The 55,329-nt window shown below is 34.2% G+C and overlaps 1 pseudogene; it reads left to right on the forward strand.

Annotated features, from left to right (window-relative positions):
* The first annotated feature begins 6,462 nt into the window (after positions 1-6,462).
* On the forward strand, positions 6,463-51,676 carry LOC134255083 (ficolin-2-like; annotated as a pseudogene).
* The last annotated feature ends 3,653 nt before the right edge of the window (positions 51,677-55,329 follow it).

Below are 55,329 nucleotides of genomic sequence, written 5' to 3' on the forward strand. Positions count from 1 at the left end.
GATTGTTTGAGTTTCTGATTGACAATATCTATGTGGTTTTTTTGAGACCAGATATTCCAACAATCTATTTGAATTCCCATGGGTACAAATTGCGCTCCGTTATTAGCAGATTTATTAGCTCACTTGAGCCGAAGGCTAAAGTGAGCTTTTTTTTATCACATTTTGTCCGTCGTCCGTCCGTCCGTCTGTCTATCCGTCTGTCCGTCTGTAAACTTTTCACATTTTCAACTTCTTCTCAAGAACCACTGGGCCAATTTTGACCAAACTTAGTACAAAGCATCCTTGGGTGAAGGAGAATTTAAATTGTTAAAATAAAGGGCAAAGTCCCATCACAAGGGGAGATAATCAAGAAAAGACAAAAATATGGTGGGGTCATTAAAAAATCTTCTACTCAAGAACCACTTTGTCAGAAAAGCTGAAACTTATGTGGAAGCATTCTGGGGTAGCGTAGATTCTAAATTGTTCAAATCATTACCCTCGGGGGAAGGGCGGGGCCAAAATGGGGAATCAAAGTTTTACATAGAAATATATAGGAAAAATCTTTGAAAATCTTCTTCTCAAGACCCACTGGGCCAGAAAAGTTGAAACTTATGTGGAAGCATCCTGGGGTAGTGTAGATTCTAAATCGTTCAAGTCATGACCCCCGGGGGAAGGGCGGGGCCACAATGGGGAATCAAAGTTTTACATAGAAATATATAGGAAAAATCTTTGAAAATCTTCTTCTCAAGAACCACTGGGCCAGAAAAGCTGAAACTTATGTGGAAGCATCCTGGGGTAGTGTAGATTCTTAATTCTTCAAATCATGACCCCCAGGGAAGGGTGGGGCCAAAATAGGGAATCAAAGTTTTACAAAGAAATATATCGTAAAAATCTTTGAAAATCTTCTTCTCAAGAACCACTGGGCCAGAAAAGCTAAAACTTATGTGGAAGCATTTTGGGGTAGTGTAGATTCTAAATTCTTCACATCATGACCCCCGGGGAAAAAGCAGAGCCACAATTGGGAATCAAAGTTTTACATAGAAATATATAGGAAAAATCTTCTTCTCAAGAACCACTGGGCCAGAAAAGCTAAAACTTATATGGAAGCATCCTCGTTTAGTGTAAACTCTTAATTGTTCAAATCATGACCCCCGGGGAAGGGCGGGCCACAATGGGGAATCAAAGATTTACATAAAAATACATTGGAAAAATCTTTGAAGATCTTCTTCTCAAGAACCACTGGGCCAGAAAAGCTGAAACTTATGTGCACATGGGAGGATCCTGGGTACGTGTAGATTTCAAAATGTCTAAATTATGATCAGTGGGGTAGGGTGGGGGGATGCATTATGTATTACAAGGGGGAAATCTGGTAAAGAACAGAATGGTCAAAGCTTCTCAGTTGAGCGATGTGGCCCATGGGCCTCTTGTTTTTATATATTTATATGAAGCAGAATTCATGCAAAATCTTATGCGTGAAAAGAAGAAAACACTTGCTGTGGCCTTCAACTCGACATTAAGATATATCGACGACGTATTGTCAATTAACAATGGTAATTTCCATTCCTATGTCGATACGATATATCCTGGTGAGCTTGATATAAAAGATACCACAGAGTCTGACACTTCTGTTTCATACTTGGATGTTTTATTTGAAAAAGACGCTAATGGTAATCTAACAACCAACCTATATGATAAACGTGATGACTTTAACTTTTCTATCGTCAACTTCCCTTTACTTATGCAGCAATATACCTTCATCACCTGCATACGGAGTATATATATCTTAGTTGATTCGATACGCAAGAGCATACTGTACGTATGAACAATTTCTGAAACGAGGTAAATTAATGACAAGCAAGTTGATGAAACAAGAATATCAGCAGTCTCGTTTAAAGTCATCATTTCGTAAGTTCTATGGTCGATACAATGACCTTGTCGGCAAATACAATTTATCATTGATCCCGTGGGGATCCGGGTTAGAATAGGTCCTCAGTACCCTCATTGCTTGTCGTAAAAGGTGACTAAATGGGGCGGTCCTTCGGATGAGACTGTATAAACCGAGGCCTCTTGTCACAGCAGGTGTGGCACGATAAAGATCCCTCCCTGCTCAAAGGCCGTAAGTGCCAAGCATAGGCCTAAATTTGCAGCCCTTCACCGGCAATGGTGACGTCTCCATATCAGTGAAATATTCTAGAGAGGGGCGTTAAACAGTATGCAATCAATCAATCGATCAACAATTTATCATTAAGTCAAATGCTGACTAACTTTTTTCATACCAATTGTTAGTCCATTATTTAGATTTTTCTGAAATATGTATCTTTATAGATACAGAAAAATAGCATTGAGATACCACTCCGTTTTTTTGTGAGATAACGCCTCTAGTACTGAAGTATGAAACACCGAAGATTTAAAAAATATCTCTGGTAATTTTTTTTCTATTTAACTTTAAAGTTCTCAAAAAAAAATAATTAATTAGATAAAAACCAACCATTTTTCACAATTTCAAAAACTATGTCATTTTGCAGGACCTTTTGCTAAGAGTGGGTTCATTCTGAAATAAATACATGTACACTACTCATTTTTCTAATTTCTAACGCTCCACTTGTTAATTATTATTTGTGAACTGAAATTTTGCCGGATCGGTAAAAGCGTATGAAATAAGCCATTATTTCCAAAACAGTGGGATTGAAAACTGTGATGGTGTCATAAAAAGACCCTTAAATGGCATTCTTGTCCATAAACCAATTTCTAGCCATTCTCTGCGCACAATTTTTGCCCAAATGTGAAATTATTGGTCACTTAAGGTGGTCTGTGAGGTTGCCACAGGAAAAGCCCCCGAGTTATAAATCAAATAACGAACAAACATCGACTCTTGACTCTCATATCGCCTAGTAATCATCCGGTGCATTAGTTTCCATACCAAATCCACTCAATTTCCGGTTGACCCAATTTTGAGGGACAATTTTCAACTGATTGTATGTTCCTAACGTAATGCTGTGGCTATCTATAGTAAACATTTTTATGTTATTTTATCTGTTTGCAACAATTTTCAATGAGTTAAATTCATAACCTTTTTATTGCTTACATTTTGTAATTCTCTAAATGAACCCCCTGAAGAAGCCATACTGTCTGCTTTAGCACGCTCTTTTAGCGTCAAACACCGCATACAGTCTAACTTCTTTTCTGAGTTTATAATTAGTACAAATGTAAAGAACACAAATACAAAGGGAAAAAATGATTTTTTTTTAACTTCGAAACGGAATAGACACAATTTTATTTTTTTTCTTTGAATTGGTCACTCTTCAGTGAACATTGAAGTTATCTGTAAGGTTTATCATTAATATGCCTTATTTTGTATTAAAGTAATAGATGTATATATCAAATACATCCTTAAAAGGTTTTTGTAAATGTAAAAAATTATTTCTCTTAGTTGGTGCCATAGCAATTTTGTCTAGCGTATATATGCTCTGTATATCTTAAAAGTTGATGCTTTCTTCTGATACAATGATTTATGCTGAATTAACTACTAATAAAGATATAACTTTTTTTTACAATTTCTCAATTTTCATATTTTTATTTGGTCAAAAATGGCCAAATTTAATGGATCCGTCTCTATGGCAACCAGGTGCACGTGTGAAAATTTTTAATTTACTTGTTTTGTACCTAAATGCACTTTTTGTGGAAATTTCATGAAAATCGTGAGTTGTCGTTTCGAAGCCCTATATATACCAGTCACGGTAGCCTAGTGGTAGAGCGTTCGCTTCGGGAGGCCCGGGTTCTATTCTCGTTCGCGGGGCCGCGTCATACCTAAGACGTAAACAAAGGTAGTGACTGTTCCTTTGCCAAGCGCTCGGCACGAGAAGTGAAAGTCACGGGTCTTTCGGATATGACCTTAAAAACGTAGGTCCCGTGTCACGGTAGGCGCTGGAACGATAAAGAACCCTCACTGCTCAATGGCCTTGAGTGCCGAGTATAGGTCTAAATTTGAAGCCCTTCACCGGCATACGGTGACGTCTCCATATGAGTGAAAAATTCTCAAGAGGGACGTTAAACAATATACAATCAATCAATCACAGAGGTCCGCTTCAGTAAAGACGTTGTCATCCCATGTCGATTCAATTCTATTTAAGAAACGTGTGGAAAGAGAAACGCAATGTGCTACCATTCTATTCCAAGAGAAGGAATTTGAGATCCTCTACGAAAAAAGCATCATTAAGGGAAAATGAGGCAGAGAAACACACTGAAAGTAAACATAAAAGAGCAGAGCTCGAGGCTTCTCGTCACTGATAAGAAGGAAATGGAAAAACAGCACTCATAGAAGCAGAAGTGACAGCAATAGAGAACTTTGATTCGGACAGTAGACAAGGGTCTCTTATACCATCAGATATCGATGTACCGATATAACACAAACAGTATACTTCTCGTTACATAAGTGAACACAGTAATAGTAGTGTTATTACTAACCAGTTTTCAAATTGTGATAATGGTTCCAGAGATCATGTAATCAATCAAAGCAAGGCATACCACATAATAAAGAAACTCAATCTAATCTGAACCCCATGGTTAAAAATCTCTCAAGAGGGACGTTAAACAATATACAGTCAATCAATCAATCGAAGCCCTATAGTAAATGTTTTGGTGCTTACAGATAATCTATATCACATCTCGAGAGACGACAGTTTATAGTAATAAAACTGAAATACAACCAAGTAATAAAAACTGCTCTCTATAATTTTTATAAACATGAAGAGAAAATTTATTGATGTTTCGGTTTTTCATGAATATTTTATAAATCTAATTGGATTTTTTCCCCCAATTTACTCAATGCTTTTGAAATTTTAATAAATAAAAGTGGGTTGACTAGACAACAACGATAAAATTAACTATCATGGGAGACTTCATCAAATTGAAATACGTAGAGCTTAAAGTACTGTTATATACGTTTCAGAAAAACAGTAAATGTCCTGTTAGAAACCATCAAAAATGAATTTGACAATTTAAAAACTTATAAATGTGTCAGGATGATTGGTCTTTACTTCTTTGGACAAGTTCTAGTTCTGTTAAAGACTTGCTACTCTCAATGCTTCGACGTATTCGACCCAAAGACTTTGCTCGTTAGCAATTTTAAAAATTCCTCACTTCCAGGTTTTAACCTTTGGAGAAATGCTGACATTGCAATGTGCATGATGGTTTGTTACAAGTTTAAGTTGTGTCGCTCAGTGGATTGGGCAGACGATAAAAAGGTATGCCGGCTAAATACGAGATTTGACATAAAGAATGACCTAAGTCTAACGACTAAAGGCCCAACCTTCAATATCCATCGGGAAATATTTCCAACGGTAAGGAGATGTTTACATTTAAATGAAAATGAATTTAGTAAGATATTTTAGTAATCGTAACTCCATGTTATTTTTACTTTAGCGCTTCGTGGGCATTTGTCTGAATCATTCCTGTACTGAGGATGAAATCTGCATTGCTGGTAAATGTGTTCCTGTTTTAGAGGGTAAGATATACCTTCAGTTATATTTATTGGAGGTAATGTCTTAAATTAATAAAGCTGAAACTTTCTTTCGTTAGGAATTTAAAAAAATAAAATAAATAACAACCGTTTAATTGTCAGCATTCGGTGGTTTAAATTTAAGTAAAATCTGTGAGTCCTCGGACGAAGTCTTAAAAACCAGGGCCGTTTGTCAGGGAAGGCTTTGGCACAATAGGGAACCTTCACCTGCTCAATGACCCCAAATGGCGAGTAAAGGTCTAAATTCGAAGCCTTTCACCGGGATATTGAGACACCTTTATATGTGTGAAAAATTTTCAAACGGGACGTAAAAGCCATATACAGTCAATCAATAAATCATATACCGTGCATTTTCCAAACTATGTTCATTTTCTTTTTCATTATGATTCTTTATCATGACAGACTTTTGATTAATTCCTTACTTAACAGATTATTTTACCTTGACATGACTAGATATTTATCTCCCCCGATTATAACTGCTATAACTTCAGTTTCTGCAAGAATGTTGTAGAAGGTCCAAAACAGATATTTAGGTTTAAAGTCCTTTGATCATAAATCAACGCAAATCCAATCTAAAATGAATTATTTGCCTGAGACGTGTGATATGTCATCAGCTATTGAAATAATCTTACTCTTTTTTACATTGAATAGAAAAAATATATAAAGATTGTTCAGATATTGTAAAAAGAGACCCAAGCAAGAAAGGACAAGATGGTGTGTACGTAATTTACCCTGATATCCGGAGGGATGTCTACTGCGAAATGACGACAGATGGAGGAGGATGGACGGTGAGTAGTGTTTTTATTATCAATGTTATACATCGACAACACCTGGAGAGAGGTCTACTGTGACATGACGACAGATGGACGAGGATGGACGGTGAGTAGTGTGTTTTATTGTCAATGTTATACATCGACAACACCTGGAGAGAGGTCTACTGTGACATGACGACAGATGGAGGAGGATGGACGGTGAGTAGTGTTTTTATTGTCAGTGTTACATATCGACAACACTCGGAGAGAGGTCTACTGTGACATGACGACAGATGGAGGAGGATGGACGGTCAGGAGTGTTTTTGTCACTGTTATATACATCGACAACACTCGGAGAGAGGTCCTCTGTGCCATGACGACAGATGGAGAGGGATGGACGGTGAGGAGTGTTTTGTCACTGTTATACATCGACAACACTCGGAGAGAGGTCCTCTGTGCCATGACGACAGATGGAGGAGGGTGGATGGTGATTTTTTTAATATATAGGAATGATTACCGAATAGTTAACAAAAATGTTTTATTGGCCACAGGGGTCGTTCAATAAGTAACGTAAAAAAAACCTGAATATCGTAATAAATGTAAAAGAGTTTAATCCTATCCTTTCACATTTAAATAATTCTATTCAGGAGTTCTTTATCACAAAAGCCCCACAGTTTTTTTTGTATGCGAAAAGAACTTCGCATTGAAAGTAAGCTTGGTCAATACACTGAGATGTTAAGAGTAAAGAACTCATTTTAAAGATACGATTTTTTTTTTAAATCAGAAAATTTAATCGTAAAGGCTTTGTAGTTTACAGATATTTTTTTTAAATCAAAAGGAAGAAAGAAAAGTAAACATATAACGGTTAACTCGGTCGATTGAAATTTCTCTGGACACCATACTGATGTCGATGACGTGAGCCGCGTGATATCAGAAAAAAATAGATTGACATTGAAACATATTAAGACATTTAACATCATAACAGTTTACAGACAGAGAATTGATACAGAGATAACGAACAGTATTCAATATCGAAGTCCAAAAAACAATACAAAATAGACGCAGAGCAAACACGGATCTCCGAAACATCAGAGATGGGATCAGGTGCCCTGAAAGAGTGAGCATCCCCTGCTGACCGGTCGCACCCAACGTGTGCTCATTGTCATGATCGTGAAATAATGGAACATCTGTCGTCAATTCAGTGTATAAATAATAGACTAACAATTGGTATGAAAAAACATTAATCAGCATTTGAATAAATGATAAATTGTATTTGTTGACAAAGTCATTGCATCGACCATAGAACTTAGGAAATGATGACTTTACACGAGACTGCTAATATTCTTGTTTTATCAAGTTTCTTATCAATAATTTACTTCATTTTAGAAATTGTTCGTATGTAGAGCATGCTCTTGCGTATCGAATCAACTGAGATATACATACACTCCGTATGCAGGTGATGAAGGTATATTGCTGCATAAGTAAGGGAAGTTGACGATAGAAAAATTAAAGTCATCACGTTTATCATATACATGTAACTTAGTTGTTAGGTTACCATTAACGTCTTTTTCAAGTAAAATATCCAAGTATGAAACAGATGTGTTAGTGAGTGTGGTTTCTTTTATCTCAAGCTCTTCTGGATATATCGTATCGTCGTAGGAATGGAAATTGTCATTATAAATTGACAATACGTCGTCAATATATCTGAAGGTCGAGTTGAAGGCCACAGTAAGTGTTTCCTTCTTTTCATGCATAAGCTTTTGCCTAAATTATGCTTCGCATAAATACAAAAATAGGTCTGCTAATTACGGAGAGCAATTGGTTCAATTGGAATTCCAATAATTTGTTGGAAGACTTGGTCTTCAAAACCACATAGATATTGTCAACCAGAAACTCAAGCATCTTCATGATGTCTACTTCAGAGTACGTATGTGTGCAATAAGAATCTTTTGTTACAAAATAATTTTGCAAATGGCCAGGGACCAGGTAGGTAAATTTACGAGTTCCATTTTTTATTGAAGAAGAAGCTGTCAATGATATCAGAAAGCCTGGATTTTAATTTTTCGTGGAGAATGGTTGTGTATAATGTTAAAAACTCGTAAGTTTTTAACCTGTTGATTTTGGTAAAATCTTGTGATTTCAAATTGTCCAAAATTCTTTGAATTTTTTTAGCACATCTGATTTACATCGCTTCTTGAATATATAGTTGCACAGTATTCTTGAATTTTTTCCTTCACTACTGTCAATATCTAAGTGAGGAGTATCTATCAGAGATGTGTCCCATTTTCTTTCATATGCCTTAGAGAAAATACGCGGTCTATTACAAATACAAATCCTTCCACGAGATGATGGAACGTGAGCTCTAAAGATTCTTTTTTCATATGTTCAAAGAGGCCCATGATTAGCAAAAGATAGCTTTAGTTTCAAATCACATTAAGGAGTGTTAAACAAATTTCCTGCAAGGTTCAACTACCAGTCTTCGGTATCACGTTCCTGAATCTGAAAATGCAACTGCAAATAAGCCTAAAAACCCTATAAATATTGGAGAAAAGAAAGTAGACAATTTTTTTTCACTTCTACAGTAATTGTGAAATCTTTAAATTCCCAAAAGCATTGAAACAATCAAAGAAAGATTGCACGATATCAGATATGTGATGGAAAATTATATCTATCAGTATACTTGAGTTATCCTTAAAGATAGAGTATGCTGAAGTTAAAGAATTGTTAAAGAATTAAAAAATTAAATATTTATAGCATATTTTCACAGGTGATTCAGAAACGAGAAGATGGTGACGTGGATTTTTATAGGACATGGATAGAGTATAAACAAGGATTTGGGAATGCCTCTAAAAACTACTGGATAGGTATGATCTTATGAATATGTAAAAGAAAACTTGATTAATTCAAATTGTTTTAACAAAACAGAATATACATATATTCATGTCCAGCTTACCTAAAAGGTACATTATTTTCGACAAACAAATGTGGAAAACACTGATTAACTAGAAATACATGTATGTCCATAGAACAGGAATGCCCAGCTGAGGGTAATTTAGTAAGGTCAATGTAAAAAATGTTGATGCAGTTTAATGGCTTACACCAGTTATTAACCCCAGATGAAGTTTGACACTAATTTGGGAAAAAGTGAGGTCAAGGTCAATGGAAAAACCAAGGTCAAAAACTGTTGATACAGTTGAAAAGCTCTCACCAGATTGCATCAGCATATCAAGTTGAAAATTAAAAAATATGAATGGTTTCATTAAAACTGACAAAAAAAACAATTCGATAAAAGTGAGGTCAAGTTCAATTGTAATGTAAAGGTAAAAAATGTTGATGTTGTTGGATGCCTTACATCAGTACGTATCAGCAAATTAAGTTTGAAACTAACTTTGGAAAAATGAGGTCAATGTCAAAGGAAAGGTCAAGGTAAAAAAACTTTGATGCAGTTGAATAGTTCCCATTAACATATGAAGCTTGATAAAATATCTTGGATGGTTTCTTTAAAATTGAGCTAAGAAATAGTTTAAGAAAAGTGTGGTCAAGGTCAAAGGAAAGGTCAGCAACAAAAACATTGATGCAGTTGCAAAGCTCTCATCATTATTTATCAACATGTGAAGATTGATAACACAACCTTGAATGGTATGTATGAAATTTAGCTAACCACTAATATTAAAAAGTGAGGTCAGGGTCAAAGGACAGGTTAAGGTAAACAAAATGTAGATGCAGTTGCAATGCTCTCATCAACATCTACCAGCATACGATAAAAATATCTTGGATAGTTTTTCTGAAACTGATCTTTGAAATGAGCTAAACGCAAAGTGTGACAGAAGGACAGCTAGACAGAACGGAAGGCGGACATGCCAAACACTATATGCCCCGGTCATATTCATGGCGGGACATAAACAACGAAAACATCCAAAAGCATTTGATCTAAAAAAAATTCCCCCCAAAAAACCGAAATGTGTAAGTGAAAAACTGATGCCCCCGTATGGCAACATAGGGAAGATTAAGCTTTTCTTAGATGCAAATTTAATATTGGTACCCAAAGTAGGGTATTCTAACTGGAAATACAATTGTAAAACATGAAAGCCCTATCACCATTTGTTCCCAATGTATGGCCAGGCTAAAGTTTTTTTTTATAAGTACATAAATCTTCAAGATCAAGGTCAGAAGTTCAAGGTTATAAGTATTGAATGAAAGCGCAGCACAGTTAAGGTTACAAATGGAAATATCTGCGATTTTTTAAAGATAAAAAATACATACTTTATTAGGATGATCGATTCTTTTTAGGACCTCACTGATATAAGAAAAAAATGTAATGTTGTTTAAATTTACATGTTGGGGAAATTTAGATTTTTTATTAAGACTTGTAACGTGATGGCGACGTCACATGATTTTAGCAATTATACTTGCAGTTTAGAGGTCATATATAAATTCCAAAACTGCAAGGGCATAACCAAATAAAAATCTTAGTTGAATTAATCTATAATACTTTTTGTGTTGCGAACCTAATATAGATTCCCCTTTTAAATTGTTATATTTTTAATTTGTTGGACGGCAGGTTAAATATTTTGCTGGTCAACTACATTAAATATAGCTATAATTAATTTATTTGCAAGATTTCATGAGGTTCGCAGCACTTTTCAAATATCTTAATGCTTCTTGAGTTTATGTGTAAAAACTTGACAAGATACATTGAGGTGTGCCCTTGCAATAAATCGATTCATCAGGGCCCTTCCATTACTTTTTCAACAAATCAGCATAAAACACACGACAATATCACTTATCTGGAGAATGTACGGACAGTTGATCAATAAAATTCTAAAATAGACATTGCATCAAAGTCAACGGCCTTTTATTTTACTGCAAATAATATTTTATTTGAGAACAAATGACATTTTACATTGTACAAAATGTGACTTGATCGGCCTCTCACTGTGTACAAACTGCGTCTTTTTTGTGAGATGACGTCACATTGACAAGTGCATTGTGATCGATGCATCGTTTATATACTGCTGAGTGGGATTTAACAAACCACAAAACTGCAGGTAATACTAAATTTCTATGTAGTATACAGCTATTCAGCTGTTTGAAATAACAAATAATTTCATGTTGTGGTATTTGGAAGACCTTATACTATATGTGACGTCATAGTAAACATTTCCCGTACAAATTAGGCCCCGCCTATTTATTATAACCTTAACTGTGCTGCGAGATCTTTTCACAAGAATTGCATATGTGAAGTAAGAAAGCCCTAGCCTTTACTCTTCAAAAGTCATTGCCAAGGTAAATGTTTTTTCATGAGTCCGGAAACCTCCGAGGTCAAGGTAAAAAGGTCAAGGTTATTGGAATCCAAAGCTACAAAGATTACTTATCTTAGTTAGTAGTAGTTAGTAGAAGCTCTAGCCCAAACCGTTCAAAAGATATGGCCAAGGTTAATTTTTTTATAAATCCAGAAATCTCCAAGGTCAAGGTCAAAAAGTCAAGGTCATTGGTATCCAATACATGCTCTTGCTACAAAAAATACATATGTGAAGTATGGAAACTGTAGCCCAAACTGTTCAAAAGTTATGGCCAAGGTTAAGATTTTTTTAAAGTAGGTCAAACTGTAAGGTCAAGGTCAAAGGGTCAAAGGTCTTCATATCAAAGAAAAGGTCTTGTCATAAAGATTAAATATGTAAAGTCAAGAGGTTTATTCTTTAAAAGTAGGTCAAACTCCAAGGTCAAAGTCAAAGGGTCAAACCTCTTGATATCCAATGAAGCGTTTTCGTACAAGAATTACATATGTGAAGTAAGAAAGCTCTAGCCCTTACCGTTCAAAAATTATTGCCGAGGTTAAAGTTTTTTTAAATAGAACGTAAATCTCTCAGGTCAAGGTCAAAAAGTCCAAATTCTTCAAGCGGGAATAATGAAAGGACACAGGAAATTTCTGAGGTTCGATGTTGAATCGACTGAGTATCCCCTGTTGACATGGTGCAGCCACCATGACCCTATGTAATAATTTACAAGCGCTCTGGATTCTTTTCTTTAAAAAAATTGATAAACTTCTAATTAAACATTAAATACTGTAAATCTCTGGTGTTTAGTCGTTTAGTTGTGGCCTATTTGCTTTAATTTGTTTGTTAATCTGTTTTCTTTTATGACTTCTAAACTTTCTGTTCCTTAGCTAGTGTCAGATCATCCCGAAAATTTAATGAATTTGTCATTTTTAGTTAATTATTCATTTGTTTTGTTTAATATATACATAGGGAATGATGCAATTCACACCTTAACAAGGGATAAAAACCAGGAACTCCGAGTTAATCTCCAGAGACATAATGGAGAACAGGCCTACGCTATGTATACCACGTTTTACATCGGAGATGAAGACAGTAAATATAGACTAACAGTGTCTAGATACAGTGGAACAGCGGGTGAGTAGTGTGATCCGCCCAGGTATCGTAGGATCAAGGTAGCTTAAATATTTTGACTGTAGTTATTGTACAGGTATTTGACTTTACATAATGAACCAGTTCTTAACGGTCATATTGTAAAGGTATTTAATGATACAAATTGTACACGTATTTAATCGTACACATTGTACAGGTATTTACGGTCATATTGTTCAGGTATTTGAAGGTACATATTGCAAAGGTATTTAACGGTCATTTTGTACAATATTTGACGGTACATACTGTACAGGCATTTACGATCGCATTTTACGATCATATTGTAAAGGGATTTTACGGACATATTGTACAGGAATTTTCGATCATATTGTACTGGTATTTGATGGTACAAATTGTACATGTATTTACGGTCATATTGTAAAGTATTTCACAGTATCTGAAGGTACATCATGTACACGTATTTGACAGTACATACGGTACATGATATTCTGGTGTGCTCGTTTGTACATATAAGAAATGTATGAAGATAAAGAATTATTGAAAATTTTACAGGTGTCACGATAAAAAGTTATTTCTGAAGAATATTGAACGAAAGTCATTTTTCTAGTAAGTAGAAATTTGACTCCGTGGGCAAAATCTTATTTACGCAGTATATTTTAAAATGTTATAGATGGAGATATCTGCCAATTTTTCAGATAAAAATACACGTTTTTTTAGGATAGGCTTTCCCTTTTAGGACTCAACTGATATCAAAAAATGCACTGTGGTTCAAATCTACATGTTCAGAACATTTAGATTTTTTTATTTAGATGTGATGTGATATCAGAGTCACATATTTTAGCAAATATACTTTCAGCTTAGAGGACATCAAACGTCTCATGAAAAGAAAGGAATCATCTGATGATTTAATAAAAATTAATTAATTAATTAATTAAAAAAATTAATAACAATACTAAATCAATTTGTCTTTGCTGTTCCATTTCATGGACAAAAAGCGTGATCAGCTCAATATCTGTTGTTGATTGCTGGTGTTAACAAATCTATAACAAAACTAGACCAAAATTACTATTGTTGCATTAAGGGGAGACAGGACACATGTCACATGACTAAAAAGACATATCACGTCATAATCGGTGATGATATACGTACATGCTAAACGTTGTTAAAATAACCAGTTCTTGTGTAATTCTATTCTAAATTCTAAAATTGTTTTTTAAACATTAAATTTTAGAAATTATTATTAACAAAGTTTTTAATGATCTTGCCATCATTTAGATATTGTGAAGTTGCCCAATCCACACATTTGTTTCTCTATACCCTGCAGTCTGACGTCAGTGACGTCATAGACGTAGTGTTTGAATTCTCAGTGTAGCGAGATCAAGTGCACACACCCGTCTTGATCAGTTTTATTTCATAATAAACAGGTCACATGCAGTCAATGTATCGTGATAGATTTCTGAAGCAGATTTTTTAAATTAATATTTTTTCGTGTTTAGTAGCAGAAATTCTGTTTATTTAGATAATTTTGAATCTTTTTATTTCCTTGTGACGTCACAATTGATTTTCCACACTCGGAAAATACAAACGTGAAGCGTTTTTATGATGCTTACAATGTACGTCTAATTTAACGATGTCCTGTGCAATATTGAGGTTAGCTTCACCCTGTGATATTTATGCACGGAAGACCTTAATAATAGGGAAAAAGAAACCGAACGAAACAATAAGGTCTTCCGTTGGAGACTTCCGGTTTGGAAAAAATTACTTCTGGTGCACATAAAATTACTCGAGACACTCTATTTGACTCCATAAGAAACATTCAAAAAAGAAAAAAAAGAAAATTTTGCATATTTTTAAACTACATCCGGTGGACAACGGACGCGACGGCAACAAAAATGATACATCCTTCTCAAGTCATAATCTATCATTGCTAAAAGTTCTAGGGCTCAATCTCCAACCGTTTTCGAGAACACTCTCGGACAAAATGACACTTCAAAAATTGAAAATTGGCCGTATCTTGCGACCGGAAGTGACGACGGCAAAATAAAAATGCATAAAGTTCAAATAGTTTGCCATCATTGCTGAAAGTTTCATGAAAATCTGTCCAGGCGTTCTCGATAAATCGTCTGCACAAAATCGGTAAGAAAAAAATAGTAATAGTGGAAAAGAAACAACAGATCTAGAATAAGGAAAACGTCTTCCGTTGGAAACGGAAGACCTTAATAATAATAAACGGAGTAAAAACAATATGTTCCACAACTTCGTTTGGGGAACATAATAATTGGCCAGCAACCCCTGTAACTTACCACATTTTAATTTCATGATAAATGATCAACAATATTTCCATTACAAAGGTTTAAAAAAATATTTGTATACATGTAATAAAACAACAAAATTTGCGTGTTTATTGCATTTGCAAAAATATTTTTCTTAAAAATAAATTACCAATAAGCAAATGTAAACAAAGCAGTGGTCATTCGCAAAATTTGGAAACGTAAAAATTAATCAACAGCATTGTCACAATTACCTTTAATTGTGCTAGGTTCTTTTAACAAAATGACCTTTACCAATCTAGTAAATGGATGACCTTTGCCAATCAAGAAAAACAATATTTTACAACAATAACAATTTATTTACAAATGTACAAAAATCAGAATAGAACTCGGGCTCCGGTGTAGTGAACATCGGACATCAGCACCACGTGTCCCCGAGTACGAAGAACCATATGCTTGGTATCCCCCCACATGTTAACCGGAAGTACACGTCATCACCGGAAGTAGTCATCAGACTGAAAGTTCCCTCACACCGTAGTTAAATGTAGAACATCAGGGTAGGCTATGTACAGCAATAAAAAGGTCACCTATTTAAAATATTGAACAACCACATATAATGACCTAATCAATATAATACAATAATTTCTTATTAACACACGCCCATCGTATACATGTGACAAAACTATATTACAAATATGGTCTTCCGTAACAAGGCTTGTTTTCAAGTATTTGAATTTATAAACCAGGTAATTTACGTCTTGTAGCGACAAAAATGTATACAACAAGCAAATAACTTCGTTTACACAAACTCCTAAGAAAAACAGAAAAATAACACTTACTGGATTGTAGTCACTCACACCCTTATACATGCAAAAACAAAAGGCCCAGGTTTCAAACAGTCCACACAGGATTCAATCGTCCACTCAGGTTCAAATGGTCCACACAGGTACCAGTATCACTAAGAAATGCATCCCAATATCACACAGCATGGGAGCCGCCCAATCCACTAAGTATGGGTCATAATTTAACACCGTCCACACAGTTTGGTGTCCAGAACTAATCTGACAAACCTGGCCCAAACCCCTGGATAAGTGACTATAAATACATGTATCGTTAAACTTGACAAACAGGTTTACCAACCGATGCCGCAGCTCTGTATGCTACAATTCAGTGACCATCGATGCGTGCAAGTAAAACACTCCAATATATATGGAAGCGCATTTGGAGCAATATTTACAATATTGTGACAAGCATTTTGATCCGAATTCGCAAAATAAAATCGACGTAACAATTTCCAGACTTACAATTTATCTGGGGACAACCTACATGAACATGTCAGACATAATCTGACGCTTTACAATTTATCTGGAAAAACCAACATGAACATGACCAACATAATGATCTGACCCATTGAAAGCTTATCTGGGGACAACCTACATGAACCTAACAGGCATAATCTGACCCATTTATAGTTAATTAAGGGACAGCCTAGATGAAGATGACAAGAATAATCTGTCTAATACAAAATTCATTGCAGGACGACCTTTATAAGCAGTTGTTTTGTGTTGTACTGTTATCATTGGGAGAGGGTGGCAGACTATACCTAATCAATTCAATCAATCGTGTAAAAAGACAAACTACTGGAGAAAAAGAGTAAAGGATCCTGTCCTTATTTATCTCTTGACTGCATCAGATTTCCCTCTACCCATACGTTGAATTGCATTTTTAGAAGAACAACCTAGCTGCATGAGTTGCTGCCCCAATACGAAAAGTAAAATTTTTGTGATTTTTTTTTATTCAATCTGATGAATGATATACTTGCATCTAAATGTTTTGAAACAAATGACTTTGAAACTGGAGTGCCATCAATAAATTGAAAAAGGGGTCCCCTTTGAATGTTTAAAATAGCACAGATACTCAAAAAAGGGCAAACACAGGACAAAGTTCTTTTTCAGACTGGGCCTCTAGGTAGATGGTAACTGACTAACCAGATTGCCTAGTTTTGTGTGTGACATAAATTAAACTTACACTTTTCAATTTTCCTTTTTCAGTTTCAAAATGTATGTTTGACATTAAAAAAACTTGACTCATAGATTGCAGTGTCCTAACAAATAATTCTCCCAATCAAATTTTTTTTAAATGCTATAAGAAACAATGCTCTTAAAAGAATTTGGTTATTCCAAGTAGAGCTTGTAAGACGTATAGCTTTTATAACTTTTGTAGGAATTTCCCTTGTTATTTTGAGTCTAGAGGCTGTTCCTTGGCGTGATTTTTGACACCCTTTTATCAATGTCTGAACAAAAAAAATTCTGAGATGGGTCTGGCAAATTCAAAATTTATGAAAAATTAAATGGCTGAAACATGTGATGCCAATGTGCTTGGTGAATAATGTTTGAGAGAGTCTGTCAGAGAGTACATTAGATTTTCTAGAAAAATAGTTAGCTCTAAAGTGAATATTGCACTGCATTGTCACTAGTACTAACCGACATAATAATTTCATAAGGTAATGTTCTCCAGATAACTCTTTATTTATGACCTCTACTACTCCCTTACTGTCAAATAAGAAAAATATTTTTTTTTTGTTTTAAAGCTTGCCAATATGAGAATAAGAAACTGGAAAGAACATACGTACACTGTTATGAATTCGGTGGGCCCACAAAGAAAAAATCGTCCAGGATATGAGAGACCCCTGCTGCTTATAAAATATTTCTAAAATCCACTGTAGTGCACAACTTAATGTTACACAATTTGACAACTGCTACTTCCTCCCATTGGTAAACACATATTATAATATTAAAAATGAATTTTCCCAATAAACACCTAATAGATAGTGATCTAGAGGGTGAAGTGGAACTTTTTTAAAGGCTCTTCGATATCAGGCTTTGATTTAAAATGTCTTGACCAATTTTTGACCAAACCTCCAACATTAACAATCCATAACAGTGTACAGCAGAGAGCTCTTTTGGAATGTTGGCATTAACGGACTGGTCTTTTGGAAAAGACATATCATGAATTATTCCGAAATTACCTGAATTACCTTTTGACAATAAACTTAGGGCCACTGTAGGGGTGATACAATAAAGTGATCTAATGGGGGTGCAAGTATTAATGGTCCAGCAATTCTACCTTTTGCAGACCTGCTTCTATGTGATCATTGATATTATTTGGATGCTCCCTTGTTGATTTATGATTGCTCAACATAACGGATATGATGGGGTCTGCAACACAACCCAGGCAAAAATCCTATAATATTTAAACCCTGCACTAAGTAATTTGAAAGAGATCTATCATAATGAACTAGAAATTCACTTAATTTGTTTAGGTTGACTGATGTTGGAAGTCGATAATCCCCCAATGGTTATTGACGCTTTGGTTGTTAAATGCATTTCATGCATTTTGCTTATGAAAAAACAATATTTTAACAAATTTTGGGCTCGGGGATTTTTCCAAAAGGATTGCTGTGAATATCGAAATCAAAGACGCATCTGTACACTGATTAATGGACAGAGACGCCCTCGGCTTTGTTGCATTTTACTGTATTGTAACTGTTCCGGCAGCAATATTAAAAAGAAACAGGATCCTCTCGTCGTTGCAGCAGCACACACACAAATCTAATTACTGACCCTCCTAGATTTGTTGTTTTTTGCGTTGTGCTACTGTTACACCGAGCGGAATCCCATCAATGATGATATGCTACGTGCCAATTTTGGGGTTGCTGGCTCACTTGAACTTAATAACTGATTAAATAATTCTGAAATATTGCTTGTAGCGTCTTAAGAAGGTATCGCCACTACCTTGTTACTTTAGAATTTTGTCTGCTAGTTTTCAAAATCTATCTGCACGGATGGATGCTCCACCAGTTTTGACACTTCACTCTGATTTTTTAGTCTTTTTCCTCTTCTCCAGGTTTCGTCTGTGGCTGATCGTCTCCTTGGCATGATTGAAGCTGAAAGAATTATATCTAGAATATAATTCATGACTATATATTTTAAGCAAACTACTTCATGTATTTTCTTCTGTTATATTGAAAGGTATCACCAACATTTTAGATAATGACCTTTCATAATTGCATACTTTGATAATTGCGAACCATAACTTTGATACAGTAACATGGAAAATTTGACATCATGTATACTGCTAGTTCACATTGCAAACCAATAACTTTAATACAGCAACATGGAAAACTTTGGCATTATGTATACTGTAAGTTTATCCTGCGAATGATAACTTTGAGACCTTAGCATGGAAACTTTTTGACATCATGTTCTGCAGGATTTCATGGAGTAATATATATCTAAAAGAAAGATATAATGTATTTTTTTTTTAATTTTTTTTATCTACTTGCATGTTTAGAACAGAAATCTTTCTAAATCTTTTACTAGATATTTGACTCATGTTCTATGCATATGCATCTATTAATTTACATTATGCTCATATAGAATGTATATCATTATATCCAACTTCAAATTAATTTATACTGGCATTAGACTCCTGCAAGTGTTGACCATCACATCTTTGATACTATTAAGTATTTGACCATAGGTACTGGATCGGTACTGCATGATTTTGTAAAAAGGTGACCTCCATCAGGTACTATAGGTTAGTCCCAAACCCCGTTGTTTCCAAAATGACAAATATGGTAAGGATTCAGACACAGAGTTTGGAAGCTGATTAATCTCAATAACAACATTGTTGTATCCCGGTGGCAAGTTGTGAGGATCCCGTCGGAGAAGTTGCATAATAATTACATGCTTCACACTCGTACCATGAATCAGGAAGTTCATAAAAGAAATGATATGCCTTGAAATCTTTGCGGGGGGGGGGTGGGGGGGGCGGGGTTCGAATGAAAATTCGTTACCTCCGATTTGTAAAAAGCAAATGTCGGGGTCTGTGGAGAAAATACGTAGTGTTCACGATGTCGCCAAACAAAATGGTGTGTACAACACTTGCAGCATCTACCAGTGATAACAATCACGTCATATCTCTGACGTTAGCTAACGACTAATCAACACAAAACCCCAAAACCTGAGACAATGCATTACATAACGTCCTAGCTCCGACACCTGAGATAATTTTTCAATAATATTACATTATGTATTTACATTTGTAGTATTTTTACTTATGAACCTTTGATCTTGTTTGATAGATGAGAGATATGAATGCAGACCCGACTTTTACGAATTTATTAATAATGAACCCTTTAAAAGAAGAAAAGAATGGGATAGATTTGTTTCAGAATTATGCATTTTGATTCAAAACTTTACTAATTAATAAGAAGAATTTTTATTTAAAGGTGCTTAGATTTACTCAAATTTCTGTATAATTTCATAACATATATTCCTGTAGCATCTCATACGAAAATATTGTAACGCCCGCATATACGTCCTCAGTAAGAACTCTTTTGTGCAATGAGGTAATATATATGATTTGCGTTTTTCCTATGTTCATGACTGCAAGCACATGATCAGGCAAAGCCCCCACATATTGCGAAAATTAACTCTAGGTATACAGTGACACTCATTTCAGTTCAAGATTACCCTGAAGAACCTCTTATTAGACGAGGCATTCTTCCGTATTTGACCTACTTGGATTCACTGGTTGGGAAGCAAATCTTGTAGGAAACGTAGAGAAACCAAACAGATTGGTATAACCCTCTTCCAGGGAACTTGAGGCCTAGATGGAGATGTTGAAGAAATGATCCCCTGCAGCTTGGTTCCTTGGAAATCGAGATATTGACGCCTAAGAACATTGGGATTAATTTGTAACGGAGCTACACCGTGTCCCACTTGCGAATGCTCTCTTGTTTGATTGGTACTCATAATGACACTTTCATGAACACACCAGACAACAAGGACGAAGTATCACCACGAATGAGAAAAGATCAAATGCATGTATTATTGGATTATTGGCTGCAGTTCTACGGTGTACAGTGTCATTTCGAGATGTGTGAAATGTCGTAAACATCGCAGTCAAACACATATTGATATTTTTAAAAGTATTTGTTTGTAGAGTTTGTAATGCATCAAGAAGCAAGGTTGTTTAAAATGTCAAACTCAATCAATTGGGGTCGTCAATATACATCTGGTGACGTCATTACTGGTAAAACCGCACGTTTTTTTCTGTTCTCAACAAGATTTTTGGCAACATCCGTCACTCAAAGCATTTGACTTCATTTTCTGTCCGTCGACATCATTTCAGGTCAAACAGGAAGCATAAAAAATGGCTATTTTTGCAATAATAAACATAGATTTGGGGGACCTAAACCATTATGGACTTTATTTTGCATTTTAATAAAATGAAAGTTACTTCCAGTCAAACAGGAAGGAAGACCTTTTCGTTGCTTTGCAACGAGCTTTGCTCTACTATTAACATAATTTTTCTGTTTAGTTGCCACAAGTTTAATGCAATTTAATTTTTAAAGCAAAACAATTTGCTCTATAGTTTTGATGTCAAGTGCGGTATTATGACGTAACAATGGAGATATTCATGCTCATCCATGATAGTTAATGAGAAAACGAACAGTCTTCATGTTTGCAAAAAATATATAGAAATGTAAATTTTGTCAATATCCTCTGTTTCAGGTGACAGTTTGGATGTTCACAATGGAATGAAATTCAGTACCAAGGACCAGGACAACGACGCCTGGGACCGTGTTAACTGTGCTACACAATATCTTGGAGCCTGGTGGTACAATAACTGTTTCAACTCAAACCTTAACGCGGAGTACGGACAGGCTGGTGTGTCTGGTGGTATATATCCGGTATGGAAGTCCTGGCCATGGAGGAAGCAGGAAGCTCTACAAAAGACAGCGTTGATGATCAAACACAGAACCTGAATCAGACTGTGATCAGGCATAACGCTAGACTGCACGGGAGGTATACTGAAGCACGATTAACTACGATTATAATTTAACCAAGCGCAAAAACAAGATTTTATGTGTTAATCTATCCTGAATTATTTTAACGAAATTGTACTACTGAGTGCTGAAGGTAACCATTTTTTTTATTTAACTAATCTGTTTTTCGATGAATCACATTTAAAGAAATCTGTATTAAAGTAAAATATTGCTGGTTAGGTGCAAATAAGGGTTTTGCGTGGTCAATATGTTACGAGGGAGCACAGCTCCTAAACTGTATTTATGACCAAGACATCTGCACAATATGAACAACATAATATGGAATAAGTAAATTCTACCATAGTATAGTAAAATTAGCAATATCTTAGTCTTTTACATGTTATGAATTTCCGTGTGATAAAAAAAATTGTGTTCGTACAATAAGAATACACTAGATGCAATTAAGAATTTAATTATTTAAAAACGTTTTTATTGAATGAAACAAGTTTTCTTGGTTTGTTATAAATACACAAATATTGGAAACATAGAGATACCAACGATAATAACAGTACTAAGTTTATGTCTCACTGGTCATAAGAATATTTTAAGGGGAAAAAAAGCACTTTCTGTACTTGTTTATCATTTGTCAAAGTCTTAAATTCATGTTCTCAATTGATAATGATCACTTAAATTTTTAAGGATTGTTTGGGGTTAAATTCAATAATACCAGTCCTTGTTCATATTTAAAAAAATGTTTCTTTATTTTTCAATTTTTAGTTTAACTTGTATAGATAAAAAAAATCACTGATTCATCAAATCTAGCAAAAATCAATCACAGTTACGATACCATATAAATGTAGTTCAAGATAAACTTTTCAATGTGTCATTTATGAAAACAATGTTGAGTAGATTATACTTGGTACTTTTCTTGTGATAATCTAATGTTTTACAAACAGCAATATTTTATTTCTAAAATATATTGCACTACTATTTAGAAATTGTAATGTGTAGAAGGTCAGTGTTAAACTTGGTTTTAAAAATCAAAATATTTGACCGATATTAGCTTTCTTGAGTAAGATGAAGAAAATGAAGAAAACTAACGGTGGTGAACCTGAGAGATTGGTAAACAAAATAAAATAAATCCAGAACAGGGTAAAATTTCTAACCCCGGAAATACTAGATGTGGGACCTGGAAAAAAAAAGAAATGAAAAACACGTAATGACCACATGTTTTAAAGTCAGTTAAATCCTTTAGAAACAAGTTGACGTTTTACAGACAAATAAACTAGAACAGATTAATTTAAACAGCTGAGCCATTTTGACGGAGCAAAAACAGACTCACAGAGAAACTATATTTTAAACTGATAGCTGATTAGAATTATGAATTTCAGCCTTAAATATCAGAAGTAATTTTTAAGTGAGCTTTTCTGATCACATTTTGTCCGGCGTCCGTCTGTCTGTCTGTCCGTCTGTCTGTCTGTAAACTTTTCACATTTTCGACTTCTTCTCAAGAACCACTGGGCCAATTTCAACCAAACTTACCACAAGGCATCCTTGGGTGAAGGGGATTCAAGTTTGTTCAAATGAAGGGCTTCGCCCTCATTAAAGGGGAGATAATTGGGAATTAATGAAAATTTGGTGGTATGTTTTAAAAATCTTCTTTTCAAGAACCACTGTGCCAGGAAAGTTGAAACTTATGGGGAAACGTTCTCAGGTAGAGTAAATTTAAGTTTGTTCAAATCATGTCATCCGGGGGTAGGGCCGGGCCACAGTGGTCGACCAAAGTTTTATATAGAATATATGGGAAAATTCTTTAAAAATCTTCTTCTTAAGAACACCAAAGCCATAATTGCTCATATTTATATGGAAGCATCCCAAGGTAGTGTAGATTCAAGTTTGCTCAAATCATGACCCCCGAGGGTAGGGCAGGACCACAATGGCCGACCAAAGTTTTATATAGAAATAATTTGGAAATTTTTTTAAAAATCTTATTCTTAAGAACAGCAGAGCCATAATTCATTATATTTATATCGAAGCATCCCCAGGTAGTATAGATTCAAGTTTGTTCAGATCAACACCCCCAGGGGTAGGGCGGAGCCACAATGGCCGACCAAAGTTTTATATAGAAATATATAGGAAAACTCTTTAAAAAATCTTCTCAAGAATAGCAATGCTCATATGTATATGGAAGCATCCTCAGGTAGTGTAGATTCAAGTTAATTCAAATCATGACCCCCGAGGGTAGGGCGGGGCCAAACTTTTGGATTTAAACTTTTCAATAGTAAACCAATTTCTACTTTTCCTAGCCACAATGCTCGGGTGAGCGATGTGGCCCATGGGCCTCTTGTTTTTATTTTTATATTTTATAAAGTATTGCCTTCATCTGAATGAAATGTAAGACCAAAAATCAAAATAGATAAAGACATTACTGTTTATTGATTTGATAAAAAAAACTTTCGATTTTTAAAGGTTTTATAGAAGCTGTGACCTTACTTTTGGATTTTCACTCGCAAAACTTTAATTATGTTTGAGTACTGGCCAATTTTACATACAAGGTTATATAAAGTAGTTTATGTTTCTTAATTGTAGATCATATTGTAAAGTTTTAAATGTTGTGCTTTTTATAATAAAATTATAATTACTTTGTATGCTGTCTTGTCTTTGGTTTATCTTGTCAATTACGTATGGGGAATGGATTCTTTAGATGTTGTTACGGTATGCAAGAGCATGCTATACGTATGATTTTATAATGATGTAAATTGTAAATTTACATAAAGATCCTCCCTGCTCCAAGGCCCTTAGTGCCGAGTAAAGGTCAAAATTTGAAGCCCTTCACCGGCATACGGTGACGTCTTCATATCACTGAAAAATTCTTGAGAGGGGCGATAAACAATATACAATCAATCAATCAAATCAGATTAACGCTATCCACCCAAACTCCCTGAGATGTCCTAGACTGTTGTTGGGAATCAGTCTTCACATCATCGTCAGCGTTTCTTCATCAACATAGTCATCATGCTAACATATGATATTAACTCTTCCTTATCAGTGAAAAATTATATTTATTAAGAATATTCTATTTTACAGTGTTATCGAACTTTTATTGGTGCATTTTTTGCACTTTTACAGCCAACGAGTGCGAATATACACCAACATAAGTTCAATAACTCTTTTATTATATAGCTAAAACGTTTTTTTCATAATTTATCATAATTATTCCGAGGATACTTGTCGTTCGGTACCTATTCATTCATGAGTACACAGAATAACGAAATGATACTGGCAGGCGCGTCGCCCAGTATTAAAAGGCGTCACTCCTTTGAGTATATAAGGGACACAAACTCAAGGAGTTCATTTGGTGCCCCTCGGATAATCTTCAGGGATATTTATTAAACATGTGTCATATGTACAGCTTTCAGACTCCCAGTTTTGGTATAAAACCAATACATCCTACAAAAAATTGAAAGAATAAAAAGTTTCTATCACAGATATACTTGATAATTTCTTTTCTGATCCCATGTCTTCTGTTTAAAATGTTCTGTGCAACATTTTGATAACTAACACTTCTTTCACCAGTAGTCTTACCGGATAGAGCTTCTATACCAAAGCTTGGGAAAATTTGATCTGCAAATCTTCTAATGTTGTCTATGGAATAGAATGTAATCTGTGTGGACTTGTTCATGTTGGTGAAACCAAGCAATCGCTTAACAAAAGAATATCAGGTCGTCGATTTCAAATAAATCATGGTGGTCAGCAGCTTTTATAAAAACATTTTGATTTACCTGATCATTCTATTTTGTCAATGAAAGTTGGAATTCTCGAAAAGATTTATCACCACAAAAAAGTCCATCGATGGGTACACCTTTCCGTAGACAACGAGAAGAACTTTGGATTAGAAAACTAGGGACAGCCTTTCCCTATGGATGTAATGACAATATCGATAGTGTTGGAAATCTTTCAAGTCCGCAATGTAATAATGTAAATGTGATGGGACTTTTTAACCATACAGATACGTAAGCGTAGTCATGGGCATCGGTCATACAATAAACCTGCAAACACGACGTCTCTTTTGATTCATTACTACCTTATGTAAATCAACAGTTAGGTCTACAGCACATTCGCATCAAACGTTACTTTGTCCCGTTGAAACTTTTAAATAGTCTTTTTAAAAAGGCTAAGGGAAGTCTAATCCTTGATTCCTCGACACAGAATATAGGCTAAAATCTGTGACTATGGGTATTGAAAATCATCTTTTTCAACCCGCATATCTTAAGGGAAGAAAATGCAACTAAAACAATCCGTCTTTTCATTAAATTTCAATGTGCTGATTAAGAAATTGATTAATATAAGTAATGTAAGTAATATTCTTAATCACAAAAGGGTCCAGTCTTGTATTCCACCATATTTCAAGTTTAAGACTGCACCTTGTATTTCCTGCAAATATACATCGACCATTCCTTTCAAACTTTTCAATTACAAAAAACTTTACATGGCCTGGATACCGAGTATCTGGCTTGGAGGTTATAAACCTTGACTCGGGCTCCAGCTCCAACTCTGGCTCGAATTTAGAGGTTTCGAGTATGGCTCAAAATATTTCAGGGTTATAAAACTTGGCTTCAGCTCCGGCTCCAAATCTAGCTCAAAAGCTGTCTCGAAATTTGGAGCCAGAGCACATACTCGAAATATTGGTTATAAAACTTTCGAGTACAGAATACATACTCCAAATGGAGTATGTGTTGCTTAAATCTCGAGTAAGCTAAAGAGCTTACTCGAGATTTCAATTTTGGCTCCAAGTGTCGTCTGCTTCTTCAAAGAATGGCTGCACACAGGCAAATAGTTCACAGGCAACGCATTCCGCGTAATTTTCGCGACAGATCAAACCCATTGGAGGACTTGACTGCAGATGAAGTTTTCGCGAGATATCCTTTTCACCAGACACTATAATGGATCTCCTGCGACGACTGCCTGACTTATCCTCACCAACGCAGAGGAACATTCCTATGCCACCCCTTCTTCAGGTGCTAGTGACCCTAAGACTTCTCGGAACGGGTGCCACTCATATCCTAGTTGGCGATGATATCAAGATATCGAGGTCAACAGCTGGGAGGTGCAATAAGCGTGAATCTTCACTCATTGCGGATTTGGCACCACAGTTTATTTCATTTCCTAGAGGAGACCGGGCACGTCAAGTCATGGTGGAATTTTCCCACATTTCAGGTTTCTAAAGAATAATATACATTGACTATATAGAAGAACGATATATTATTATATATGACACGACTAAAGGGAGACAATCTCTTCTGATCATACACTTCTTTACTCCTTCATAAAATCAAAGCATTTACCTGTGAGCGTGATAGAGTTTATAGGGGGGATTAGGTATGCCCCATCTGAAAAAAAATTACATGTATATTATTGCTGCTTTCTTGTTTAATTAGTGTTATGCCAATTTAATATTTGCCATATGACTAATTCATTACATTCTGAAAACAAAACAATTCCCTGTTCTAATAAATGATTCAATGATTAAGAATATTAACAGTTAAGAAAAATTTGCAAACCTTAATCATTGCTTACATTTTTTGAAGACTTAGCCAAATTGCAATGAGAAAAGCTTGATTCAAGTCAAGTTGGACGTTTATTGTTATTATCTGTATGTGCTAGAGGTTGGTACATCTAAAGGGAAATAACTCTAAGTTAGACTAGGTATTCCAACAATCTTTTGGAATTCCCATGGGTACCAATTGCGCTCCGTTATTAGCAGACCTTTTTTCATATTCATATAAAGCAGAATTTGTGCAAAATCTAACGCGTGAAGATGGTGAAAAGAAAACACTTGCTGTGGCCATCAACTCGATATTTAGATAGATCGATGACGTATTGTCTATTAACAATGGTAATTTCCATTCCTACGTCGATACGATATATCCTGGTGAACTTGAGATAAAAGAAATCACAGGGTTTGACAAATCTGTTTCATACTTTGATATTTTATTTGAAAAAGACACTAATGGTAATCCAACAACCAAGCTCTATGATAAACGTGATGACCTCAACTTTTCTATCGTCAACTTCCCTTACATATGCAGCAATATACCTTCATCACCTGCATACGGAGTATATATGTCTCAGTTGATTCGATACGCAAGTGCATTCTCTACGTATGAATAATTTCTCAAACAAGGTAAATTATTAACAAGCAAGTTGATGAAACAAGAATATCAACAGTCTCGTTTAAAGTCATCATTTCATAAGTTCTATGGTCGATACAAAGACCTTGTCAGCAAATACAATTTATCATTGAGACAAACGCTGACTGACGTTTTTCATACTAATTGTTAGTCCATTATTTATACACTGAATTGATGACGGATTTTTTACGTTATTTCCTGATCATGACAAGGAGCACACAGGGGGTGTGACTGGTCAGCAGGGGATACTCACTCCTCCATGGCACCTGATCCCACCTCTGATGTTTTGGAGGTCTGTGTTTGCTCTGCTCCTATTTTGTATTGTTTTATGGACTTTGATATTAAATACTGTTCATTATCTCTATATCCTTCCTCTAAGTCTTGTTCTAATGCTACTTTAACTCTGAAAAAGTATAGAAATCACAAAAGATTGTTTGTGTGTTAGGTGGGTGGAGTGTGGGGAATCAGTGGATCAACATTAAGATAAGCTTCTAATAAAATTGTCATTGTTATAAATTGTATACAGTACAATAATACCCCTAAAAAGACCACTTCTCATTTTACTAAGTATATATGTATTGCAATGTTAACAAGCCTAATTTTCTTAATTCCCCCATTAACAGGATTTCCAAGAGTTTTGGGCTGCATAGATGGAACGCACATAAGAATAACCAAACCATCTAGGCCCCAGGAGGCAGATTTTGTCAACAGAAAGCAGTACCATTCTCTAAATGTCCAGGTACCTTTGCATCAGTTTAGAGAATTCATAAATTCTTTGAACAACACCAATAAACCACTAAATATTTCTTATGTTTACCGATATCATAAACTTTGATCAAATAAACAAACAAGAAAACGTCTTAGGAAGTATCAATTTTACAGTCCCCACTCCCTCATTTTTTTTATAGATGGTCTGTCATTCCTCTTTTAAAATCACGAGCATCAACTGTAACTGGCCAGGGGCTACTCACGACAACAGGATATTTAAAATGTCTGCATTATGTCAGCAATTTGAACAAGGTAAAGGAAACATGAATTTTACAATTTACCTACATTCATGGTAGTTAACTGTCTGCAATAGTGCATACATGCAAGAAACATATTCGAAATGATTTGTTTTTTTTTCAGGTGACCATGATGGTCTTCTACTTGGTGATTCGGGTTACCAGTGCCGGCCATTTCTCATGACGCCTTTTGTAAGTCCTGCAAATGAAAGTGAAAAGCGATACAACAACTCATTATGTAGGACCAGAGTGCTCATAAAGCAGACATTTGGCTTTCTGAAAAAGAGGTTCCAATGTTTGTATCTTCTTCGCACAAAACCAGATGTGGCGGTTATGTATATAAAGGCTGCAGTTACCCTACACAACTATGGGATAGAGAGGGGTGAGGTGCTGGAAGCCCAGCAGAATGTTGTACAGCAGGTGAATGATGTTGACCCTTGCCCTGCTGGGGTGATGGGTATGCCATGAGGGCTCACATTGTGAGGACCTTTTTCTCCTAGGTGACATTATCATGACTCTTTGACTATTGAATTAATGGTTGATTAATGATGTAAATATCTTTCTGACATATATAGCAAATATACTTGCACAGTGTGCTGTTAAAGAGAGTACATGTAGATATAAATAATTCTCCAGACAACTTATCAACAGTTTGTTTATTTATTCCTTAACTCAAATGTAGTCATATGACTTTTCAGATAACTTATTATAAAATACAGGATGTCAGCTCAGAAGGAATAAAAATAAATGAAATATCTTCATACACTTGTTTTAAGATAACATTGCTAGTAGACAATATTTCCAACTAAACATTCTTAAAAAAAATCCTTAGAGTACAGATGTGAATCCCTAAGTGCTTCTGCTTTTTAACAAGTTTAAAGGAACTTCCTTATATAACTCACATTTTCAGTTGATCATAATTGTAATACATGTAGTTTATACATGCTAAGTCTAAATCTTAAATACTTTTTAATATACACTATCCTGTACTCATGAAAAAGTGGACATTTTAAAGTAAAATGGTACTCATCTTCAACCTCCACTTAGCTACAAAAATGAAATCTAACTACAAAAACAAAATCTATTCTCCTTACGAATGTGAGTAAATGTCCCCATTTACAATGATTAATAAATGAGCACTTACAGTGTAATCTATATTTTACAATCAGTTGAATATACTTAAATGGAATTGATTTCATTAAATAGGATTGCATGCACAGCTAATTTGTTAAATATCTATACACAAAACAAAGACAAACGAGTAACATAATCAAATGCATATTTATCATAGACTTCAATTTTAACCAAGCTTTACAAAAATTGCCTATATATATATCAGAGTGATACCAAGATAAGTAAAATGATTAACAAATAAACAAATGAATTCATTTGGGTAAATATTTACATTTGCAAATGCTTTCCTTTATTATACTACTGAAAGCAATGCGTATCTATAAATGTATAGATACTGGTACGTGGTCAAGAGGTCATAGATGTGCGTATGGATAAACGTTCGACGTAATTTCTCAGTGACGTCACAAATGGTCGACGCACGTTCAATAGATTACATACATGCTGTTGGGTTTGAAGAATAATGCATTTCACACGTTAAAAGTCACAATTAGGCAAATATAAAGTATGAATAGGTCACAAATGTAAATATAAGTAATAGGTATCATTTGAAAACATCTATCGGGCTTTAAATACGAGTTGGTACAAAATTAAATTCACCATAAATATGGAACTTAATACATACCTTATTTCTTAATTCCAATGACATAATTATCAAGATAGATTTTGTATTCTAAAATAAAATTTTAAAGATTCAAAAAATTTTATTTGAGGAAAAAATGTGGCCATATATACAGCATATATTTGAACTACCTGAAGTTAAGGTCAAGATCTAGTAAATTTATATTAACATAGAATGTTGGTGTAATGGTGGCATTTGAAAAAAAAAACATTAAAAAAAAAACATGTGTATCTCCTTTTTTGCTTCTCAAAATTACAACAGAACAATGAATTTTAACGGCTTTTTTAAACAATCAAAGGTTTAAGAAAATTTTCGCAATAACTGAAATTAATTAAAATTGACTATAGTTCTAAAAATATATAAAAAATATTAAAATATGATTTTCCAAACAATTGCCAATCTTACAGTCTTTGAAAGCTAAGATTTCTGAGATAAGATTTGAGTTGAAATCCAGTAACAAAAATATTTTTCCCTCTTACTGAATGGACAAAACTTTTGGTTTTTATATCATATTGGTACTTTACATGACTACTTTTGAGTTAATAAGATACCCTGGAAGAAGATTCTCCTTAACTTATTTACTAGATCTTGACCTTAAGGCTCAGATAAACTCAATTTCATGTCATAAAACCTCTGTTTTGTACCAACTAATTTAATTTCCTTCTCGATCTTAATCATTTCTAACTCTAATTTCCTTTGTTCTAGTCGAATTCTTTTCATGTCTTCCAAGATGTTTTCTTTTCTCTCATCTATCTTTCTCTTCTCGTTGACTTTACTACATGTAGTACCTTAAAATAAAACATAAGATAAGTTTGACAAATTCAGATTTATACCTTTAGGTTTGAAAATACCGGGGTATATCATTTCATTGGTTTAAAACTTTGAGTGCATAAAGAAGTCTGAAATACAAATGCAAGTTGTTAATAGTTATCAATTTTAAATCTTGATGCTTTATGGGATTTGATGAGATTAACAACCCTTAATTACATCCAGATAAAAGATTAAAATAATACCTTAATTCTTAAAGAACCTAGTGTGGTCCTTATGGTTCAAGAAATAAACAACAATGTTAAAAAGGTTCTCTGGGAAATGAACTATTAGTTAGTCAAGTGATCAAATCCTGTGAAACCTGAAGGGCTTCTCAGTAGATTTGATCACAGAACAACTAAAAGTTTATTTTCCAGTCAACTTTTTTAACATTGTTGTTTATTACTTATATTTATATCTGAGACAAATTCCGAATAAAACTATATTTATTACACGAATGGCCGCTGTATTGCTATGTTGTGACACGCAATGACCTTGGGGGCCTATAAGTTGTTTGGTTTAAAATTTTGTTTTGCTCCAACATTTAAACTTTACAATGATGTTCATCAGTCTCGTACAAGAATTCTGTGTTTATAATGTAAGAAATATTAAACTTCGTAGTTCCGAAAACAGACAGAAATATATGACCTCTGACCCCATATAAAGTTCACACATAGAATTGAACATATTTTTTTCTCCATTTTCTTCTATAAGTTCATCTAAAAAGAATAATGCAAATGTAATTATTTCAGGTTATATGACATACTTAGTGCAGGTATTAAATTATATCTCTATCATTTCTCTTTATAAAGATGGGACCCATCATCTGCATATATTTACATTTCACAGGTATTTTGCTTATAAAGAATGTGGAAAGTAAAGGCATTCAAAGCACCATCAGTAGACATGAGAATTTTACAGACAGACAAATAGACAAACCATTAGACACAGGTTAACAGGTGATCAGAAAAGTTCTAGGCCCAGGGGAAATAAAACTTAAATGAACTCCTTTTTGATCTAAGTCTCACTTTTCTAGTATCGATTCCTTTGTTTACTAAAGGTGAGATTGAGATTAAAAGTGAGCTTTTTTAAGTTTCATGCCCCTGAAGCCAGAACTTACTGCTAAGGCTTGCTAAAAAGGTGCAACCTTGGTCAAACAAGTTATCTTACCCCTGCTTTCTTTATCTTTTGAGGTTTCATTCCTTGAAGAAGTCTGTGGTGCTGCTAAAATATAAAGGAAAACTTTAATGTTTGCAAACAAAGATTAACAATTGAAGCAATTGAGTATCATTTTATTTCCAGTCATAATTCATACATCCCTTAATTTTCGACTCAAACTGATTTAAAGTTTGCAACGATATTGTTTTTAAGAGAAATTTATGAGTATTAATTATATTGCCATTTTATCTTAAGAAAAATAGGATATGTATGTGTTTCATATTTTCACCATTTACTCACAAGCAACATCCTGACTTTTCTCGCACTCTTTGTTATCGGTAGTTAAAACTACAACTGAAATGAAAACAAGAGTGTAGAAGTGATCAAATTCACATACTCTATTGTTAAGTAAGATAGTTACAATGTACAGAGAACATGGTTTTTGTCTTCCTTACTGTCACTGTCAAATCCTGCCTCTAGGCCAAAGATGCTTGGCCTACCATCCTGTCTCTGCAGGAGTACCTCCTCTGCCTCTGAGAGTTCCACTTCAGCCCCTTGTCCGCCACCTGTCTTTCTACATTCTTTCTTCAGGAAATCTATTTTTTCTTTGGCTGTTGAAAGTAAAAACATGCTTTAGTAATAATATATGGCATGTCTGAAATATAATAATAAATACAAGGTTGACTGTACATGAGCAAGATATTTGTTATTTACATTCAAATTAAAATTTTCATCAGTTTTTAACCCCTATAACCCTAGGTTTATTGTTGACTTAAAACTTGTTTGATATCTAAATGCTGAGTCAGTAAATACATTGTAAATTGGTTATTAATGTTTTTTAAAATGTCTCATATCTACTGTGTATGAAGCAGTCAATTAAAATTGTGTAGTTTACAGAAAATCCTCTCATCAACATAAAGAGATTATAAAACAAAAAGCAACGGCTTTTTGAATTTTATTTAAAATTATACTGTTGGATTGAATGGTTAACAAATTCTTGATTTAAGAAAGGTTGCAGGTGAGAACTTAAACTGAAGCCAGTGATCATGGTGATAATACAATATTCTCTCTTTTTTTAACTAAAATTCTTACTGAGAATGGACTTACTGAGAATACAAACTAAACTAGAAAACTAATTTAGATCTAGCTGACATTTAGGTGTTTTGAACACATAAGTGTTTGCAGAAATTAAATTCACTTACTCCTTTATTTCGCATTGTTATACTTTTTCCTGCACTCCTCTGGCGTTCTCTTGCTGTCAGTGAATTGTCGACAAGACTTAAACATTAAATTTATGATTTTGTTTTTCCTCTTTTCTGTTTCCTTATTGTTTATAAAATTATTTTTATTGGCCTCAATTAATCATAATTATGAGCTATAGCTTAAAAAAAACAATTAATTTGCACATCATTTTATACACAAGGATAAAGTGTAACACATGAAAAGTACATTTCAAACACACTGTGCTTTGAAGATTTCTGCAAGTATTTTTTTTTTCAAATACAATGATAAACAATAGTTTGTCCACACCATATAACACAATATTTAGGCCTATTTAGAAAGCAGCTCATTTCCACTTTGACTTTCTTAAATAATAAATATGATATATCATATTAAATAAATAAAAGTTTTTACAGGTAGGAAGAAATTCCTTACGCATTCAACACATCCGCGACTTCCTCCCAGCCCTGCCTCCGCTTCGCCTGACCCGATTTCGCCCCGGTGCCCTTAAAATCGCCGAATAGGGCATCCTCGCGATCAAGGACGGCCGAAATCAGTCTCGTCTCCTCGTCCGGAGACCACTTCGTTCTCACTTTTTTCTCAACAACCTCTTTTGAGGCAAGGAGTTTTTCTATGTCTTTTTCTGCTATGTTTAATGTTACAAAGGTTCTGCGCCTGCGTGAACGGACCGGCTGGTTTTTTCGTGCAGAGAAGTACATTAGTGTTTTTTTGTATAAGTACCTTTCAAGGTTGTTTTCTGGCTGACATATACTGTGTATTGTAGGTTTTTTTTGTACCTTTCAAAGATATTTTTCGGGTAATTACCAGATAAATAACTCTGACAAACCTTTTTACTAGGTAACATATAGGCAAGGGCTAAGCCCGAGACTTCCGAGTACCGGAAGTAAACAATCCAGCATTGTAAACATTTTTTTCCCATTACATTCCTATCACCTTTGGGGGCTTTGCTATCCTTTTCCCGACATAACAGACGGACATCTTGCAGCTAAAAGACCTAGACCTGGCTTTATTTCTCTGTAGGTGAACCTTAACGCTGAGTCGCCCGGCGTGTGAAGATTAACACCCAAGTAAGCTAACCTCATTGTCTGTCATGGATTCACCTGTTTCTTGTTTCGTGCACCACATTACAATCTGGATTTTTAGCTAATCTTTACCTGCTGACAATGAAATTTCAGGCTATCATAACCTTTTAATTGCTGCTTAATCTCCTAGCCTCATACCTCGGGACCAAAGCTCTTCTCCCAAGGGAGAAGCTGTACTCTGTTAAACTTGTTACAGAAGAAAGGACACTAACCCCTCAAACAACACTCAGGTTTGCATCTAAAAATACTTTTGGCATCAGTTTGTCCATGGAAACATTGTTAATTATTAGAGACACAAGCTGTAAAATCTGGAAACCAGAAAAGCAAGTCTTACTCTACTTATGTGCCATCTTGTTAGCAAACTCATATGCACCAGAACCTAATCCTGGCCCAAGGACACCTAAGTACCCATGTGGCTCTTGTAAAAGAGCTGTCACATGGAAAACTGAAGTTGTCTGTTGTGATTCTTGCAGCGTATGGTACCACAAAGAATGTCTAGGCATGAACACATTAATCTATCAGGGTTTGCATAATGCTTCATGGGAATGCGATCTTTGTGGACTTCCAAATTTTTCAACATGCATATTTGACACATCTTCATTTTTGAGTACAAATATTTATGAACATCTAAATGACTCATCATTTAATGACAAAAGTATAGGAAGTCCAACAGCAACATCCTCCCCTGTACAAAATTCAAACACACGATCAAACTACACTAAGTTTAAAAGATCAGATGTACCTTTAAGAGTGATAGTTATCAATTGTCAATCTGTCAGAAATAAAAAGGCCGACTTAGAAAATCTTGTTGAATCAACTAAACCAGATATTATCATAGGTAATGAGTCATGGCTGCACAAAGATATTCAATCATCAGAGGTTTTCCCGAGTGGTTTCACATGCTACAGAAATGATCGCAAAAGTGACTCGCATGGTGGGGTATTTATACTTGTGTCAGATAAATACTTTAGTTCGGAACCAGTGAACAACTTTGGGTCAAGTTGCAAGTGATAGGGTCACCAGACCTGTATATAGGTAGTTTTTATAAACCACCAAAACTAACAGAAGACGAGTATCTCACTCACCTTGAAAAGTCCATTCAAAGAATTAGACAAAGTGAAAACTCACATCTGTGGTTAGGGGAGGGGGGACTTCAATCTGGGAGGTATTGATTGGATCACTTATTCTACCATACCAAATACACAGAATGTAAAACAGTGTAAGCAAATGTTAGATATCTGCCAGGATAATTATCTTGAACAAGTTGTTACTAAACCAACACATATAAAAGCTACATCACAATCAACAATTGATCTTTTCTTCACTTCCAACAGTTCCCTTGTGAACAAAGTAGAAGTTATACCTGGCATATCCGACCATGAAATAGTTTACATAGAAGCTAGTCTAAAACCAAGAAAAGCAAAAAAAAAAAAACCACCTAGGAAAATCTATCTCTACAATAAAGCAAACACAGAGAAAATCAAAGAGAATATACAAAACATGAACATAAACAGTCAAAATCCATTACAAGATCAGAATACAGACAATTTGTGGGGTGAATTTTGAACCAAAGTATTGGATATCATGAATGAAAACATCCCATCTAAAATGATAAACAATTCAAAAAAAAAGGTTGCCTTGGATAAATAGAAAAATTAAATCACTAATTAGAAAAAGAAACAAACTCTTCAAAAATATGAAACAACATACATGTACAAACAGTACAAGCACCAAGAAATACAAAGACATAAAACATCAATTACAAAGGGAAACAAGGAAAGCATATTGGACTTATTTGGAGAATATTATTTGTTATGATGAAAATATAGAGACTTCACAAAAACAGAAAAAGTTTTGGAATGATATTAGCAACACCAAAAAAGACAGTTCAGGAGTAGCCCCTTTAAGATCTGAAGGGATACTTATTGATGATACCAAACAGAAAGCGGAAATTCTTAATAAACAATATCATTCAGTCTTCACACCTGAAAATGACCAAGAACAAATACCACAATTGAATGACAATTATCCATCCATGAAAGATATACACATAACTGTAAATGGCACACAAAAATTATTAGATAAATTAGATCCTAGCAAAGCAACAGGGCCAGATGAAATACCAGCTCGCATCCTTAAACAATATTCATCTGAATTCGCTCCACACCTTGCACATATTTTTAACATCTCATTGGCACAAGGGGAGGTACCTGCAGACTGGCGTCAAGCAAATGTCATTCCTATATTCAAAAAGGGGGAAATATATTTGGCTAGTAATTATAGACCTGTCTCGTTAACATGCATTTGTTGTAAAATTCTAGAACATAGAGTTGTCAGCAAAGTGTTGAACCATTTAGATCAATATGATATTTTAGTAGATTGCCAACATGTATTTAGAGCTAAGAAAAGTTGCGAAACTCAACTACTTACACTTAGCCATGAATTATTGGAAAATTTACACTCAAACATTCAAACTGATTTAATTATACTGGACTTCTCAAAGGCATTTGATAAGGTGCCTCACCAGAAGTTGTTAAGAAAGTTGGATAACTATGGAATACGTGGCAACACCTGGAGGTGGGTCTCTGGTTTTCTCAGCAACAGAGTATAACAGGTTGTCCTTGATGGTGAGGTATCTAGTCCAATGCCTGTCGTCAGCTGTGTAATTCTTCAAAAAGATCTTGACTCGTTAGCTAATTGGGAACATATCTGGGGAATGCAATTTCATCCTCAAAAATGTAATTCACTTAGTATTACCAGATCTCGCACACCAGTAAAATATACCTATAATCTGAAAGGACACACATTAGAATCTATAAAGACAGCAAAATATTTAGGGGTAACATTATCCTACAACATGTCCTGGGAACCACATATTAATAATATAACTTCTAAGGCCAATTAGATACTGGGTTTTCTAAACAGAAATTTGCAGATAAAAAATGAAGAAACAAAATCTTTGGCATATAAATCAATGGTCAGGTCTAACCTCGAATACTGTTCTTCAGTTTGGGCACCTCATACCAAAAACTTAAAGATAAACTAGAAAATGTTCAAAGACGAGCTGCAAGATATGTGACACATAGATACCACAATACTAGCAGTGTCTCAGATATGTTACACCATCTAAATTGGCCAGCATTAGACAATAGAAGAAATATATGTAGACTTATAATGTTATTTAAAATTACACACAAATTAGTGGCTATAGACCAAAACCTTTAATTAGTACCCCAGACAACGACCATTACACGTAATACTAGTCCTCTTCACTTTCAGACTTTCAGTACACGAACAGATTATTATAAATTTAGCTTCTTTCCCCATACAGTAACCTTGTGGAATTCTCTCCCACACTCAGTGGTGGCAGCGGCCTCTCTGGACCAGTTCAGAACTCTGGTCCCAAGCTATGTCCCATAACTCTTATTTTTATAAAAACAAGTAGATCACAATGTAAATACACATTTTTTCATGCACAATTTTGTAAATTGTTTTTCATTGCACTAGGTTTATTTATACCTTCTATGGCACTTAGTTGTTTTTTTTTTCTCTTTCCACATACGTTTTATAATTAAAATTTATAGGTCCGTTTGCGCAGGGCCAGCGTATAATCATAAGGGTTGATGGAACGCTGTAATATGTAGATGTAGATGTAGATGTGTAGTCTGCTGTGTATATGCAGACGATATTGTACTTTGTCGTCGGATACAAAGTAACCAATACAACCCTTTACGTTTTATAGAAATCATATGCAATTTTATGAGGATAATTGAAAAAATATAACTGAAAACGTTTTAATGGAAAATAAACAAATGAACCCACCACTATACCCATTAGAATACTGCCACAAATCACCAGCGCAAACATTACATGGGCGTCGCCATTACTGAAAAGTTTCAAAAAGACCGCTTGTATAATTGAAAAAAAAGCCCGAGTACGTACTCTTAGGAGTTCTTATTCGAAAATTTATACAAGAGGCCCATGGGCCATATCGCTCACCTGAGCACTAAGGGTAGGAAAAAGTAGAAGATGGCTTTTTATTGTAAAGTTTAAATCCAAAAGTAGTCCCAAGACCAATCAAGGTTTTGCTATTTTTTTAGGAAATGATTTTTAAAGAATTTTCCTATATATATATCTTTAAAAACTTTGGTCGGCCATTTTGGCCCCGCCCTACCCCTGGGGGTCATGATTTGAACAAACTTGAGCATGCTTCCATATAAATGTGATAAATTATGGCTTTGTCATTTTTGAGAAGAAGATTTTTAAAGAATGTTCCTATATATTTCTATGTAAAACTTTGGTCGGCCATTTTGGCCACGCCTTACCCCCAGGGGTCATGATTTGAATAAGCTTGAATCCACACTACCTGAGCATGCTTCCATATAAATATGATGAATTATGGCTTTGTCATTCTTGAGAAGCAGATTTTTAAAGAATTTTCCTATATATTTCTATGTAAATCTTTGGTCGGCCATTTTGGCCTCGCCCTACCCCCCGGGGGTCATGATTTGAACAAACTTGAATCTACACTACCAGAGCATGCTTCCCCGTAAGTTTCATCTTTCCTGGCACAGTGGTTCTTGAGAAGAAGATTTTTAAAATATGCCATCAAATATTTATTAATTCCCAATTATCTCCCCTTTAATGAGGGTGTGGCCCTTCATTTGAACAAACTTGAATCCCCTTCACCCAAGGATACTTTGTGGCAAGTTTGGTTGAAAATGGCCCAGCGGTTCTTGAGAAGAAGTCGAAAATGTGAAAAGTTTACGACAACGACGACGACAACAACGACTACAACGACGACAGACAACGGACAAATTTTGATCAGAAAAGCTCACTTGAGCCTTCGGCTCAGGTGAGCTAATAGCCTAAGATTTTAATCTCGTACTCCTAGGAGTACGATTTTGAGTTGGATCCACAGTTGGAGCTGGAGCCCGAGTCAAGGTTTATAACCTCCAAGCCTGAAACATAATCCTCCATCGTGTTCATGTTCTTCGCCCTATAGCTATAGTTTTGCTGGACACGTTATTACAGGTGACGTAAAAATAGTAAATAATGAGGACCTTAGATCGCTTATTTTAAGAGGTCCTAAATATAGGAAACCCCTTCAGCTGGCATCGGAATTTCATAAATAGTATGGATTCTGTTGCAATTTACACCAGAGGATGGACCAGATATGAGAAAGAAGACGTTGACATCCTGTCAGAGTGGATTAACTGTATCAGATGTTAAAGTCAAGTATTAAAATATTGAGAACCAATATGAAAACCATCTATTCTTCTGTGTTAAATAATCCAGAAGTGAAAAGAGAATAAGATGGAATACATGATCAGTACATGACGACAAAGCAGGTATTAACACTGTCTTCGTTTGTGTCATTATTTAAATTATAATTGAGAAGAACTTCCATTTAATTCTACAAGTGGTAATCCTACTTATACTCATACATCTCTTTCTAAGGAAGACAATCTTCAAATTTAAATATATATTTATATATATAAAACACAAAGAAATTCACTTTTACATGGATACCCACTTCCGCCCCAGCCCGGGGTTGAACTCTCAACCTTCGGAATCTGTCTCCTAGCAGAGCAGGTACAGCGCGCTAGACCGCTCGGCTATCTAGGCAAGTCAAAAAAACTTGCTTTCGATGCCGATGGAATTCTCGCGGCGCTGCCCTACACTACACGGTCATTGAGAATAGAAATAAGATACAGTTGTTTAGACATTAGTTTTAACAGAGGATTGTTACCATTACATGTTGTAATTGAAATTGATTATAAAGCACATTTTACAACGAAAAGTTTCTATTACAGATATACTTGATAATTTCTTTTCTGATCCCATGTCTTCTGTTTCAAAATGTTCTGTTCAAAACTGTAAATCCTGTGACATTTTGATAACTAACATTTCTTTCACCAGTAGTCTTACCGGATAGAGCTTCTATACCAAAACTTAGGAAAATCTGATCTGCAAATCTTCTAATGTTGTCTATGGAATAGAATGTAATCTGTGTAGGCTTGTTTATGTTCGTGAAACCAAGCGATCGCTTAACAAAAGAATATCAGGTAATCGATTTCAAATAAGACATGGATGCTCAAAAAATCAAAAGAAATTTTGGACAATTTGAAATCACAAGATTTTTCAAAAATCAACAGCTTAAAAAGTTACAATCTTTTAACTTTATACACAACCATTTCCCACGATAAATTTAAGTCCAGGCTTTTGATACCATTGACAGCTGCTTTTTCAATAAATATGGAACTCGTAAATTTACTTCCTTAATCATTTGCAAATAATGGTCATTTCCGAATGTATTCAACTGAATTGTTTGATGGACTTTTGAGCTTCAAGGTACATGGAGACATGCTGAAAATTTTCAAATTTATTTTCCATTTCTTAAATATTTGCAAGAAAGGTATGGAGATAACGAATAGTATGCAGTCTCAAAGTCCATGAAACAATATAAAATAAGAGCAGAGCAAACACGGACCCCCAAAACATCGGAGGGGGGATCAGGTGACATGGAGGAGTAAGCATCCCCTACCGACCGGTCACATAATACTTAATAAAGACATTTATTATGATTATCAAAAGTTTGAATTTAAGATTTCGAGATACAAGACAGATATAGAGCTCCAATTTTTTGTTATATAAACAAGGCCCGTGTCATGTTTTTTTTTTTTTTTTTTTTTTAAATTAATTATCCATACTTATATATGTTCGTTCAAAGCAGATTTTTCAATTGATAAGTGAATTTTTAATACCATTAGATAGTTTCTAGTGATTTATATATATTAGTGATCTACAGTGTATATATGAAAACAAAACAAGGTGAGATCCTTGTTTACATAGTGAAGATTTTTAAGTTATGTATCTAATTTTAAACCGACAAATGACGTTAAAATTTTTGCTGTTCATTTAAATTTCCTTATTTAGGTATTGTAAACATTTAAATTGTTTGTTATAATCAATTGAAACTCTGTTCATGCCCCTTTAAGGACTGTTCATTTTCTCATAGTTCATGCAGTGGTTGGGTTATCAAAATACCCGGTAAGTATATGTTATGTAATGTAATGTAATTTATTTTTCCTAAGTGATTGAAAGAATTTGTAATTAAGTTTGCTTTCAATTACGTCAATGCAACTTTTAACTATAAAGGACATACTAGTTTTACTTATGTCGCAGATAAAAACAGTAATGTTTTAACAAAAACTAATAGACTGAGTAGAATAATCCTCAAAGGCGAAATGTGAATCATCGGAGTATGAAACTTTGTCTATCAATTTAAAAAAAAAGATCAAACTGAATTGATAAAGGATAGATTGAAAGGTAAAAATGCTAATATTGAACGCTTTATTAATAATGAAAACAAGTGAAAAAGATGAAGAACTCCTGATCAGTCATCGCCACGGTTTGTTACATTGTAATTACACAAGTAACAAGTAAATACTAAGGTGTTCATCTATATATTTTCACATTCCCATAAGAAATGAATTGCCGGGCGTTGTTTCGTTTACTCTAATCGTATATCAATGGACAGCGTTTATGAAGTGTTGTTTACACACAGGCCTATGCAAACCAATAAATCAATAGAAAGAAAAATCTGAGACATGAAAAACCTATAAAAAATAGATGTCTCTGGAAATTGCATTGTCTTTAAATAACTTAAATAAATTACGGTTCAAAATTATGAAATTTTTGCTTTATACCTTTAATTTTTTCCAAATTATCCTAAAATAAAATGACATTATTTGTTCAACCGGCGCAGTCGCCATTTTTTTTCAATCATTTATTCAATAACATACAATATAACACGAGGTAAAACATCTGCAGAAGCCCTCTGATAATAACTCACAAGGGATGCCAGGAGCTCCCTGGATCAATATAGTACTATTATATAATATATCTCCAAAATTGAACAGAAATTTTTCACATTATGCTTATATATAATTATTGACGATTCATTTTTATACATATACATAAATATCTCAAAGCGAATTAGCACCATTTTTATATATGATAACAAAGTATACGTTTAACACCATAAAGTCACCATTTAGTTACATGACGTCATTGTTTCTCAATGTCCACATTCTCTACCTCACACACTTACGCGATTCTCTCTTAATGAGATTCATTGGACTTAAGTAAAGATTCAAACTCGTCTTGTTTCTGTAATTTTAATATTACATGGATAGCTGACTTCAATGCTTATGATGTTGTAAATAGATCTATACATGGTGAAAGATTCTAACTTAATTATAACAGCATATTTGCTTATCGGCCTTCCACATCTATCACGCATGATCAACGTCACTCACTAGATGATAAACTTTGAAAACCCTTACTACAAATTTACATTTCTCGTCTTTCTTATTCTTTTTCGTATTTAAAAACAAGTTCTTTGAATGCATTTTATTTTTCTATGGCCCTTTTAAATATTTCCTAGGTCTATGCCAGATTTCCAGGGGATGAAACTTTATAGCATGTATGAAAAAGACCTCCCCCCTTCTGATGTCATAATAACTCATTGTTTCTGCATTTCATACAAAATTTGCAATGAAATTTCATATAACTAACATAAGGAGCTAATATTGCAAATTTAATGGTATAATACTGTTATACCGCATAGGTGAATTAACGCCATTTTTGAATGACAAATTCTCATATGATAATTTTTTTTCTCAGTGGCACTTAGGTAGCAAAAAAATGTAATTTTCGAAGTTGAGCCGTCTGTACATATCATTGCTTTAAAAACATCAACAATTTATCAAAAAAAAGGTAACCAGTGATGTATAGTTTATTATATGAATAAATTAAAAATGATGCTAATTAAACGTTAAAGAGTCCATTGATATATCTTAATTGGTTTTAATTTTATGCTGCTAGTCTACAAACTTTCCGAACAACCCTTGTACATTCCTTTATCGTCTTTTTACTACAGAGAGAAACATTTAGTTGATATCTCCGGTAAGATTGCTTAAATAGACCTTAAAATATGGCTAGTTCTTGATGACTCAAGCTCATTTTTTCCTACCCATTGCTCAAAGATCTACCGGTTGCTTTGCAACAAACTCGGCTGTAGCCAAGGTAGGATTCCTCTCACATTTCTTGTTTTTAAATAATTAATAAGACAGTTTAACGAAATAATGGTATCTGTGAGATTAAGTTTGACCGGTTTATATTGGAGTCAAGGTCAGGTCAAGGTAACTACCTTTTTTCCTGGACATTAATAATAAAACATATTGTCGCCAACTAAGCGATTCATACTTGTATTTCAAAAGATTGAATATTTTTCCTTTATGCATAACAAGATACTACCATAAAGGGCGAATAAGATAGTATTACCAAACTGACATACATGTTATTAAGTTAACTAAAATGAATATTGACTAAATCCGAATTTTCTCAACTTTTCTTATTTTTGAAAGAATATTAGTTTTTGTTATCTCTTCTATATTCAAATTTTGCTTTTACATATGGTAAAGTTATCAAATAAATATACAAAATGATACAAAAATTAAAAAAAAGTTTTGATTGTTTACTTAGAGAAAAAAAAATACTTTTACTGATTTTTTAATCTGTACTCAGATTCGAAGCTTATAAAAACAATTATAGTTTGTTTGAAAAATTATATTTATTTAATAAATTTAAAAACTTTGTACCTAATTATAAATTAACTTACAATGGAAAATTTCATCAAGTCTTTGATTGTGTAAAATTATGACTAATTCAATGTTCTATGATAATTCTGAGAGACAGAAAAGATCACACGCCACCATTTCGCAAAAATATACTCCCTTCTAGTTTTCAATGCGGTATACCGTTTCTATTAAAAGTTGTACAATTGTTATGTGGAAAGAAAAATTTCGTCTTTAAAATTCCTTTACCTATATTTACATATATAAAACATTTAAGCAAATGGACTTTGAATAATTCATCTAGTCAGTCAGAAACTAGAAAAGAATCCTACCTTCATTGATCCCTTTGTTTCACCATTATAAACGTGTCCACATAAACTGCATTCTATTCCGTAGACAACATTAGATTTGCAGTTCAGATTTTTCAAGTTTTGGCATAGAAGCTCTGTTCAGTAAGATAACTGGTGACAGAAGTGTTAGTTATTATCCTTATAGCCTAGCAATTGCATCTTAAACTCTGCCTAAATTTGATAAAGCAGATTCTTCTGAAATATAACTGTATGTCTCTTTATAGATACATAAAAATAGCTTTGAGATCCCACTCCATTTTTTCAAAATAAGAAAACATTACTATTCACGAAGTATGAAAGCACACTGAAAGTTTGAAAAATTTCCTTAAAATTCTCAAAAAACTTTAAAAAAAATATTTTTTACAGTTTCAAAAACTATAACATTTTCAGGACCTTTTTCTTAGAGTGGGGTTTATTCTGAAATAAATATATATGCCTTGTATATCCTAAAAATTTATGCTTTCTTATGATACAATGATTTATGTTTGAGTTCACCACATAGAGATAAAAAAATATTTTTTCATTTCTTCAATTATTATGTTTTCATTTGGTCAAAAATGTCCATATTTAATTAATTTCCATTGCAAACAGGTGCATGTGTGAAACTTTTGGTTTTGTACTTGTCATGCAAAATCTATGAAAATCAGAGAGATGTCTTTCCAAGCCCTTAAGTAAATGATTGGTGCTTACAGAGAATATATATTAATGTGTCACCTCTCAAGAGATGGCATTTTATAGCAATAAACCTGAAATAAAACCAAGGAATAAAACGTTTTTCCCTAATTGTGATAAACACAAAGATAAAAATCTAGTGATGTTTCGTTTTTTCATGAATGTTTTATAAACTTAATTGGATTTTTTTTTCAATTCACTCAAAGCTTTTGAAATTTTAATAAATAAAAGTGTTTTGATTATATAGCAATGCTACAATATAAATAATCATGGGAGACTTCATCAATCTGAAATAGGCAGGCCTTTAAGACTGCCGTATACATTTCAGGAAAAAAAACATGAAATGTTATATTAGAAACTATCTAATATAAGTTTGAAATTATAAATATCTGTAATCCTTTGAAGATGACCAGTTTCTACCCTATTGGACAATTTCTTGCTTTGTTACGGACATGCTACACTCAGTGCTCCTACCCAATCGACCCCAAAATTCTGCTAATTAGCAATTTTAAAAATTCTTCACTTCCAGGTTTTAACCCTTTGACAAATGCTGACATTGCAATGTGTATAATGGTAAGAAGGTGATGTTAACATTTACTTTGATATTTAAATTCCAAGTTTCAGTTTTTTCGCTCAGTGGATTACATCAATATATTTTACAATGGAAAGAAAATACACTTTGAAAAACAAACATAAATTTTTTTCCTAAAGAATAACAGTAGTCTAATGAACAAATTAATGTAACTTTTCATGTCTAACGTAAAATAATTTTATGTAAGAGTTCAGGTGTTACATTTACATGAGACTGAATTAAATGATATTTAATTTATTTTAACACTAAGATTTTTTTAAATGTAATTCTAACATTTTGAAAGCAACTGTCTGAATCCCACCTGCAAACAGACAATATACAATGCACTTTGATATTCGCTAAGTACATGTGTTCCTGTTTTAGAGGGTAAGATATAACGTCAAGTAAACTTATGGAAATAAATGTCTATTAAATAGAGTTAGCTTAAAATTACACTTTCTTTAGATGGGAAAAAATATCTTAGAAATCCCTCTACAGTATCATATAATGATTATGTATGAAAATCAGTTCACTCTTTAGAAAATGATTTGGCTTACAGAAATATATGTTAATCATTCTCGAGAGATGGCATTTTATAGCATTAAACCTGAAATAAGACCAAGGAATAAAAAAACCTATTTTCACTTATTTTGATGAACACAAAGATAAAAACAAATTGATGTTTCGATTTTTCATGAATGTTTTATAAACATAATTTGATTTTTTTTTCCAATTCACTCAAAGCTTTTGAAATTTTAATAAATACAGGTGTTTTGATTATTTAGCAATGCTACAATATAAACTATCATGTGGGTATTCATCAATCTGATAAAGGCAGACCTTAAGGACTGCTGTTTATATTTCAGAAAAAAAGGAAACTACCCAAAATAAATTTGAAATTATAAATATCTTTAATATTTATAATTCTTTGAGGATGATCAGTTTATACCGTATTGGACAATTTCTTGCTTTGTTACAGACATGCTCCACTCAGTGCTTATTTTTCGACCCAAAAACTCTGCTAATTAGCAATTTTAAAAATTCCTCACTTCCAGGTTTTAACCCTTTGACAAATGCTGACATTGCAATGTGTATGATGGTTTGTTCCAAGTTTCAGTTGTGTCGCTCAGTGGATTGGATACAAGAAGAAAAGACATGCCGGCTAAACACAAGATTTGTCCTCAAGAATAACAGTAGTCTAATGTCCAACGGAATAATTTTCCAATGGTAAGAAGGAGATGTTAACATTTACATGAGACTGAATTTAATGATATTTAATTAATTGTAACTCTAAGTTTTTTTTTAATTTTAGCATTTTGTGGGCAACTGTCTGAATCCTACCTGTACTGAGGATGAAATCTGTATCGCTAGTACATGTATTCCTGTTTTGGAGGGTAAGATATAACGTCAATTAAACTAATGGAAATAAATGTGTACTAAATAGAGTAAGCTAAAATTACACTTTCTTTAGGTGGGAAAAAAGTGATACATATCAGTCGGAACAAATTAATAGTAACTGTTTCATCGTCAGTACTCGGTGCTCTTAAAGTAAAAGTTGTAAGTTATTCGGATGAGACCTTAAAACAGAGAACTGATGTCACGTTTAGTGTTAAAACACCTCGCTGTTCAATGGCATTGAGTGCCAAGTAAGGTCTAAATTAGAAGCCTTTCTTCGGTAAATTGTGACGTCTTTATTTGAATGAAGAATTCACAAACTGGACTAGGGGCCATAAAGCTTAGAGGAGCTTACTTTTGACCTCAGTCTCACTTTTCCCCGATTAGTTCCTTTGAAAAAAGTGAGACTGAGATCAAAAGTGAGCTTGTCTTAGTTTTATGGCCCCCAGTCCAGGACGTAAGACAATATACAATCAATCAATCACTCTTACCGCACATATTCCAAATAATGTACATTTTCTTTGTCTTCAAGATTCGTTATCCTGCCGGAATTTAAATTGATTCCTAATTGAACAGATTAATTTACCTTGACATGACTATATATTTAATTATGTATGCATGTATATATATATTATCTATCCCGATTTTAATTGCTATAGCCTCAGTTTCTGTAAGAATATTGTAAAGGTTCAAAAAGATAATAACTTCAGTTTAATGTCCAATCGGTTAAAAATCAACAAACATCCAATCTCAAATCAATTGTGCATGAAAACGTGCGTAATGCAATCAGCTACTGAATTACATGAACTTTTTTTTACTTTGAATAGAAAAAATATATAAAGATTGTTCAGATATTGTGAAAAGAGACCCAAACAAGAAAGGACAGGATGGTGTGTACGTTATTTACCCTGACATCCGGAGAGAGGTCTACTGTGACATGACGACAGATGGAGGAGGGTGGACAGTGAGTGTTTTTCTTCAATTTTTGAATGATTACTAAATACTCAATATTTTTTAATTAGGTATTTCAACTTCAACTCTATAAAAGTCTTTGACAGTTTCAGATGCTGGGACATCATAAAAATGAATTAAACAAAATATTATCATAATGGCATTTTGTCTTTTGCTGAGTGTAACTAGAAGCCAGTTCCACAGCATGAGGACGTAATTAACAAATTTCATTGGAAACGTAACTTTTTTTTATTATAACATAAACAAGTCATTGAGGGAAACTCTGACATAAAAATAAAAGGCAGTTTTATTGCGATTCAGAGATTTGCAGTTCTTAGTGTAAGAGAACAAACTGACCAAAAGTTTCTGTTTTAGACTTCGTTCCTTAATCATTTCACACAATGACAATTAATCATAGCTGGGCAAAAAATTCTACATTACTCAGTAAACTGTTTTGTTCCATAACGTATTTGTATGAAAATAGTATATAATGACATTTCTTTTTATTATTTGGAACTTTACATACTGTGAAATCACAAATTTTCGTGTGTGTGTGTGTGTGGGGGGGGGTAATTTTCCTTGCTTTCGAGGTATGAAGAGACCAATGAATTTATGTCCACTATGAAATGTAAAATGTGACATACATAACTACTCAACAATTCTTCAACAATTCAAATCCCAACGAACCAAGAGATTTTTGCTTAAACCACAAAATTTTGACCCCACGAAATAATGTGATTTTACAGTATAACATTTTGGTCGGTGTTTATTTTTGAAAGAAACACTACATTGAAATATCAATCAATATATACAGGTCATTCAGAGGCGAGAGGATGGTGACGTGGATTTTTACAGGACATGGAGAGGGTATAAACAGGGATTTGGAAATGTCACTAAAAACCACTGGATTGGTAGGTATCATTAGTTACATATTGTCTTAGTCACAGTGTTCGGGATCATTCCTGGTTAGTAAATTTCATACCCGGCGAGGCGAAGCCGATTCAGGTATAAAATGTACTAACCAGGTATCATCCCAAATCCCGTTGTTAAAAATTATGTAATGAAAGATATGGAGATAACGAACAGCATTCAATATCAAAAGTCCATAAAACAATCAAAATAGGAGCAGAGCAAAAACGGACTTCCGAATCATCAGAGGTGGGATCAGTTGCCATAGAGGAGTGGGCATACCCTGCCGACAGGTCACACCCGCCGTGTGCTCCTTTTCATGATCAGGAAATAACGAAAAAAATTCGTCGTCAATTCAGTGTATGAATAATGGACTAACAATTGGTATGAAAAACGTCAGTCAGCATTTGACCGAATGAAAGATTTAATTTGCTGATAAGGTCATTGTATCGACCATAGAACTTACGAAATGATGACTTTAAACGAGACTGATGATATTCTTGTTTCATCAACTTGTTTGTCATTAATTTACCTCTTTTTAGAAATAATTCATACGTAAAGCTTGCTCTTGCAAATCGAATCAATTGCGACATTAAGTTCGGACGCATGTAATTTACATAATACACAGACAGTAGTTTTTGCATTAAAAAAAGAAACAGAAATGAAAAAAACAGAACAGACGCTTTTAAGCTTGTCAATTATCTAATGTACAAAACTTTTTTTCAAAGGAAATGACGCAATCCACGCCTTAACAAAGGATAAAAACAAAAAACTCCGCATTGACCTCCAGAGGCATAACGGACAAAAGGCCTACGCAGTGTATACCAATTTTTACATCGGGGATGAAGACAATAAATATACACTTACAGTGTCTGGATACAGAGGAACAGCGGGTGAGTCGTGTGATCTGCCAATGTATGAGTTCAAGATACGATGCAGTTGCGATATCGACAGGTTACTTTTTTTATAGGTTGCTGAAATATTGCTTTGTACTTGTGTGTATAATAAAATATTTCATGTTTTACGAAACTTTCCTCACTATTAACATCTTCGATATCGTGTCACTATCAAATCTGGTTATAAACCTTAAAATTGTTTGTTAAGTTTTGCAATATTGCTTCGTATAACTATGTTATAACTCAATTCTTAAAATATTTTTTTTTACATCAGAATCGGTATCGATACGATATCATCATGGAATTGTCAATATCGACAACATCGACATAGCACTTTGCCTCACATATGGTATCCGGTATTTCAAATTTATGGTTCTAGTCAGAATCGATATCAATATAATATATTGTCGAGATCGATATGATTATATCGATACCGACATGATAATGTCGATATCGACATGTTAATATTAGCAACGCTTCAAAAAGTAAATGTAGGAGGGGAAGGGTCAACTTCCCCGAAAGATTATGAAGAACATAACAAGCAAAAAATCAAATCTGTCGAAAATGTGTGAGTCTGGGGTGCAATTGTGGAGTTTGTTATTGCTTGACCTTACAGCTAGAAAAAGCAGGGAAGAGAACTAGAATGTAAATAAAACAGATACATGGAGGACCACTATCCCCATCACCACCACGTTCCAAATGCCTATTTATATTGACAATAAATGAAGGAAAATGCATAGAGTGTGACGTATATATACGTATTACAGTACACGGAGAGTGTCGAAATCACGAATAGGTGGTTTGCAGAAAGATTGTGGAATCGAGTTTCAAATTTACATATACATCGTATACACAACAATCATATTTTAGATATTTTGGCCAAAAAACATTTATATATGACAAGTTTCAATTTTGTAAAAGAGAACAGAGGGTGACTCATTAAAAGATGTATCATGAAGACCTAGACTCGGATGACTACAATGGTCACTAGTGTTACATTACGCCATAGATATTTTCTTAATGATAAGTAAACTTCAGTGTTTTTCATTGCAATGATCTAGGTGACGGTTTGCTGATCACAATGGTATGAAATTTACCAATAAAGACCAGGACAATGACGGGGGTGCTGGTAACTGTGCCAGAGCATGGCATGGGGCCTGGTGGTATAACTTCTGTTACCAAGCCAACCTTAATGGAAAGTATGCACAGACTGAATTGTCTGGTCATGAATACATGATATGGAGAAAATGGAAGGACTCTAAAGAAAAAGCATTAAAACGGTCTCAGATGATGATAAGATCAAAGTAACTTAAAGTATTAACAGACCTTTGATATTTATGCTGATGTTGACACTTAACGTTTAATAATAACATGAGTGCCAGCATTTCTATACGATTTATGTTTACTCAGCATTTACAATAATTTTTTCCTCGCCTTAAAATCATAAGATTCTGTGTTTAAAAATGTGTTTTAAACAAAATAAAATTGGACCTACAAAACATCAGAGTTGGGATCAGTTACCACGGAGAAGTGAGCATCTCTTTCCGACCGGTCACATCCGCCGTGTTCTCCCTTTCATCATCGGGAAATTACTGAAAAATTCGTTGTCAATTGAATGTATAAATAATGGACTTAACAAGTAATATGAAGAACGTCCGTCAATAATAAATTTGCTGTCAAGGACATTCTATCGGCCAAAGAACTAAAGAAATGATGACGTTAAACGAGACTGATGATATTCTTGTTTCATCAACTTGTTTGTCATTAACCCAGATAGCAAGACTACATCGGGCCAACGTTGGTTGATGGTTGGTAGGTTGGTATAGTGTTGGTGTTGGGCTGTTAATGTTGGTCCAACGTTGGCTCAACAGATGATATGTTGGCATGAAAGTCGGTCCATCGGTGCTGGTTATGTGATGCTGGGCCAATGATGGCCCATTGTAGTAAATGTTGGCATGAAATGTGGCCACTATATATTGGAAATTCGATGTTGGCCCAACGTAGGCCCGACCGAGTAGACGTTGGCATAAATTAAGACCATTGCGTGTTGGGATGTCTAATGTTGGCCCATCTTAGGGCCAACCAAGTAATGTTGACATGAAACATGGCCAATGTGTGTTGGGCATATAATTATCGGTCCAATGTTGGCCCAATGTAGTTAATGTTGGCATAAAATGTGGCCACTATATGTTGGGAATATAATGTTGGCCCAGCGTAGGTCCAACCGAGTAGATATTGGCATATTTTAAAAGACTGGAGATTCATAATGTTGGCCAAAAATAGCGCCAACCAAGTCATGGTGACATGAAAGATGGCCAATGTGTGTTGAGCATGTAATCATCTGTCCAATGTTGACAAAATGAAGTAAATTTTTATTATAATCAGGCATTGATTGGGCTTTGAACGTTGGCCCAGCGTTGGTCCAACAATGTGAACATTGGGGAAAAAACAAATTTCATTAACAAACAGGTACATGTAAGTGATATGTTCATGACGCACATTAAATTTGTATATTTCAGAACCACCTATTTCAAGCTTCTTTAAATAGAGACAGCTCAATTTAATTAAAAAGTTATGTAACATGTGTAAGGATGAATTAATAATAACAATTTGTGCATTGATTATCAATCTAAAAACGAAATTTTACATCATTCCAGAACCTAATTTATGAAAATCATATGCTGTACTTTTGATGATTCTTATATCATGTATATATGTAATTATTATCCAAGACCATTGCAAATATATATATATATATATATATATATATAATGTATAGAAGTTTTATTCTGCACATGTAAAATATTTTGGAGATTCTATATTTAGCACCATGAATCTTACAGTGCTGAATTTTAGAGCTTCAGATAATTAGGTCAGTGTTGAAATCCACATACACAGCGAGTGACTGGCCAGTTTCCTAGGAAACGGGCATCCTAATTAGTTCTGTTTGGTAAACTCGGAGTGGTCACAATTTATCACTTGCAACATTTGAACAAAGCATATAGGTGTACTTGTCTGCTTTGAAACGCAAGAAAGAGAAAACGGATTGTTTAGCTCTTGAAATGTAAGTATAGATGTTTTATGTGTTATTGATGGAAGTTTATGTTTTTGAAAGTATATAAACTTGGGCATAATTTGTAAAATTGAACAAGTTTTACATAAAAGTTACACTTTCCAAGGTTTTCATATAGTTTATTAGTAATCTAGTTAATTATTACTTATCTGAGTACTAAGAGAAATCATTTTTTAATTGATTAAACTAATATATATTTTTATATCGTTTATAGCAAATGGTGGAGAGAAAACCCTTTCTGTTACAAGACCATTGATGTATGGAATTTACTGGACATGCAGTGAGTGATTTAACTGTGTGGGGGACATGGATTTTATAGACAAAGAAATAATAACATGAACAAGGAAAAAAGGAGTGAACGATTCCAAAGTGTCACATATTTGAACACCGGATCCCATGTAAGAGTGGTTGTAAATGTAGTGATATTGGATAGACTCTGAACCACCTTCCTGTTACATGTATTGGTTTCATTATACAGGAGTGACAAAAACAACATTTGTTTGAAGAACTAGTTATTTATCCATACAGGATTTAATATATTAATTGTGATTTACTCGTTATTATGGAAATAAAAAATGTCGCAGAACTGGAATCATATTGTGTTACTAATTAAGAAATAAGTGAATCGTAAATAATTTGCCAAATACGGCCAACGTCTGTCCAACATAAATAACATTGAACCAACATTGGGCCAACAAGAAGTTATACATTGGGCCACTGTTGGACCAATGTCAGATTACCAACCTTCAAATGTTGGCCCAACGTCAAGCCAACTTGTTGGTTGAACGGTGGGCCGATGAGCAAGATGATGTCGGGCCAACAAATAAAACTGACAGAGGACCAACGTAATTTTCACCGTTGGGCTGGCATTGGCCCAACGTTAGCTTGCTATCTGGGAATTTACCTCTTTTTAGAAATTGTTCATACGTAGAGCTTGTTTTTGCGCATTGAACCAATTGTGACATAAAGTCCGTACGAAGGTGATTTACATAATACACAGACAGTAGTTTTGCATGAAAAAAAAAATGAAAAAAAGAAGAGACGTTTTTAAGCTTGTCAATTATCTAATGTACAAACCTTTTTCAAAGGGAATGATGCAATCCATGCCTTAACAAAGGATAAAAACAAAAAACTCCGCATTGATCTCCAGAGGCAAAACGGACAAAAAGGCCTACGCAGTGTATACCAATTTTTACATCGGGGATGAAGACAATAAATATACTCTGACAGTGTCTGGATACAGAGAAACGGCGGGTGAGTCGTGTGATCTGCCTATGTATGAGTTATGTTCAAGATACGACGCAGTTCCGATATCGACAGATTATTTTTAATGTTTCTTTGTACTTGTGTGTATAATAGAATATTTCATGTTTTACGAAACTTTCCTCACTATTAACATCCACTATATCGTGTCTCTATCAAATCTGGTGATAAACCTTAATATTATTTGTTAAGTTTTCCCTTTGATATCGATCTTGTCGATATCGGCAATATTGCATCGTATAACTATGTTATAACTCAATTCTTAAAATAAATAATTTATATCAGAATCGGTATCAATATGATATCATCATGAAATTGTCAATATCGACAACATGGACATAGCACTTTGACTCACATATGGTATCCAGTATTTCAAATTTATGGTTCTAGTCAGAATCGATATCGATATGATATCTATATGATAATACCGATATGATAATGTCGATACCGATATGATAATGTCGACATCGACATGTTAATATTACCAACGTTTCAAAAAGTAAGTGTAGGAGAGGAAGGGTCATCTTCCCCAAAAGATTATTAAGAACATTACATGCACAAAATCAAATCTGTCGAAAATGTGGGAGTCTGGGGTGCAACTGTGGAGTTTGTTATTGCTCGACCT

The sequence above is a fragment of the Saccostrea cucullata genome, unplaced genomic scaffold, assembly GCF_032062105.1.
Source record: "Saccostrea cucullata isolate Sc308-1 unplaced genomic scaffold, CSIRO_AGI_Scuc_v1 ctg4265, whole genome shotgun sequence".
In the NCBI taxonomy this organism is placed as follows: Eukaryota; Metazoa; Mollusca; class Bivalvia; order Ostreida; family Ostreidae; genus Saccostrea; species Saccostrea cuccullata.